The 71601-nt window shown below is 40.8% G+C and overlaps 4 protein-coding genes and 1 long non-coding RNA gene across 8 annotated transcripts; 1 reads left to right on the forward strand and 4 right to left on the reverse strand.

The window, feature by feature from the left end:
- Positions 1–9881: 9881 nt before the first annotated feature.
- Positions 9882–11452, forward strand: LOC119014260. The gene is made up of 2 exons (XR_005072909.1): positions 9882–10019; positions 10323–11452. It is a non-coding gene; the product is annotated as an uncharacterized LOC119014260 (long non-coding RNA).
- Positions 11453–13198: 1746 nt separating this feature from the next.
- LOC119013758 (P-selectin-like) lies at positions 13199–15623 on the reverse strand. Its single transcript, XM_037088614.1, has 3 exons — positions 15338–15623; positions 13729–14021; positions 13199–13653 (listed from the first exon to the last, which is right to left on the reverse strand). Exons 1-3 carry the CDS (start codon positions 15621–15623, stop codon positions 13468–13470), a joined length of 765 nt encoding a protein of 254 aa, XP_036944509.1. The 3' UTR covers positions 13199–13467.
- A 2933-nt stretch (positions 15624–18556) lies between these two features.
- On the reverse strand, positions 18557–20329 carry LOC119014627 (cytochrome c oxidase assembly factor 3 homolog, mitochondrial). Its single transcript, XM_037089975.1, has 2 exons — positions 20101–20329; positions 18557–19066 (listed from the first exon to the last, which is right to left on the reverse strand). Exons 1-2 carry the CDS (start codon positions 20276–20278, stop codon positions 18960–18962), a joined length of 285 nt encoding a protein of 94 aa, XP_036945870.1. The 5' UTR covers positions 20279–20329; the 3' UTR covers positions 18557–18959.
- Positions 20330–22089: 1760 nt separating this feature from the next.
- LOC119014626 (NACHT, LRR and PYD domains-containing protein 12-like) lies at positions 22090–36078 on the reverse strand. Of its 4 annotated transcripts, none has more exons than XM_037089971.1 (12): positions 36004–36078; positions 33887–33949; positions 33224–33526; positions 30538–32272; positions 30271–30444; positions 28288–28461; positions 27955–28128; positions 26426–26599; positions 26110–26283; positions 24448–24621; positions 23790–23836; positions 22090–23460 (listed from the first exon to the last, which is right to left on the reverse strand). In XM_037089971.1, the coding sequence occupies exons 1-12, from the start codon at positions 36053–36055 to the stop codon at positions 22913–22915; spliced, it is 3792 nt and encodes a 1263-aa protein (XP_036945866.1). In that variant the 5' UTR covers positions 36056–36078; the 3' UTR covers positions 22090–22912. The 4 variants fall into 4 exon arrangements, with proteins under 4 accessions (XP_036945866.1, XP_036945867.1, XP_036945869.1 ...); XM_037089972.1 differs by having other exon boundaries at positions 33890–33949; positions 36004–36067; XM_037089974.1 differs by lacking the exon at positions 36004–36078 and adding an exon at positions 35159–35211 and having other exon boundaries at positions 22091–23460; positions 33890–33949.
- Positions 36079–38543: 2465 nt separating this feature from the next.
- Positions 38544–47167, reverse strand: nags (N-acetylglutamate synthase). The gene is made up of 8 exons (XM_037089395.1): positions 46540–47167; positions 45530–45810; positions 44989–45202; positions 44619–44799; positions 44386–44425; positions 44039–44170; positions 43686–43868; positions 38544–40625 (listed from the first exon to the last, which is right to left on the reverse strand). Exons 1-8 carry the CDS (start codon positions 46912–46914, stop codon positions 40442–40444), a joined length of 1590 nt encoding a protein of 529 aa, XP_036945290.1. The 5' UTR covers positions 46915–47167; the 3' UTR covers positions 38544–40441.
- Between the last annotated feature and the right edge of the window lie 24434 nt (positions 47168–71601).

Here is a 71601-nt window from a genome sequence, read left to right on the forward strand (position 1 = left end):
ATGTCTACAAAAACCTGTATCAGTGTGATCTGTTTCTAAGCTAAACTAACCAGCTGTTGGCGATAGCTTCATATTTACAGCAGCCAGCAGTCATAAGAGTGGAATCAATCTACATTTTAAAACAAACAGTATGTAATTCCTGCTGACGATGAGAGTTGTCCAAATAAAATTTTAAAAAAAGGATGTTAAGAGCATAGGATCACGGGGAGTTGTTGTCTTAATTGTTAACCCCCCACCATTAGTCGTGAAAATCTACCTCGATGACTCGATAACATGTTTATGGATGTCGCTTTCAGTCATGTTCTCTGACCTCCTTCCTCGCTGTCTGACTCTCCTCCAGAAGTTAAAGTGATGATACCAGGTGAAACACATTGTTATCACTGATATAAACATTTAAAGTAAATTTAAGTACACAACTCAACATAATACACAACAAAGATCTAGTCGTTCATAGTCATATTTTAATGCAGAAATGTTACATGTTGCATTTTTTTTTCTTAATTTTGTGAGAAACTGAAAACACTTTTAAGCCCAGACATATCAACTTGCTAACCTCAAGACCAGTTATCACCACAGGGGCCACTGTAAAAATGACCTCTCCTTTGCATTGTCCTTGATGGGTATTTCCTTGTACAGGTCTGTACTAGTTTGATAATCAGACTGAAAACTTCCATTTACAGTCATGATTAGAAGTCAGGACTTTAGGAGGCCGTTCGAAAACCTCAATTCTTGTCAGATTTAGCCATTTCTGTATGACTTTTGATGTGTGTTTGGGATCGTTGTCCTGTTGGAACACCCGATTACACCCAAGACCCAATCTTTCTCTGATGATTTTGGGTTTTCCTGAAGAATTTCAGTGATAATCCTCCTTCTTCATTGTTCCATTTGCTTTCTTTAGAGCAGCAGATCCGCTGGCAGCAAAACAGCCCTACAGCACACTACTACCAGCACCATGCTTGACAGTAGGTCTGGTGTTCTTGGGGTTAAAGGCCTCACCTTCTCTCTTCCAAAAATATTGCTGCTCATTGTGGCCAAACAGCTCAGTATTTGTTTTATCTGACCACAGAGTTTTCCTCCAGAATGTTTTTCTCAGCAGCAAACTTCAGTCGAGTTTTAAGGTGCCGTGTCTGTAGCGAGAGCTTCTCTCACACACTGCAGCTCTCCCCGTGACGTTGCAAGACACACTTGACTGTGGACACGGACACCTGCCCTCCAGCAGCTTCTAATTCATTGCAGACTTGCTTTTTGGTGTTTTTTCTGTTGACTCTTGACCGTCCTGACCAGTGTTCTCTCAGCAGCAGGTGATAGTTTGTGTTTGGTGTGGTGTTTGTACAGTTTGTCTTGGGTCCTGTAACTGATTTGAAATGGCTCCAAGCGACTTTCGTGACTCACTCAGTTGTTCAGGCTATGTATATTTTTGATCCAGCAGAGTTTGTCACATTTTCAGAAGACCTATAATAAATTCATTACTGAACCAAACGTAATTTTGTGACCAAGTAGTATGTGTTCCACTCATTCCATCACAGAAACATGAGAGCCGTAGAAATCACTGGACCTCAAGACTGCCATGATGTCCATTTGCTTAACAAATGGATGTAAAGTTTTGTACACAACGGTTATCTTACTTTATCAGAGAGGTTTAAAGTTGCTATTGCTGAACGTCAACTTCCAACAATCTGTGCAGCTGCTTTGGTTTCATCCACACTTGATGCTCTGGCACAGGAAGATGACGTCCTCATTCTCTGTCCTGCCTACAAAGCTCTGAGTGGATGTTTAACTCCTGACAGTAAGCACGGCAAAAGACCTATTTGAGTCGCGGAAAAAAAAAAAAAAAACCTCCAAGACGTGGGAAGTGATTCAGAGGTCTGGAACCAGTCTGGAACTGTGAATACATCTTCTTCTTCCATGCAAAACTAACGTCCAATGTCATTGTTGCTCTTCTGGCTGCACTGACCTAAAATCCAAAATCCACCCTCCAACTCTGCAGAAAATCAACAGTAGTCAGCTGTCGGTTGCTAAGCCTTTAATATGTCCTTTGGCTGATCTACCCAAACACACAGTATCATACAAACTTTGGTTCAATCATATGCCCATGTTAAAACTGTCTGTTTATTGTAAGCTGTTACATGTGTGTCCATGACTGTTTTAAGTAATAATGGTGTACTGGAGATCTCCGCAGCTCTACTTTGACAGACTAAATCATCATAGCGCCCACTGGTGGTCACTTTATTTACCTGCACTTCCACAACCAGAACTCCCAGTCACACACACAGACCCTGGATCCCTGCAGCTCCTCTGAGCAGCTTCTCTTCTGGTACTGACGCTGGTGTTACTGGTAGACCAGGTAAATAGTGGCAGAACAGGACTAAACAACACGCTGGATTACTTGATTTACGTGAGCGATCAATATATGTGGGAAAACACTACAGATTTGGGGTGTCGGGGGAGAGAGGGAGGGAGGGGCGGCTGTGGGTAGAGCTGTGGAGCAGACAGGGGGTGTGGTTTTTAAGATGAAGGCGGGGTTAAAGAAAAGGAAGGAGGCACCCTGTTTCCAGACGGAAGGCAAAAGGAGGCAGAGCAAAAAGCCTCCACGACGCTGTGTGTTAACTTCGTGTGTCACATTGTTCTAGCGGTCAACATCCACACACCACAAGTGAGTCAGATCACCATCATCTTTAACATGCATCACAGTACCACCAGGTTCATCTCCGTCTTTGTTTTTTGTTGAAATCAAATCATTAATTTATCTGGGCCTCATAGTAAAGTTACCAGTATCAGTGCACTGTACACATTTTCCCTCTGTGCCACAGAGCTCCATTCTTGTCCAAGAGCTGTTAAAAGCACACACATCACTGTTTCTCTGGGAAACATGGTCTTTGTTACGACAAACAGGCTGTAGTCTATTTTTACTTAATCCCACATACACCGTCCTGTTCATACTCACTAGATTCAGCATGCCGGATGTATGATAACTCTGATATTAATGAGATCATTTTGCATTTTTGTACAACAATGCAACAGTTATACGATGTACAATAAATTGGCCATTTAACTTCCTCATTGATGGTATTGTCACGACGAGTTATTCATGACACACAACCATAATTCCAGTTATTGACTGAATTAGCTTAGCTTATGTCCATACTTGTATTCCTTTTTATGTCCATTTACACATTGGGTAACAAGTGAAGAGGGCAATGGTTCTCAAAATGGGTGCACTGGTGGTGATGTGTTCATTTCCATTTTTACTGGTGAGATCATAATAATAATGTGACTTTTACATTGCTAAGTTTAGCAATGCTAAGTTTAGCAATGTAAAAGGCTTTTCCCATTTTCAAATATGTCAGTACTACAAAAAAATACTTGCAAAATGTAAGATATGCAGTTCCGCATATCTGTTTCTAAATTAACATCAGCCACTGCTCCTCAATGCTTTGTTTCTGAGGAGCTAACTTGCATCGAGTCACATTCTTTGGACCGTTCAGAAAATCCGATCTGAGTCCTTCACAAAAGAATCCAACAGCGTTGAACAGCTTGTCTACAAATTGTCTCCAGGCATGTATAGCCAACCGAAGAGTGTCTCATTTCTTCACATCACATTACAGTCCGCTCACATGTGTCCAATAAAAGTTACTGATACCTGTAAATTGCTACCAAATGTTACATTAAGCTGATAACGCGACCTTTAACACCGTCAATTCTGGCTTCAAAAAAACAAGGTGGCGGTGGTGAAAATGCCAAACTCGAGGCTTTAAGATAGTAGTCCACAATGGGTGACACAAGCTGGGTCCATATTTGAACGCCCCTAAAAAACATAAATGAATTATAGACTTAGTAAATGTTGCATCGACTTTGACAGACATGCATGCTAACCTACTGTAAATGGTGCTTTTAAATTGAATGACTTGCAGGATGTACCTTTTGATTTACAGTTTAATACAGCTCTGCTGCTCTGGCTCGACAATGCATTTGTTGCTCATGTGTTCAGTGGAAACTACCGCAGTCTCTACTGTGTCAGACTGTAATAAGGCTTCAAGCACAGTTTGCTTTGCCGCTCGACAAAAACTAACCCGTCATACCTCACCCCCACCATCTCCAAGGAAGGCCGTGTGTTTATTGGACCAACACAGGACTCAGCAGGGTAGTTTATGTTAAAATATGTGTGTGTGGAAGAGAGAGCGGGTTCACAAGCTAAGTGGTGCCTGTGTGTGTGTGTGTGTGTGTGTGTGTGTGTGTGTTTTGGGGGCAGTCTGGACAGTCTCTCAGCATTGAATGCAGAGTGGGTGGGGCCTACGACTGGAAGGGTGAGCTCTGACTTAGACTTTTTTTTTTTTGCTTTTGATGTGGATCAGCAGGCAACATCAGCAGGCCCGATCTGTGTGTATATGTGTGGATTTGGGAGAAGTGGGATGGGCCAAAAGGCAGGGGAGGTCATCTCTGATTGGCCGTCTGTGGATGACGATGTGAGTCACTGACGAACACTCACGGGTAGAAAAAATATATCTCTCGGATTGTTCTCTTTTCCCTTTCTTTGCTCTGTCAGTGACACAAGTATGCACACACACACACACACACACACACACACACACACACACACACACACACACACACACACACACACTCCACCTCCTCCCCCGTCTCCTCAGGATGGAAAAATAAGATTCACCATCAGGTCATACCAGGGAAAGAGGAACACAGGCTGGTTTTGGTTTGAGAACCTCCTTGCTGAGTGTTCCCTTAAAGGTGCACTACGTAGTTTAGGGAAACAAATTTTATTCAGAAGAGAAAAGTGTTCAATGACTGATTTTTAAGCCGGGACATACTAGACAAACAAACTTTGCTTTAATGACTGATTAAACAAATAAACTGAAAGGACAACACAGTTTCACACTGTTTTACTTTGTTTGTATATTTGGCGGACCCTGCCACCTTTGGAGTTTCAAACAGAAATCTGAGGACTTTATTTTCCCTCTTAGAACAGCTTGTTTATTCAGTTTTGAAAAAAAATAATGATAATTATATATATTATGTGTGTTCTTATATATGTATATGTGTTTTTTCCTAGTTTGCTAGTCTTCAGTATTAATCCACAATGTAGAAAACAATACAGAATAAAGAATCAGAATCAGAAAAACCCTTGAATAAGAACGTGTGTGAACGTGTGTAAGAACTTTTGACTGGTACTATATATATATATATATATATATATATATATATATATATATATATATATATATATATATATATATATATATATATATATATATATTATTACCTATTGTTATTGTTATATTAACTTCTTACATTGAATTTCTTCTCCAAAACTACAAAGCATCTCTTTAAAAGCTACACTGCTATTAAACCTTTCCAGCACTGCTGACAATACTACATTTAGGGTGTAAATTTTTCTATTGCTAAGTTTTACCATCACTGTGAATTTCTTTTATTCATGACAATCTGTGTATCTTATCTGAACAACCTGTGAACCTGTCTATCCTTTCTGCTTCTAACTGGTCACTTCCTCCTGTCTCCAGCCCGCTTCTCACCAGGATTAGGTTCTAATTAGAGACCCAGTTTACACCACCTGTTCAGCACCAGACAGCTAACAAATAACGTTACAGAGTCATTGATGAGCACGGTGCAGCGTTTAGCAACTAAGAAATCACGTTTCCCTCAAGCTTGGGTGGAGCTCTTAAGGCTCTTTTATCTCTTTTTCAGTTTTTTTTAGTCTCAACCCACTCCTGGGGGAAACATGTGATTATTTATCTGCCATAAGGACATTAGTCGCAAGCTATTGTTAGCTGTTTGGTGCTGGCCAGGTAGTTCATATTGGGCTCATTACAGATGCTGGAAGTGAGATCTGCTTTTTTTCCCCCCCATATCAGTGCTTGTTCAGCTGTGTATTAACCGGCCAATCAGAGCAGACTGGGTAATCAGGAGGAGGGCCTTAAAGTGACAGGAGTTAAAACAGAGCATTTCAGACAAATGAGGAAAACAGTGCTGCAGCAACGGACAGTATGAGAAAACTGAGCATTAAAGCTTGTAAACCTACTCTAGATGTAACCGAAAATAAAGTTATGGGCCTGAAAATTAGTGTAATTTTTTTAAACATTAGATTTGTTGTACTGCTACAGCATTACCTCAATATATAGTAATCTATATTTGTCAGCCACAAAATCCAGCTGTTGCTGTAGCTGAAGTAGTACAGCAGGTGGAGCAATAATTAAATGCTTAGTTGTTCCTTGCTCTTGACGTGACCTTGAGCAAGGCACTGAACCCCAAAGGTAACAGTAGATAAAGATTTATCCTTAAAGGTTTATGTATTTCCACCATTACCAAAGATAAAAATGGCGAATCTAAGGAGGGGAGCAGATGGTGTACTGATGACTTGTCACAGTACGTGTTGTGTTGTAGAGACGGATTAAAAACAGCTGATTTCAAAAGGGGAACAGACAAAAAGACAAAGCGCAAATTTCACGTCCCTCGCTCCTCCTCTTCAGTTCACATGAGGAAAGCGATTCAGTCATCAGCCAAACTGAAGTGTTTGAGCAGAAGACTGAGCATGTGCACCTCCTCCCTCCATCCCTCCCTCCCTCCCCCGTCCTCCTTTCGTACAGGGTGTGTCTTTTCACCCCAAGCTAGAGAACTCCCCTGGAATGTGGGATGGAGAGAGACCGCCAAATGGCTTCGAAAGCTTTTAATGTTTTTCTTTTGGTGTGTACTTTATTTGACCGAGTGTGTTTTTATGTGGTAAGGCAGCAAAAAAAAAAAGTTTACCTGCAAGGTATCAGCATGCACGTGTGTGTGCGTGTGTGTGCGTGTGTGCGTGTGTGTGTGTGTGTGTGTGTGTGTGTGTGTGTGTGTGTGTGTATGTGTGTGTGTCATGCTAAATGAATCACCGTAGACTTTTTCCCTTTTTCTCACACTGTAAAAATGTGTTCCCTTTCCCCAAATCCAAGATGAAGACACACGTGGGACACGACTGACTGCATGACTGTTGCATTCAAGACAACAGTTATAACCAAATGAACACATGGGAAACAGTAACAGACAGTGTGAAGTAGCTTGGTGGGGGAACGATTAGATTATAAAGGAAACAAACAAACTGTACAATCAGTCACTAACTGATCATCGGTCTAGAAGGATTGAGTCAACATTCCTACAATGTGCCCGAATCAGTGATGGAGGCATTCAGATCCTGAAGGAAAGGTTGCCACGCCACACTGTGAATACTGTCTGATAAGTCCTGCATTCACAAGTATTTATTTATTGTTAAAAGCAAATACTAGCAACAAAGTGCTTTGCTATCACTTATCCAGATGCAGAAATGTGTAGTTAGTATTTTTCGGAAGGTCGCTGGTTCAATTCCAAGCTCCCCTGGGCTGAGCTGAGCAGCATGAGTGTCCGTGAGCAAGATACTGAACCCCAAATTACTCCTGATGAGCAGTTGGCACCTTGCATGGCAGCCTCCAACATCAGTGTATGAATGTGTGAATGTTGGAAGTACTGTGAAGTGCTTTGAGTACTGGAAGATTGCTATCACACCTACGGACAATTTAGATTAACTGATCAAGTTAACTTTTTGCAGGAAAAGGAGGTCGTCGTCCGGCTGAATTTTTAACCGCTCCTCTTGACACAATCAGTGAAGTTCAACAAAGTGTGTTGCCTTTTCTCTTCCTAACATGTTGCTGCTGAGTGTGGCCAGACAACTTAGATTTTGTCTCATCTGACCACGGAGTTTTCCTCCACAATGTTTTCCTTTGTCCATGTGATCAGCAGCAAACTACAGTTGAGGTTTAAGGTGCTCAAACCTTTGCGGAGCAAGGGGCTTCTTATTTGTGCGGCAGCCTCTTAGCGCATGGCGATGCAAAGCAAGCTTGACACTGGCACCTGTCTTCCAGCAGCCTCTAATTCATTGCAGACTTGCTTTTTGGTGTTTTTTGTTGACTCTTGACCGTCCTGACCAGTTTTCTCTCAGCAGCAGTTGATAGCTTGCGTTCTCTTCCTGATCGCGGCACTGACACAACTGGGCCATGAACTTTATACTAAAAAAAAACTGTTGATTTGGGACCTGGAACTGCTTTGAAATGACTCCAAGCGACTTTCCTGACTTGGTCAAATCAATAACACACTCATTCAGATCAATGCTGAGCTCCTCAGACTTTCCCACTGTTGTGTCTGTGTCTGAGTCTAATGGCTGTAACAAACAGGCCCTATTAGAATGGGCCCGGAATAGTCACCAGCTGTTCACTCAGAAGAAGTTAATCAGACATTTTACTCTTTTAATGTCACATTTAAACTTGTTTCTTGTGTAACTTTAAACTGTTCCAGCATTCTATATCCATTGTGAGGCATTTCATCTCGACATGCCTACTCACTGTGCGACAATCAGCATGTTTTGTTGTTTTCCGTCACCGGCAGGTTCAGTAGCAGCTAGCTCGGCTGTCAAGTGGACATTTTGCTTCTTAAGTTAGCTTGAGATACTGATGCTTCATACAGAAGACCTGGGGATAAAGAGAAATAACTCCCATTAAGAAAATGTAGCTGACGTGACAGAATAGAATAGAATTTAAATAAAATGTTTTTTTGATACTGACCTGATTTTTATTTAAATGCAGCACACCTCTAGATTAGAACTGCTGCTTCTGTTTCTTCTCTGAGCATCTCTCTCTCTCTCTCTCTCTCTCTCTCTCTCTCTCTCTCTCTCTCTCTCTCGGTTCCTCAATGTCTCTCTGCCTTTCTCAGTCAGCCTGTCTGTGCCTGCCTCCAACATACCTCAAGTTCCAGCCCACTTCTTCTAATAGTTTTCCCCTCTGTCGCTTCCTCTGTTTCTCTGGCTCATTTTCTTCCCGTTGGAGTCTCAGCCTCTCGCCTGGCTTCATTCAATTTGCAAGCAAGTTAAAATGCCACAGCACTCTACAACATTTTCTGTTAATTCAAATTTGCCTTGAAGACAGACCGACCACCCAAGCTTTAAAAACCACACACACACACACACACACACACACACACACCTGTGGGCCCATTGAGTTACACTGGTCTGACCTCTACGTATACAAACACACGGGGACAGGCCTGCACAGGCATGCTCGTCTCGGGGATACGATTACACACATGCACACCTTCATGCAGGACGTCCTGATACACAGCAGGTTGTCTTCAATGAGGACATTATATATGAAAAAGAAAGAGGTGTGAGTGCTTCTTTGAAAGGAAAAGAACTAGCTAAGGTGGTACCAGTCATGACTGATCCACGTGCTACTCTTATCATCATCGGTGCAACCCGCGTTTTATATTACTCTGTTAAATAAGCACACACAAAGCCCACTTAGTCCAAAACAGAGCTGTTAGACAAACCGTTAAGAAGCCTGTCTGATCTGTGCAGCACTTTGTGACAGCACTGTTTACACTCATCAAAGCAGGAAACGCACTGGTGGAATTTATGATATCAATGATAGCTGAATTTCATTGAGGTGAGCTAGTTCTAGGGCTCTGGTACTGTGCATGCCCACTCACTGTGGCATAGCTTACTGGGACAGGTAATAGAGCAATCAGTCGTCTTCTGAGTCCACACACTTTATATATGTTATAAATTGTAACTTTTGTCGTTCTGTTCTGATCATGTGACATCTGTTGCATGCCTGTCCGTCCTGGGAGAGGGATCCCTCCTCAGTAGCACTTCCTGAGGTTTCTGCCATCTTTTTTTTTCTCTGTTAAAAGGTTATTTCTTTTTTCAACATGGCAAGTTTTTCCTCAGTCAAATCGAGGACTGAGGCAGTGTGATTGTGATTTGATTTGAATGAAGCCCTCGTTAACATCACTGGTCACACCTGTGCTTTTCCTGCTTGGACAACTCAAAGTGTCTGCGACAGTGCCCCTGCAAAACAGTGTCGGGAGTCATTTTGCTTTTGCATATGCACATGCAGGCCCTGGCACTTAAATGACTTAATTGCTGCAAAAGAAAAGTTGAGAGCTGCTAGCTCGTTTGCTTTGTACCAATGCGACTGTGTGTGTGGAGAGTAAGTTTTGAAAAGGCTAACACAGAGGTAGCAGAAGGAAAAATGTTGTTTCCATATCATTGTATAAATAGAGGAAACGCTTGTTAGCTATTTAACCCCACACCTTGCTTAGAAAGTCCGTTGGGGATCTATCATATCCATTAATGGAAACAGGGATTCACTCAGTTTTTTATGATTATGTGGCTTAGTTGTGCAACACGTGAAATGCTTGTATCCCATATGTACCAATATGATTCCGCATCCTTAAACTTTGCATTATACATGACAAACTGATCTCCTTTGGTATAACTGTCCTGTTTGCAGGATAGGACACTCCCCGTGCGAGATCATCTGGAACTGGTTTTTGCCTCCTGTTCCCATCTGCAGCTTCATGTAGTCACTATCCATCCATATTTGTGGGGCAAACAGAACAGAAGCACACTTTTACTGGAGATTTTTATTTTATTTTTTTCCTGTTTCGTTTTAAATGTTGTAATTTCTGTGCCTTTATTTCTTATTTTCTTTCTTTTTAATGTGAGTCAGTGTTTCTTATAAAGATATTTCTTCTATGACCAGTTTGAGATTTTCTGTGCTCTACAGACAAACTCAAACGCTGTTTCACACCTGTGGTTTCCATTGTCTGAGTGTAGTTGTTGAAGTAATATAAGCCTTTCTCTGAATGGGCGTTTCTTTGAGACTGGATTCAGCAGCTGGGTCTCTCACAATGTAAAGCTCCCTCTAGTGGATCATTGCGCTCACCCGCAGGTCATACACGTGTACTGTTTTCTCCAGTCGTGAAGCAGAAAGCAGCAGACTTGGCAAACTAGTAGCCTAGTCACCACAGAAAGGGAGTGCTGTGCATTATGGGAGCTCTCAGCGGTGCGTGGGCCAGACTCTGACCAATCAGGTCACTTGGCTAAAGCTTCAACAGTGTTTTAACTGGATGTTCTGTTGACCTCAGTCATATAAACCCATCCAACAGCAGACCAGCCTCATGTAATTCTATGTTGCAGTAATCACACACACACAGAAGTCTACTTTCAGTATTGTGGTTTTTCCGCAAACGGTCGAGTTTTAACTCTTAACTCTGTGTTCCGAGCTTTATTATGCATCCAGACCAAACGAGGCGAAGGGGCGGTCACACTTGGTGTTATGTCGGATTTCCTTTTCCGTGATCAAATAGATTTTACTCTTCCCTCTGCAAGTTTTATGCATTTCAAAAGAGCGCTTAACATCGATGTTCCCAATCCAATCTGTGCTCTAAATCGAGATTTAATTGCAACAGTACAGCATTGCACATGTTATCAAAAGAGTGTATGATAAAACCCAGGTTGAACACCATGAATTAAACATTCAGATGGAAATCTCCCATGGTAAATGAGCTTATTTCTCATTTGACAAGTGAGAATAACCTTGTACAATCCACCACACTGCCTATGTTAAGATGTCACATATGCTAGCTTACAGTCTATTTCCAAAAATATTTGTGGCAGTTTTGATTAACTTAAAATATATTGTTTTGAGTGAATACATTGTCTTTTCTTAATTTTGTGTTTAATTAGTTAATTCTCAGGACAAAAACATCCATCTCAATGAGATTTACTCAAAAATGTGACCATAACTAACTGCATTGTTGGTCAGATGTGGAAGAAATGCACGTACATGCACAGATTTGTGGGAAAAAGCTCAGATATCAATCCGTCCCACACACTCAGGCATAGGCAGGGCCAGAGAGTAGCCAAGCCCACATGACATCTCAGGTGCCCCCACCATTGAGAGTGGAAAGGAAAATAGTTGGCTTATGAGTATCAGAACCTCTGTATAAAGAGATCCAGAGACACAAAATAAAAACAAAAATGCAAAAATTGATTAGCGGTCTGTTGTCTCAAGTGACAGATAAGAGCTATTTATTGATATTAGTTCATATTTGGGATTTGGCTCATTTGTGATTCATTTGTTATCCTGCATAACCATTATTACCATTACAATAATCTGTTTTTTTTTTTTTTTATTGCCAAGAAGGAGGGCTCAAATGTGTTACATTGTTACTCACAAAAAATAAAACACATTGAATAATGTTTGGTGGTTAGACGTTCGTGTTTTCTGTCGGGATCTAAGTGGATTTGATTGCTCCCTGAAGGCAGGCCAAACAGAGGGGCTGAGTCTCCAAGCTGCAGGTGATGGAATCTCCACTGAGCAGAAACAACTCTAAGGCAGGAAAAACTGTCCCATTCCACTGATGGATGATTTGCTGAAGCATCCTAGCGTCCCCTAGCGGCCATGTTGGTAGGTTACAATATGCCTCTGTTTGTTTGTTTTTTAAAACCCAAAAATTGCAATTGTTGGTGTCGGGGACACCAGACAAGGAAAAATGTCGTTTTATTGACTTTAATCCATAAATAACACTGGATTCATAACATCACATTTCATTACATCACAGCAAAATTAAATAAGTGGAATGTCTAATAAATGCTTTATCTACAGAACATTTGTACATTATAATTTTGTTCTCAACTTGTAAAGAAATTGACAAAGCTTTCATCAAAAGATTTTAATTGGTTTACTTAATTTAATTACTGTTGGTTCAACATTTCCAGAACACTGCAGGATCAATTTAGATTTACATCATGTTTACTGGCAAACTTATTAAATTAGCCACAGAGTATTTATAAAACTACATGCATAAATCAAATATATAATGTGAAATATTATACTTGTTATGTAGTCATGGTGCATGTCATTTTTTCATTCATACCTTTTGCAATGTGTTAAAGATTTTTTTTTTTTTAAGTATGGAAAATGTAAACACAGTCGCTAAAAAGCTGTTTTAAAACTTTTTGCATGCTATCATGCATGTATCTGCAGCAGCAACATGATCCTGCCCACTCAATAACTCTCTTTCAGTTGTGCTTACCACAAACTTAAAATATTTACTTGTTTTCTTCTGTGACATAAAATATATCATTAAATATCCTACAATTGAATTATAAAGCATCATAAAAACAGCGGTTGCTTTCAACCGGCTAAATCAGACTACAGAACTTGTCAGGGACATTAAAGATCGTTATACCAAACACAGAAACTCATCTACTCACTTGTCGGTTACAGGCGGACATTTGTTGCAAACTATTCTCTAACTCTAACGTTACACCTTGTAGATTGATAAAACCTGTATAGTAAGACGGTTAGTGGTGGGGACAATGAAGTCGTGAGACAGCAATGAGCAACAGTTAGCGGTTATGCTAACCGGTTTTTGACCTACCTTATAATTCTATCCATTTCTTACAAATCAAACACATTTGGGACTCTGGGAATGAGCTAAGTTTGTATACATTTATTCTCATCTAAACTTTTGTCTATTGCTCAACAGTTCAATCAAGAAATATTGTAGAAATGACAGAATCGAAACATGGAACAGGGTGGAAGAAGTGGAGTTTTTGGATGCATGAGATTCACTGGAATGATGCGTTTAAGGCTTCTTGTAACAGAGGAAACTCCTTCGTTCCGCACAGTCTCTTGTTGCGAAAGGTTTGGTGCTGTTCTTCACCAGGGTGCCACAGTGGTCCTTGGGGCATCTCCTCATATTCTCGTAAAGCACTGCTTCTCCACCGACCCACATCCACTGACCGGCCAGGAAGCGTAGGCCTGTCCACACCTGCCAACATTTAGCAGATAGATGTAAACACAGAGAAGGAAAATAACACATGTATCCTGTAGAACACAGCCATACCGAATCATTGTCAGTCTCTTGCGCCTTCTCTCGTGCAAAGACGTGGTCATCTTCACTGATCAGGGTGGCCAGGTCGTACTGGTGGTTTCGGAAGGCGTCGGCTGGCTTGCTTGGGTCCACCGCCTTCAGACCCCTGCAGTGCCGTAACGCCCCCTCCCACGTCTTCCTCGTCCTCACCAGAACCAGCTTCTCATTGTAGCACATGAAGGTACGTTGCTCACCACACGTTTTGCTGCGCCATTTTTCTTCAGACTTGGACTTGAAAGCACAGTTTTCACCATCGTCGGGATCATCTGCAGGAAGTAATAGAAGTCTTTATACATTCATCTGCGCATCTTTCTATTTGTCTGAAGAGACAGTTGAGGATTGAATACAAATGAGGAGAAAGAGATGGGGGATGACGTGCTGCAAGGTAGCCTGATTTGAACTGGTGAGTTTGAGTCCTTATCCTTATCCCCTAGTGCAGTATCTTGCAAAAGGTATTAAAAATTTCATGAAAACGTAAGAGAGACCGTTGTAATGTGAAAAGATGTGTGTGATTCAGAGCACGGAAGGGTTCGTTCAGATAAAGGTGTATTAAGGAAAGTTTCTGCAAAGCAAATTCATCATATTAACAGAGCAACTGTGAAAAAGCCACAGAGAGTCCACCTCTCGATGCCTCCTCCAGAGGCTTGCTGATGCATAAAGCTGTATCTCGGCCATTCTTAACCAATGCAGTGGGCTCAGGCGGAGAGATGTTCTGGGCTGGAATCATGGGGAGTGAGTTAGTAGGCCTTGGTGTGGCCGCAATCATCCCCTGACCTCGACCCTATTCAGAACCTGTGGGGCATCCTTAAAAGGAAGCTCTATGCAGGTGGGTGGCAGTTTACCTCAGAACAGCAGCTCTGGGAGGCAATTCTGGCATCCTCAAAGGAAATACAGGCAGAGATTTACAAGTTCAATAGATGGGAGAGTTGTTAAGGTGGTAGTAAAGAAGAGCTCCTATGTTAATATGGAACTTGATCTGTAGTGATGCTTTTGATTAAACATTAAACTGCAAAAAAAAAAAAAAAAATCTGTTATCAATCCTTTTCTTCCATTTTGCAAAATAATTTGGAACTCTGCACGTGAGAACTGGAAGTGAGAACATGTTGTAGAGCGTTGTGGTTTGTTTGAGCCTATGACAAGATGGAACTCAGCATTGACTTTTTATGAAATATGTTATGAGTGAACACTGTGCAGATGTGGTCAGCCAGAATGGGCTTTTTTTGTGCTGGTCATGGTAAAAAAAAATACAAATTAGACATGAATGTTTTTCAACATATTTGCTCATGCAAACTAGCTGTAATTTGTATGAATGGAATTTTTAGAAATTGTAGACAACAGTGGACATAAGCCTGATTTTCTGAAGAAAAAATATATACATATATAATGTCTGCAAAACATTATTTTAGCATGTTGTTCATCTTGTAAAAAGTAAACCACACATTAACCAAGTGGCAAAATATTAACATTTTATGATCTTCATGATCAGTCCAACATGAAGTGAGTAATGTGAAGAAGACTTTTTTATTTATGGTTACCTAGATACAGGGTGTGGCTCACTTTACACAGAGTTTTTGTGACTTACCGTCTCTCCACGTGGTGAAGTTGGCCCTCTCATCTCCTCTGGACCATTTCCATTCTGAGGTTGAATCGTCTCGGTACAAACCGAGCCAGCCGTGGATAGAGGCCAAATTCTCTGTTGCGTTTCTGATAGTGATGAGGTCAGTGTGGTTCTCCCTGCAGAAGGCCTGTGCATCTGCCCAGGACTTCTCTATATTGTAATATATAAAGGTCAGAGCTCTCAGGTCTGTAAGCTTCACAGGAGGAAGGAGGAGCAGTAGGGGTACGAGAATGCAGATGTTCCTCATCATGTTTTCTACAGGATGGTGTCCATTCACCTGCAGTCACATGCACATTTTTAATGAGCATTTGATTTTAGTCATGTCATGGATGCAGTGAGGCAGATTGATGCATGTCACTGGTGACAGTGGGGCATGAATATCCAACACATTCCCACTCCTGACTTGGTGGAAAAATGACAGTTTGGTCACTGGCCTTAATCTTCAAACTACAAAGCTCTAATTACTGCTTTGCATGTGAAGGGCTCCACGGTCAGGTTAGGAATAATATGCAACATGTGGTTACACTTTCAAAGCAAAGCTTTCAATGTTATGTACGCTGTCACAAAGTCGCAGCTTGGTTAGGTTTAGGCACCAATACTAACTGCATCAACCTTAGAAGCGTCGGGCCACTAACCAGGCTGCTGTATTCGGTGCGCTGGGAATGAGAACAGGCCGGCATATTTCAGCACAAGTGCAGAAAATAATAATTATTTTACTTTAGGTTCTGTGTTAGAATTATTTTGTTGTAGAATAATAATTAATACCATTCACACTAAATAAATGTGAAAATCTAGTTGGCAAATGACTAAACTGCAATGTATCGATTGTCATGCGTGCTGTTCTTCCCCTTCTGTGACACAGTTCTAGAGATCGTCACACCGGCTGTCTCTGTTTGGATAAACACAGTGACTCTTGCCCTGTAGTCTGCTATTGTGCATTAGGGCTCTTTGAGACCACACCAAACTTAGTATTACTATTGGCTTTTCAAGATTACTGGCTATGCATCTCATTCTTCAGAACTGGAAACAAGTTGATCGCCTCACCTTTATTCAATGGTTGACAGAGCTGATGGGGTTTCTGCACCTGGAGAAAATTAAATACACAAAGTTTGGAAACCATTCTGATTTCATTGCATCAAGACCAGGTAGGTTGTTCTCTCCATAATGTTGAACTGTTTATATTAATTCTTAATTATATGTTTAGCTTTGTTTCTTTAAATGCCTCTGACATACATACATACATACATACATACATACATACATACATACATACATACATACATACATACATACATACATACATACATACATACATGCTCTACTCAACTTGCCAGCCCTGTTTCTACAGACACTCACCTTTGGACCACAGCAGCTGGAAAGCAAAGCCTTGAATAGCAGCTTCTCGGCCAAGTTTCTCAGCCGAGGCATAAAGACTCAATGCACAGACCGACTTAACCAATCACCGCTCTGATGGACTCCAAGCGGACCAATCGCAATGATGTGAAAACATCATTACACAGAGTAATCAGTACCACTGATGACATTCACAAGGTCGTGAGACACCCATCCATCGTGATCTAACCTGCAGTCCCTGCAGCAGCCATGCAAAGCAGGGCTAATAACGCGTTACCTTTTACTCACTGTGAAATGAATTACGTTACTTATTACTAAGCAGAAAAAATGTTTATTTAGAAGTTAGTTCACTGTTGTGACTCGAGGCAACTCTGTTAATAGCATAGCTGCACCAAGGCCCAACATACCCCTTTAAAACAGGCTACACCGATATCTAACTAGATAGCCCTGCATCACATCAGTTTTAAAGCACCCATAACCGCAAAGCAGGACAGCACTGTCAGATATAAAATGAACACAATATTTAAAATCACAATACATCATTTAGATATACAATTCTTTGCTTAAGGTGTTTAGTATACTGAACCCGAGGGTGAAGAACTAGAAAAGCACCTTACAATTGAAGATAGATCAGGTTTTCACTCCTGCAACTGAGCAATAATCACCCCCTGCCTTTGAACGCACAAAATTGCGAATTAGCAGTTCCACAAAGTCACATTAAGACTGATGAGAATGTCTGTGACATAGTTAAAGTGCAACAATCGATGTGTTTCATTCTGAACCAAAAGGATTAACCCACTGGTGCTGGATGAGAAGTTAAGAGTAAAATCAAAGTCATTTAAATGAGAGATCAATTAAGTGTAAAACTATATTAATTGGTATTAGCAACACAGAAAGGTATTCATCTCAAGCACCATCGTTAAGTGAAAGACTAAGTAAGACTAAGGTGATGGATCCACTGTTCAGTTCAACCTCTTGGAGCATCCGGAAGGTTCAGCTGAGATTGCCATGGTGTCGTCAGTGTTTGTTATGGAAAGGAGCATTGAGAACAATACATAATAACTGTAATCAGCATCCTACATATATCTGTACTTAAGCTCTGCCAGATGTACCTGCCTATAACACAGACTGCTGTTTAAACGCACCCACACATTTCCATTCCTCCATGCTCCACTGATAGACAAAACATTGTATTTAATTAACAAATGTTTTCACTCACCTTGTCTTGTCCTCTGACGCAATGTGAATCTTTTTTGTTTGTTTGTTTTTGTGTGTGTAACAATAAGGCTGTGAAGACAGAATGCAACCTGCCTGTCTATGGATGAAGTGTTTGAAACCCATGACAATGACCTGCAATAACTAAATTTAAAAAATGATTCACTGCCCATCCTTCTCCTTCTTCAGTCTTTAGTGATTTTGCTTGCTATAACAAACCAGTATCCTCTCAGCAGTTGTCGCAGCACTGTTCGAGGAACCTTCTCACTAAATTGCAGCTTCTTTCCTCAGGCCGGGAGGTTACTGACCTCAACACTCCAGCATGAATAGTTTCATGACTTGATCATTTAATCATTACTTAGTATATTTGAGTTTTTTTGAGTGGAGCCTTAAAAACTACAAGAGTATTGTGCAATTTTGTGTCGTGTAGTGACAATTAAATTATTTTCAAAAGATTAAATCCTAGCAGTGGGTGATCTGACCCAAATGTATTTAAGTGTATTATTATTTTGTGTTTATTCCATAATGGTATTACAAACATAAAAGGGGTAGTTCTCCTTCAATCTGTTGGCAGTGTACAGAATCATATATCTTAAGAAATAAAGACAATTCCAATAAAATGATCATGTTATAATGTTAATATATATAATAAGTAGTTACATATTTCAAAAAAGCTCAATTTGCATTATGCACCATCATTGGAAACTTTATTATCTCTATACACAGAATTGCTTGCCTGAAAAGAAATTTCACATTCTTACACGTCCTGCAGACCTGCGGTGCAATGTTCCACTGACTTTCCGGGTTAAGCTTACATTTCATTTGAATCAAATGGAAACAAACAAACAAAATGTACAATGTCAATAACAGATGTTCATACATTTTTGAAACAGAAATTGTGACACATCACAAGCCAGCGCTTCAGGCACCATACAGTCTATGGGAATCAAACATAAGCCCTGCCCGCTCAGCCTGCCTCAGAGAGGAGGCAGGCCAGGACCGTTCATGGTCAGTGTCATCAGGAGTTGGCTCCGGTCCGTGGCCCTCTGACGATGTGGATCTTGGCTTCATCATCCAGCTCCTCCATGATTCTCTCCTGTTTGACAGACAGGATGGTGTAGCTGACTGGACAACTACATTAAGGGAAAATATGATGACACTTTAAAAACAACAATGTACCTTCTTAACTTTTTTGGTTTATAGATGCAAAATTACTATTATTATTATTTTTTTATTTCATTCACTGAATCCAAGACTGGAAACTATTCCTCTGGAGACAGACCTGTTGCCTGCAGAGGCAATTTACTGGACTGATTAAACACTTTTGTGAAGTATGAATCATTTTCACATCAAAACATATAAATGTCAGGACGACGTTTAAAGATAGCAGAATTCTTCTTACCAGAATACCAGACAAATGTGGTGACAGATTACAACAATAACTGTGCAACGAAGTAAATCTTCCCACAGCCAGGATGTTTCATCTGCACTAACACTAACACTAAGCAGTGCCACGAAACTGGTCATCATCTGAGTCAACCCAAGTTTCAGTGCTCCGACTATAAAACTGAGAAAAATTCAAGTTTTTGACTGTCAAGCCAAATGTGTTATTAGTACAGGACTACATGGTTAACATAAGCTCTGACTGTATGTGCCTGCTGATGAATCTTCCAGAGTTATATACATACATGATGTGATGATGATGGTGATGATGCCATTCCAGAATTGAGGATACAGTTTAAGTCTAGAAGAAAACTAAAAATAGGATAGACTTTTTTTTCATGAAACTATTTAATTCCCATAGGACACACTATGTTCAGTATTTGCTGATCTTAAACATGTAGGATTTAAAAAAAAATATTTCATCTGAATAACAATGTAGAAACTGAAACAAATATATGTAATCAACAAATATACTTCAATTTGAAACCCTGTCTTCACAAAGATAACTTCTGTCTCTACATCCATTCATTCAACAGAGGGCATTTTAATTTAACAGCATTAAAAACGTATGAAATGCTTCGAAATGCACAACATATTGTGGGTGTAGGTGTCGTAGATAACACACAGAAATAACGTTGCTTTTACATTGACTCCAACAAACTGCTTCCTGTCTCTGAGCCCCTGAGTGACGGACGCTGACACCGTGTGAAGGATACACATGCCCACCACGAACGCTCCGATGGTCAGGCCCGTCAGCAGGTTCCGGCGGCCGAGCCGCGCTGCGTTGTTCTTCCAGTAGTCGAGCTCCTGTCGGCGGCGGCGGAGGAGCTGTTTCTCCGCCGCTGTCGGCAGCGGTTTGCCAGGTCCCCCCGCTCCCGCTCCCGTCTCCGCCATGACTTTGTTTGGGTAATCAGCTGCCTGGACTCGTGAACTGCCCCCGAACCGGAAGAAAAAAGTACGAGAAGGACCACAGCGCCACCTGCTGTACGGGATGTGTTGAGCTGTTGCATGAAAACCTGAGAGTACTGATCTTATAGGTCTTACAGGCCTGTGTTACTGAGACTATCTGATCCTACTATTTATTTATTTTTTTTAATCTTTCAGTATTTTTGCTTCTCTTATTTTATTCGTGTTATCAACTGCTGTCCGTGTATATACTTATTATACTCGTGCAATTTAGTCTGAGATTTTTTTTATTTTTTATTTTTTTTATTGCATGGTTATTTCAATCCAAAGTAAACACCAGAGTCACTACCTGGAAACATAGATTGTACATACTGTGTATCATCCGTCAAATAAGACTGGAAAATATTACACCCGCTTTCCTCTTTTTTAAAGGTTCCCTGCTGAGATTTATTGCGAACTGACCATGTGTATCCTTGAGTTCTCCCGAATGTGTTGAATGCATTTCCACCCTCATTAAACACTTGAGCGCTCCCACATGGTGGGCCAGCCCGGTCCTGCTCTGAGCCCATTCTCTCTCGCACTTGGACCAGCGTCGGCCAGCGTCCACACGCCTTCGCTTCGGTTTTGGTTTTTTGACACTAAAACAGCGCACACCTCGTAATGCTCACACATTCACATTGACACTACTGGTAATACTAAAAGACACACTTTACGTTTGTGGTTATTTATTCTTAGTGTTTGCTTTATAATAAATCATTTCATTTTCAGTCAGTTATTGTGACTGTCTCATTGTGACGTTTTTCCCAGTTGTTCCACAACTTCGAGGTACGATTTGTGCGTGTGTGATTTATACATTTGGTATGTTGTACCTACTAGGGCAGTTTGGATTTGTTTGGTGGGTTAACTGACTTGTGCTCACAACAAACAGTTTAGAGTCATGTCAAGAGAACGCAACCACTAAGCCAACCAGCCACAGGCAGACGGCTGGTCTTGCAAGAAATTCGATGGGATCCATAATAGAACATGTGCCAACGTTGTGTCACACTCCCACCTTCCACCCTCTATATCCTCCTCCTTTCTTTTCATTCAGGCTCCCTTCTGATGGACCAGGGGCCCCTGGGAACATTTACCTCTCCTGGCTCCTGCTGCCTCACATACTGATGGATCTGGATCATCATACCCTGGGCTCTGCTGGATCATTGCTGTCCTCTGTTTTACAATCTCTTTATCTGTACTTCTGTAAAATTTGATGCTTTGTCATTCTGATGTTTTCTTTTTTACTGCTAATTATCTCACATGGCCCATCCTCTTCCAGGTCATGACGGTGGACAGGAGATTGTGTGGCTCAGTTAACACTTGTTGATGCCTCGGCCTGCTCAGTCGTCCTCCTGGATCTCCACACTTTACATATATGATATAAACTGTATCAGATATTATGTCAATGCAAATTGTAAATTGTGATTTTGTTGTTTTGTTCTATTTATGCAACATCTATTGCGTGTCTGTCGACCCTGGGCGAGGGATCCCTCCTCTGTGGCTCTTCCTGAGGGTTCTTCCATCTTTAACCCTGTTAAAAGTTAATTTTTTTCTTTTTTCTCTATACGGCAGGTATTTCCTCACTCGAAGGGGTCTAAGGATAGAGGGTTCAACGTCATTCACTCTACAGCTTGTAAAGCCCACTGAGGCAATGTGATTTTGATTTTGGCCAATATAGACAAGATTGATTTGGTTTGTTTTGGCTTCATGAGGCCATGTTACATATTCAATGTATAAAATTGGGTAGAAATGAATTCCTTTTTTAACGGCTAGGTTTTGTTGGTCAAAAAGATTGCAATTTTATTGTAAATACAATGCAAAGATTGCTGTAATACTGCAATGCAGTACTGTGATTATGTCATATAAATATTGCATTGCCACAATCGGAATCAGAATCAGTATTTCTTTATTGTCCGACAAACAGAGAAATTTCTTTGCCACAGCAGTAAAAGGATAGTAGTATTTTAAAAAACTGTAACAATAGTGAAAAATAAACAAAATAATTCAAAAGGTAAGAAATAGAATAAAAAGAATCTACACATGAACATACTTGGTGAACAAAAATTTGAAAAAAAAAAGTGTGTGAAAAAAGATCATTGTATCAGAAGAGATACAACTTCTGGCCATATTTGTACCATGCTTTTTTTTGTTTGTTTGTTTATTTGTAGAAAGAAATGTGCAACAAACATCTAGTCATTTTTATACAGAAATCTTTTCGTAATATAGCTCGCCTGACACTACAAACCCGAGTTTTTAATATATTTATGGTCATCATTTTTTTATGCAAAAGCCCTTTAATGTACTTACAATAAGTAACTATTAAGTAAAGCATTCTTCTGCTGGATTCAGTTTATCTTTCCATGTACGGCATGCATATAATCCATTGTTTTATCTCACTGAATCATCTTTCACTGTTTCTTGTCTGTAGTGGAGCTGCATTAACTTACTGCTAATGCAAAATGAACACTCCTAAAAGTCACCCTGAACTGGGTTTGGTATTTCTGAAACAATTCTTCTGGAGATTTAGAGTGGATAACACTCCTAACAGCATCAGAATTCTGCACTCTGTCTGACAGATTCTGTTCCCTAATCTTTCTGACACAGAGACAGTGAGGAACCAATCCATGACCTGCTCGGCCCAACAGAAGAAAACTCAAATGCAAACGCAGGGTAGAGGGGTTCAGTGAATCTGGAGTAGACAGTGTAGACGTGTGCCAGTGAGTCAGAGTAGACGCTGTAGAAGGACAGAGAGCCAGCAGGCCAGTCTAGATACACTGCTACCTTTTTACTATCTTTGTGAGGGCGACGTATCTCTGTCTCTATGTTATTGTGCATGACGTAGAACAGCAGACTCCAGGACTTGCCATTCACCCCAAATGTGCAATCAAAACCACGTCCTCTCCTGCTGATTCCCCTGGAAGTCACTGCTATGTCAACCAGTCCCTTAATCTCAATTTCCCAGTAACAGCGCCCAGTCAAAGCGTTTCTACACAGCAGCTGTTTTAAGCAATGAAATCTCTCTGGATGAAAAGGATAGAACTGTTCCTCCTCCACATAATCCACTCGTTTGTTGTCCTCAGACAGTTTAAGCTGTCTGTGTGCTGTGTTTGGGTCCAGTGTGAGTTCACATCGATCTGATGGAAAGAATAAAACATGATAAAGCTACAGAACACACTTGTTATAGTCTAACATTTACAATATACAGTGCACACATACACTTATACTGTAATGTTGTGTTATGAACAGGCACAAAGCAGTCACTTCTATATTCCATCACCCCAAATCAATACCTTGGTAATATATGTGACAATGTGCTAATATTTCATATGAATCCACTGACAAAATGTGTAATGTATTATCTTTAAAAGAATGTATTTAAGAGACTATAATTTGTCTTACTGTATGTTTGTGTGCAATATATACAATATTTTATACAGTCAGTGGTAGTCACTAAAATACGTACACTTCTGCAGGCCACGTTGTAACCTCTGCTCTCCACCATGGTCCACTCTGAAAGAATGGAACAAGGATCAAAAACAAATCTGCTGAGGCCCTGAAGTCCAGACACAATGACAACTAGGAAACAGCGTTCCATAAAACCCAACAGCATCACGGAGAACACAACTACATTTCCTAAAGCGCAACAGCAAAACAGTAAACACACCATTTAAAAAAACACATCAACATACAGTTGGGTTTTTGGATTTGATGTTGTGTTTTCTATAATGCTGTTTCATGGTTTTGTTGTTTTCTTAGATATAGTTTCTGAAATGTCATTGTGTTTTTGCGCTTGAGGGCAACCATAATACTGTCTGTGACTGTATGAATAGAACATCATCAGAAAAGAAATCTTTAAAATGAAAAAAAGAGTTAAAGAGTTCAAGTTAGTGCTACACAACTTGCTAATATCACTGTTCTCACCAAAGTCACAGTATACAAGCAATGATTTTACAGTTTGCCTGTTTTCTCCGTAAAGGTTTGTCTGATGGTTTTTTTAACGATTGTTCCCAATTTAAAATCACTTGTAATAACTGTTACATGTAACATCTGCATCAAGGTTTAAAATTTCTCAGCCCCTGTCAAGGACCATTTGTAATCTATCAGCCCTCAGTGAGCCATACTTTAGAGTTTCCAGTCTCCACTGTGGATCCTTCAGTCCAGCAGAGAGGAGAGTCACCCCTGTGTCTCCTGGATGATTGTAGCTCAGGTCCAGCTCTCTCAGATGGGAGGGGTTGGAGCTCAGAGCTGAGGCCAGAGAGCAACAGCCTTCCTCTGTGACCAGGCAGCCTGACAGCCTATTAACAGTGATGCACAGTTAGGTATCTGTTGTTTACAATATTTTTGAATGGTCTTTTTTTGCTTTGAGGTTGTAGAAAGTCATCTTTGTAAATAGATGGTATACTGTATGAATGGTTTGCAAAAACAACAACTGCAAAAACAAAAAAAAATGTGGACAAGGAGAATCAAATGTTGTGCAGTGATTCAAAAAGGCTAATAATCAAAAGGGCAGAATGACACAAAGGTGCCTATGAGCAGCAGTTAAATGAGAATATGACAAATCACCAGTCACTAGTAAAAGAAAATGTCCTTGCAGATTTAAACAGGAACAGATTGATGTATCAGTGTCAAGTGTACAATACTGCCAAGTGGCACAAGAATTGCAGAGAAGGTACTAACATAATAGCTTGACAACGGTGAATCTTAATAATAGCCATGTTTGTTGTTTCCATTCATTATGATAATATTGCTTGATAATTCTTGATAACACTGAGCACACAGCCCTTGTGCTGGAGAGCTGTTGTTCTGGCCCTAACAGAGTACCACAAGCACAGAATCCCTCAACCCAGTAAAAGAGCTGCAGGAGCAGCAACATTCTCCTGATGCAGCTAACATACAGCTAACTGTTTCACATTTTTCTTGTTACCGCTTTGACCTAAGTAGATGTTCTTGTAGTCATGCGGTGACTGGAGGTGGCCTTGATGTGTACCTGCATGTGATTGAGCATCAGATTCTATGTAGATCCAAACAGGAGCAGGTCCTACCTCAGTGTCATTAGCAGTGATGGCGGTAACGCGTTACTTAATAAGGCGTAATCTGACCACTTTTTTCAGTCACGAGTAATCTAACGCATTAATATTTCCAAACCAGTCATCAGATTAAAGTTACTTATTCATGTCACCATGCATTACTATTATTTTTGTCATTTTCCTTTGTAAGACTAGATAAAAATAATTAGAGCCTAATTCCATCATTGTGGTTCAATAATGATCTAGGGTCACTTAGGACTGGTAAACAAATTGGCCATAAAGTTGCTTGTGTCACTAGGCTCTACAATCACAGCACATGGATTCTCATACCACTGTTGTTTTTACAGACGGCACCCAACTGTCCCTCTGTTTTCCCCCATCCTCCTCCAACACCCTTGTTGCAATGCACAAATGCAAAACATTTTGGAATGCTTGGACAGCTGCACATCACCTCAAACTCAACCCTAGTAAACTGAACTGCTGCTACTTGGTACTTTGACTTGGAAACTTTGTCCAAACTGAATTGAACTGAACAAACTGAATTGGTTATAGGATTAGATGTCCAGCAAGCTGGCCGTGATGGTCAGGGTTTAACAGACTCTTGGCCATGTAGTGTACACTTGGTATCTGATTTATAGTTTGTTTCAATGTTAAATAATCATTATTATTGAAGAAAAGAAGGAAAACATCAGTGATTCCAAACCTATGAACAGCGATGTGTGGGACGGATGCTTTGTGTGTCCATGGCAATCTAACCTGAGAGTTTCCAGTCTACACTGAGGACTCTCAAGTCCAACAGAAAGAAGCTTCACTCCTGAATCCTGCAGGTCGTTGCTACTGAGGTCCAACTCTTTCAAACTGGAGGGCTGAGAGCTGAGAGCTGAGGCCAGAGATTCACAACTTCTCTCTGACAGCAGACAGTGACTCAACCTGGATAAGAATAAATGATGATGATATAAAAACAGGGTGGGTCTGCAAACACAACTATTGTTGTAAGATATTATTGTAAAACCTTTTTTAAAAAAAAAGATACCACCATCTCTAATGATACCGCACACATCACTCTGCTGACCTGAGACATTCCAGGGTACAGTGAGGACTCTGCAGTCCAGCAGAAAGGAACTTCACTCCTGAATCCTCCAGGCTGTTGTTGGTCAAGTCCAGCACTCGCAAGCTGGAGGTCTGGAGGGTGAAAACCGAGGCCAGAGCTTCACAGCTTTTTCCTGACAGGTCACAAGCTCTTACCCTGAGGAGGAAGGAGTTATAAACAAAAATCATAAAAATTAAAGTTGTGAAATTCAAATTATTGATAAACCAGCAAATACTATTTAAGATGGAAGAACATTGATGCGGCCCACATACAAGAGTCACATTTACGCAAAATAGATGTTAACCGATTATAAAATATTATAAGATTGTTGCGTAGCGAAAGCACTAAAACACAGGCTCCATTGTTTTACTTTATCAAAAATGCTCCTTCACAATAGAAAAAAACAGTAAAAAATAAACAGGCAGGGTATCCTATATATGTACCACTTTAAGAAACAAAGAAAACAAAAGAAACTTTTGTTTCTGTGTATGCACCCTCAGGATTTGATTTCTGCATGTGAATTATTATCACGTAGCCTCGTTACTTAATCATTGGGGAGATATGAATGAATTATTAGACTTGAACCACAACAGATCAAGGGTCAATCTCACAACATCAGACATGTACAAAGCTGTGGTCGAATCACTAAATCCGATATCTGGTGGCTCCATAATCACTGAAGCAGAGATTTCACTTACTAGCATCTCCAGACTCCAATATGGCACGACATGCATATATTATCTGGAAATAAACCTCTCCTTTATAAGCATTGCAGTGAGAGAGGTATTTGTGCTCTTCAGCAGATATGGTCAAACTCAGTCTATTTGGGGGCCTGAAGACTTCTTTGTTCTTGTATCTACCTTTACGCTCTGCACATAAATATTATGGAGTTCCACAGAGGAAAGGTGTTTAGGCACACCCAGTCATTATTTGGAACAATTATTCCCCCGGCAGAGGTCTAGTGTCTAGGATTTATGCCAGTCTGAGAGATGCATCTGTAGGAGAACTTCCAGTAGTTAGAAAATGGGAAGAGGATTTGGCCTCTGATACATAAACCCCTACTTCTCTTTCTGCCAGCCTGAACAAGTTGGAACATTATTACATAGGGTCCCGGAATGTGAAATCGTGCATGAATTTAGGGATGAAACAACCTCAGTAATATATGATATGATTGTCCATCAAATCCCTGTTGACCCAATTATTTTGTTAATGAAGATTCTAAATTAAACGTGTGTGATAAACAGAGGAAATCTGAACCAGTACTGTACCTGTAATGAATTAATGGTGTCAATAAAAAAAAAAAAAATCACAAAAAAACAGTAACAAAACTCTTTGGAATTGCTTCTTGTGAAATGATGGCACACTCTACACACTACTTGACTGTACACTGTTCTTTGCTTAGCTGTGACAGCTGCACATGCATCTTAGTGCTTTTGAGTCTATTTCCATCCTCCTTACATCCCTTTTTCAACATGGCAGCCAAGTGAGAAGTTTTCGTGAAACCTGCTGACCTGAGAGTTTCCAGTTTACAGTGTGGACTCTTCAGTCCAGCACTGAACACCTGCACTCCTGAATCCTGCAGTTTGTTCATACTAAGGTCCAGCTTTTTCAGACAAGATGACTGGGAGTTAAGGAAAAAGGCCACAGCATCGCACCTTCTCCATGTCAGCCCACAGCCAATCAATCTAAAGAATAGGAAGTGTTGGAGACAAATATCACATTTCAAAATGACATAATGTAGGTGTCTGTATTTGCATGAACAATATTTTCAGCTAACACTAGGGAGTGTCACAATTTAAATGACTTCAAACACATTTAAGTGTTCAGTCATTGTGTTGGCTGACCTGAGGGTCTCCAGTCTACAGTGTGGACTCTCCAATCCTACAGAGAGCAGCTCCACTTCTGAATCCGTCAGACAGTTGTTAGTAAGGTCCAGCCCTCTAAGACTGGAAGACTGGGAACTCAGGATTGAAGACAGATATTCACAACTCTGGGATTCCAGCTCACAGCTACTCAGCCTGAAGAACAATAAAAGATGAAGATGGGCAGTTTTATTTATTTTTACTTATAAGATGCTGACTTTCACGGCCTTCATACTTCTAGGCATACTTGATAGCTATCTGCTCCTAACCTTGTAAAGCAGATGGATTTGCAGTTCATAGGATTATGTGATCTCACAAATAAATTTTTTTGGGCAGGCTTTGTGCTGTCATCAAACACACAGTAATTCAGATCAAAAGATAAACCATGAGGAAGAATTAGCAGCTACTGGCATGGTTGAGATGCGATGACCAGTGAGAAATTATTGTGGCCTACAAAACAACAATGGCAACTTTTTAGGTTTATTAAGAAGCTGCTATAGCATCAGTTATATAAAAACTACAGAGGAAAATGATGGTAGCCCTGTCCTACTGTCCATTTGGTTGGCTATAGGCAGCTTGTGACAGTTGGTGACAGACAGATGGTTCATCCAATCACCTGCAGAGTATTTTTTGACCTGCCTTTTTCCAAATAGGTTCTCGTGTCTCCTACCCAGGCGGCTCTGTGTAACAAACCATCTGGCACATCAGGCTATCCAAGATCCAAGTGATTTCACTTTGATCACACTCCCTCGACTATATTTATTTTTAGACAGGAGTTCACTGTCAGTGAGCTAAATCAAATGAAAAAGACAAAAGGATGGGGAAGGTTCCAGAACTGTGACAGAACTGTCCCATAAAACAGCTTTGCTGAGGAACTCTCCCCAAACAACTAAAGTGGAAACCTTTGTGGGACCTGTTGATTTAAATGTAATCTAAATCTTGTATCTAAGATTATTTCAATCTAAAAGTAGTAGGAAGCTAGGGGATCACTAAGTCATTAGGATAGCTCATCTGGGAACCATGGGCAGCTGCACCAAACTTTGTGCTTACACTGGTTACCAAAATATTTTGCTGCTGGATCTAGTTGACACATGAATGTAAGGACATCAAAAATTCACTGTACGAAATCATCACAATATTAATTTAAAAAGAAAAGAAAAAGATGACCTGAACAATGTTCTTTGATAATAAATATCATGTGGACAGCATTTATTTAGTTTTTACTTTTGACTTAAGGTCCTTCTGCGTCCCTTCTACAGCATAATAAAAGTAGTAGGCTCTGACTTGGGCATGTGTTAATATTAGCCATTGGAATTTACAACTGCAAAACAAAAGAGCAACTAGTAGGAATCCCTCCCTCCCTGTGGATGTTCCAGGGCACGCAGGTGGCTGAAATACGGGAGTCACAAAAAGTGTCAGTGTAACAGATATATTATTTTTTCCGATCTGTATGTTCAGTGGTTGTCAGACGTGTTTTTCTTGTGGTTACCATGGAGCAGAGACACTGCTGAGACGTGCCATGACACAGCCGGTGAATGGCTGCGATCAGCTCTGGCGAAGGCATGAGCCATAGAGAAAGCAACCAACTAAACGGAACAATCTAATGACATGGCTAGAAAACAGAATACATTCATCCATTAACTTTTTGAGCAAAATATCCACATGACAGGTTGGTAGATATCATCACATTCCCGCAGCTTACAGCATTTTTTTTTTTTCACGATTTTCAATAAATTGTTGAGGCCTGATTAAATAATGATGTGTCATTTGAGGATGGTGAACGCCTTTTACATATTTCGCAGCAGATAATATATTTCATCAGATCAGATTATTTCAGATAATATATCTCACATCACTATCATTTCTAAAAATGAACTAAAACTAAGAGGTGTAACACTATATATTAAATACCTACATAACCTTAACAAACAGAAGTAAAATGTTACGTCAATAAAGCAAGCAGACCTGAGAGTCTCCAGTTTGCACTGTGGATCCGTCAACCCCCTTGTGAGCTCCTTGAAACCATGATTCACTATGGGGTTGTAACTCAGGTCCAGTTCTCTCAGATAAGAAGACTTGGAGCCAAGAACTGAGGCCAGAGCTTCACAGCTTCTCAGAGACAGATTACAGCCACTCAGCCTAAAGATGTCATAACCAACGAAAGAATGAGCAAGAACCTAAAAATAGAACATAATATTACATTTTTTAATATGTACTAAATTGCAAACCCACATAGCTAGACGGGAAGCCTGAACCACTGGCAGCAATCTCAGAAAACCCTTCTCTGAAGCAGTGAATTTCTTCAGGTCGAACACCTCAAAGTCATTCTCTGACGACAGTAAGATGAAGACCAGAGCTGACCACTGAGCAGGAGACAGTTTGTTTGAGGACAAACATCCTGAACTGAGGTACTGTTGGATCTCTTCAACTAGAGACTGATCCTTCAGCTCATTCAGACAGTGAAACAGGTTGATGCATCGCTCTGGACAGGGATTCTCCCTGATCTTCTTTTTGATATACTGAACTGTGTCTTGATTGCTCTGTAGGCTACTTCCTGGTTGTTTCAATAGGTCTTGGAGTAGTTCTTGGTTGTTTTGTAGTGAAAGACCACTGAGAAAGCGCAGGAACAAGTCCAAGTGTCCATTTGAACTCTGCATAGCCTTGTTGACTGCTGACTGGTAGAGTTGGTTTACTGCTGATTGCTCTGTGGTGAGCACAGACTGTTTGGAGGCTGATTGTTCCTCAGACAGGAGGTTGATACCTGAGTTGATGAATGACACTATGACATGAATAGTAGCCAGGAACACCTGAAAGCTAAAATGGACAAAGGAGAATTGCCTGTCCTGGTGCAGCCCTCGATCCTCTTTAAAGATCTCTGAGATGACTTCTGAGTACTTGGAAGCGGCTCCAATGTCAATGCCACACTCCACTAGATCTTCTTCGTAGAAGATCAGATTTCCTTTCTGTAGCTGCTCAAAAGCCAGTTTCCCCAGGGCCAGAATCATTGTGCTGGTCTCTGTGCTCCAGATTGGATCCGTCTCAGCTCTTCCATGATGTTTGACATTTGCCAGTTTGGTCTGAACTAGCAGGAAGTGTATGTACATCTCAGTCAGAGTCTTGGGAAGCTCTCCTCTGTCACCTGTTTTCAACACATCCTCCAGAACTGTCGCAGTCATCCAACAGAAGACAGGGATGTGGCACATGATGTGCAGGCTTCGTGATCTCTTGATATGGGAGATGATTCTGCTGGCCAGTTCCTTATTCCTGAATCTCTTCCTGATGTACTCTTCCTGCTTTGGATCAGAGAATCCTCTCAACTCTGTCACCATGTCAATGGACTCTCGAGGGATTCGACCAGCTGCCTCAGGAGTTGTGGTTATCCAGACGTGGGCACAAGGGAAGAGTTTCCCCATAATGAGGTTTGTCAGCAGCACGTCCACTGAAGCTGAGTCAGTGACATCAGTCAGGATCTCGTTGTTGTGGAAGTCCAAAGCAAGCTGACACTCATCCAGACCATCAAGGATAAACATAATCGGGAATTTGTCGAATCTGCATGTTCCTGCTCCTTTGGTGTCAGCAAAGAAGTGATGAAGCAGATCCAGCCAGCTGTATTTCTTCCCCTTCAGCAAATTCAACTCTCGGAAAGTGAATGGAAAGATGAACAGTATATTGCTGTTAACTTTGTCCTCAGCCCAATCCAGGGCAAACTTCTGTGTCGTGACTGTTTTCCCAATACCAGACACTCCTTTCAACATTAATGTTCTAAGTGATCCATCTTGACCAGGCGAGAGTTCAAGTAAGTTTCCTATATTGACAGTGCGCTCCAAATTTTCATCTGTGATATGGAGCTCAGTGTAGATCTCATTCATCAACATCTGCTTCCCAGATTTTGTGGACTGAACAAACAAGTGCTGAAACTTTTTCCTCAGGTCAAACTTGAGTTTGCGCTGGCAATCAGTGAGAGCCTCTGAAAGAATAAACAACAGATATACAAATAGTAATGCAATATTTCCAGATAAATGGACACAATCAACACAACACTGACAAACTATATATTCACATTTGCATCCCCAACATCTAGCCAAAGAAACAATGTATGAAATTTGCTGAGGCTTTGTGGAATAACCTGGATGTGTCACCTTGCTTAACTCATAGTCTTGTAATATAATTTAATCTGAGCCATGAACTGACATCCTTAAGGGCCCAGACATGAGATTAAAAGTCTAGCAAAGGCCGACTATTGTGCCACCTCACATCGTCTGTGTCTCGGCCAAAAACCTGCACTTATAAAAGTCTCTCAGACAACAGCTATCAGTCGAATAGTTTGTGGTCTGTACTTTCCATTAAAAAAGGGAAACTGGAAGTCTCATTTATGCGGATATACAAACTGTTGTTTTGGGTACATGCTTTAAAAAAAAGATAAACTACAGTTATTAAGTTAGTTAAGATGGCATATTAACTGAGGTGTCAGTGCACTTGCTTAGAGGTGGTAGTGATAGAATAGGTAGACATGAGCAGTGTTATTTCATGGATGGTGCAAGTTGTATATCTTAATTATGGTCACAGGTTGTTACAATGTGTAATTCATAACACTCTGATTTGTAACTCTCTTCTTCTGGTGACATTTGAGAAAAAAGGAGAGATGGTGTTTATTATGCCATAAAAAACAATTATACTTTCAAGATTAAATGCCTATAATTCAACTATTGTTAGGACTGTAACCATATTTAAAAAGCTGTTTACACTTACTTACATATTTACTTGGCTTACATTAGTAATGTAAGACTATTATTCATATTTTTTCAATTAAGACAATGAGGCAAAGACATTATTAAACTATTATGTGTTCTCAAATGTCCCCAGACAGCCTCCATACTCTTCTTACTTTACTGGATATTTCTAATTTCATCGTACTTACCTTTGGATGTTGAGTTGATATTTGACAAACGCTGCACCAAGTCATTCTTTTTGATTTCTTTCAAAACTTTGATGGTGACCTCCACTGCCTTTTTGTCATAGGTGTCAATGATCTCATCCACTGTGTCCAGCCTGTCTGCGCTGACTAAATGGCTCCTTGGAATTGCCGGAAAGCCTTCTAAGATGTCAGCCTGCTGCAGGAACCATTTGAACTTTTTAAACTCTCCTTCTGCCAAATCCTCTAAGGTTGCCAGCAGCTCTGCAGGTGTTGCCATGGTTTCCTGTCGCTGCGATACCAATAAACCTTGGTACCAGACGACGAGAAGGGTGCAATCATTAACATCAGTTTATACACAGATGCATGTTATGTACACTTAAAGCTATACTACAGTATGAGCACACGAACCAACTCTGGTATTAATGTTTTAAACATTACATAATAGAAACTAAACTTGTTACCATTTATTGATGATGTGTGTATTTACGAAACAGTTAGTCCAGCAGTTTTAATGTTGTACTCCCATACAAGTCTCTAAAGAGACTTTACAAAAGAATGATGAACATTGCATATTCCAAGTTATAGTATTTAGCTAGTTTTAATTAACATAGCCCACTTTTTGCTAAATTGAGGGAACACTTAAAATCGTTAGTATTGAATACTGACCACCTTTATCCTTGAATGGTGACTCTGAAGAGTTTGTAGGTTGCTTCCATGTAGTTGTAGTCACTATAGTAGTCACACATAAATGACAGTTTTAACAGTATAAAGATAAAAGTGTGTGTTTGTTGAACTGTAACCACCATATCTACACTATACAAGAAAAAATGAATGTGTTTAAGGAAATAAACAATATCAAATGGCTGCAATGTACATGGACCAGGCTGGACAAACTTAACCCCTGTTAACTCCCTTACAATATTAATCATTAATGCACTGTTTCAGAAAGTAATTTACATATGGGAACCAGAATCAAGACACCTTTCTCAACTTCGGGGGCTTCCACTTCCTCATGCATGACCATAAGCAAAATGTGTGACTATTAACTAACAGCCACACCCTTGACCTCAGTTAGAATACCACTGATTCAAATCACCAGTAGTAGTAGTAGTAACACCAAGCAAATGTTCTGAGCTTTAAGGATTCAGCTTGGCACATTAAATGGGAGGAAGGCTGTGTACAAGAAACAGAAAAGCATCTCTCCTGTGAATCCTGCAACATGAAAAATGGATTATAAATTGAAAACATTTGCCCTGCTTAAACCTTTTTGAATCATTTGGATGGAAAGATTAGCATTCTGGGCACCTACTAAGAATAATGTAAAGGGGTACATGAGGAGGGCAATAGATGAAGTCTTCCATCATGGAAATGCAGCATGTCACAGGTTATTCTCTTATCCATGTATGGTTCCAGAAACATGACTGGAAGTTAGTTATTCCAGGATCTTACTGAGCATCGTTGGGCTGTTGTCAAAACAGCTGGTCGCAGCAAAAATCACACAGAACCATAGAAAGCCACTAAGCACATATATATGAGGAAATGGTTTGTAAGCTTATGTTCATACATGCTGACCATGCAGGCAAATAAAAAAAAAATGTGTTTCCAATCTTGAGAGTTTGGTTGAGCTACGTGGTATCAGTCTTCTCATACCACTCTCAGCAAGAAAGCAAACAAGATGATTTCCCAAAAAGCTGCAAGAAAAAGCAACAGTGGTCCAATGTACACAATCCCATTCCGAATGCTGGCTATCGCTTGTGCTGTGACATTTTTCAAACTTTTTATGACTGTAATCAAATTGGATGTGAATGATAACCAAAACTGTCTACAGTATATTCTAAAGAAAGCTATGATTCTGCAGGGGATCTGACATCCAAGCCTATTGTAAACACTCCTTATGGGTTAGTCTGCAAAAGCAGTAAGTGGCAAAACAAGACCTACCTTTCCAGACAGAAGTCTGAGCTTGAAACACCTTCTCCAGGTCGAGGGCTTGGATCTGTGTTGTGTTATAACTCCTGACAGGCCAGGGCAAGTTACAGAGAAAAGAGGAGGAACCTGGAAGTTCCTCATGTATTGTTTGTTCCTCAAACAAGACTGCCTTAAGTTCCTCATGCAGGATGGGTATTTTTATTATTCTCAATCTACATGCTTCCGTGCAGTCAAATCATCCGTAGACACAACACTTTCACTGTTATGCTGGTCACAATCAGTGTTATGTCTCACTCAAAACCTCCAACCTCAGCTGTCGCTTCTGTCAAGGCATACTTGACTTATACTGCTGGATGCCCCACAACTTTCTGCATCTGAACCCAGACAAATCGGTGTTTCCCCCACAGACCTTTGACTCCAGATCCCACTTTTTACTTTGAATTCACTGACTGTGTCACTATTATTAGTGTTGTTTCAGTAATTGATCATGCTACCTCCTCTATGATGGCCCATTAACGTTTAAGGGAAGGAGACTTAATGCAATAATTAGCCTTTGTGCCTTTATTCACCACATCCACCCCACACCAGGGTCTGAAATTAACACCCACCAAGCGCCAATGGCAGGTAAATTTTCTGTCTGGCGAGTAAATTGCGGAGGTTATCCACCACACTGGCGGGTAAATGTTTGTACCACAATAATATGTAAAAGAGTGTACTGCATTTTGGGAGGAACACACACACACACACACACACACACACACACACACACACACACACGCACGCACGCACGCGCGCGCACGCACACACACACACACACACACACACACACACAAAACAGTGTGAAGACCAGCCCGCACCTGAATTTCCACTGGATACTGTCCGCTGCGTTACGGCTCCGCCATCCATCATCCGGTAACCCCCGGTTACGTTTTGAGTCCGCCACGGTGCAGCTGGAGTCGCAAGGCCCGCGATAATCACATGATCACTCGCGGCTGCAGTTATAGGTCTGTGTTATAAAAACAACAGCATTAAGAAGAGCTTGAGTTTGTCTCTTTTTTGAGACTTGCGTACTGGTGTCATCACTGTTTTATTTTGAAAAATAACCGGATGTTATATTGTTATTTCCGTATTTGACTTCCTGTCTGCTCGGTGCTAAATTCAGCTGATTTGCTGCGTCGTGCTCTGGCATCCGCCAAATATAGAAGTCCCAAGTGCCCCAGTTTAATGTATGTTTGTTTTAAAATGAAAATGAAATCCCACAATAGCGTTCTACTTTAGTATCATTTGTAATGAGAATGAAAATGTAATAGTCAATGACCACTTTTTACAATTATTTTCTTGAGAACATTCATTGATTTTCTGCTGTGTATAAAGTAATGCTACATACGGTAAATTAGAGAAGTAACAGCTATATTGAATAACGTAATTGTAAGTTAATTTTTAATTACATAACTTTTGTTTTTTGGCTTTTGCGGTTTGGATGAAAAGAAAGGACTCACTGTGGGCTCAACATATAGAAATGAAAAGCAGGCCAAAGAGTCCATGCACCACATTGCGGAGGTGGAGAGGAAATAATAAATAAATAACAAATAAAAATAATTACGCTTCAGTTGTGTTCTGGCCTCTTCTTTATGTTTGTAGTCAACATAATACTTTATCTCAATTAAATGTGTGGAAATTAATGTATATGTAACACAAAAGGGAAATTTATTATTATGGCCGGCATTTTTTAAAATAAGTAAGGGTTTTAATAAAAATGGTATTTGTCTGTTGTGTTTATGCCTGTGGTTTCATAATCAGATAATTAGATATTGAAATGGGGTAAAACAAACAAACAAACAAAAAACATTCTTTTAACATACCCTACTTGAAATTATAGCCAGCAAAACTGGAAATATACAGGATTCATGTTTAGTGCCACACAACGGAGCCATTTACTAACACCAGATTGGCTAAATTATGACAAATTATTATTATTATGATGATTATGATTATTCTCATTATTATTCAGTTTTAGTGCTTGAAGTGCTTAAAGGAAGTGCTGACATGTGAGGGTGCAGAGAAGGAACCATGAGGAATGAGAAGGAATAAAGAAGTCACACTGTTTGGGGCTTGTTCATAAAAACAGACTTTACTGCAAGTAAAGGATTGTTTCATTTATTATTTTTATTCAAAAGTTTTCTCCAAACAGTCATACAATGTTAGAGCATAAAAATCAAATAAACAGCCTTCTTCACTACTACTTCTCCCACGGGGGGGATACAAGCTACAAAACTGCACCAGCAGCCACCATCTGCCACCAGTGGCGGCTGTGGCTCAGGAGGTAGAGTAGGTCATCCAGTACATGGAAGGCTCTCTGGGTTGGTTCCTCCGGGTCATGGGCTGCACATCAAAATATCCTTGAGGAGGTAAAGTGAAAAACCTAAATTGCTCAAGATGAGCAGGTTGGCACCTTGCACGGCAGCCTCTGCCCACAGTGTGTGAATGGGTGAGTGTAACAAGTGTTGTAAAGTGTAAAGTCCATGTAGCATATGATTAGCAGATCATTTAAACTGCTCAATGAAAACTGGTCAGTAGGAACAAAGTCTCAAATGAAAGAAACACGTAACAAATCTTCGAAGCCAAACCATTCTGAAAAGTTAATACTGCTATTATTAAAAAAACTTGATAAGCTTATCACATCTCAGACCTGGGCCAGCAGTCATCAAGAATTTCTAAATCAAGACTTTCACACTCGACTAAAAACACTCCGAACCCAGAGCAGTATTTGAGACAGTTGATGACTAACGGAGCATCCTACACTGCCACAGTGATGTGATGTCAGTGTTTTATGAATCTGGCATCCATGAAGTGGAAATTACGATAAACCACTGGAGTCATTCTTGGTTGGAGTTCCCTGACAGATGCGGTTAGAAGTATTAAACAGGTAAAAATTTTAAATGCATAAAAACTTTGCACCGGTTCTTTAACGTGTGTAAACAAATAACTTAACAAGGTTATACTGCATATTCCAACATTAATCCACCATCAAATTTCCTTTTAAACTCTTTTTGTGTTTCCCACATGCAAGCAAAAATATAAGCCTGCTATTTAGGGGTGGTTAATCAGCCCAATTTCCTGATTGGATTCGATTCCGATTATTGAAGTCTAGATTCGATTACAAATCAATTTCCAATAATTAGCGATTATCGATTTGATTTTCGATTATTAACGATTATCGATCTTCTATTTAACATCAGTCAGCTGCTGAATTATTTTACTTCTCTTCTGAGTAACACCTCACAGCACCTTCAATATTGTACAGTGTAACTGTAATATCAAAATGATAATTTTTGAATTTGTTTTAAATGTAGTCTTTCACTGTTAAAAGAAAGTTGCCAAGCTCAGCAGCCAGACTCATGTTAGAAGCATTGTCGGTGACAAGAACCAGGTCGTGTTTCTCTATTCCTCACTCGTCTGCCATTGCTTTGAGAAACTCGCGCATATTTGCGCTTGTGACTGTCATCCATAGCTCTCGTCTGAAGTACGTGGGACATTAGCTTCCATTAACTGCTGACATAATGAGCTGTAACGGTCATGTATGAGACTGTAGCCCTGGATGTCCAGGCATCGCAGGTCAATGCTACCCTGTGAGCAGAGTTGAGGGACTCTTGCACTGAAAGCTTTGTCTCCTTGTAAAGATCTGGAATCGATTTAAGCGTGAAAAAGCTCCGGGATGGAATAACATATCTTGGCTCCAGACTGTGGACCATGTAGCGGAAGCCAGTAAGAGGAGGACTCTTCAATAATCGATTTTTTTCACCACCCCTACTGCTATTATTTGGAAACACAAAAAAAATACTTAGCAACAAATGATACCTGCTGAAATTATGTTGGTGATGTAGACAATGCCTCTGTGCATTCTAAGGTGCATAAAATTTCTTCAGAGAAGTTATTTTCTCTTAGAAACGTCACTGTAGATGAAAAAAAAATCTGAGTATTTAGGCTTCTGGTGAGGAAGTATAAAAAGGGGACAGTTGGGCCATTTGGAGGAGGTATGCACTCTACTGCCTTTCTGGTTAAGCAATACATTAATGTGGCATTAGTAATATCTTTCCATGTTTAACCTTGTGTGTTTAAAGTTATCTGCTTGTAAAATTAAAAACACATAAAAAGTGGTGCTACTTTTTGCATTTTAAATTTTAAAAATGGAGAAAGTAAGGTCAATGGGGAAAACTAAAATTAATTTCATAATTTGGGTCAGTGTAGAAAGCTCCATAAATAACCCTCAAGTCAACTCTAAAAGGAGTGTTTGAACTTTCAGTGTGACACAAAGGAGGGATTCTGAGATATTTGGTGCAGTAAGCATAACGATGAGGCATGAAGAGTGTTTGTTCTTTAGGGGTTCAATAGTGCTGTATACTTGTGTAGTGTACTGTTGCCCATAAGTGCTCCTTTTGGCATATAAGTAGTGCATAGGAATCAGATCGTGGAGAGTTGTTTTGCAAAAGAAGCTCTGGATCCTTAACTTAAATGCCCAGTTTCACAGTTGTGCCAGCCAAAACAATAGGAACATAATAAAACCTCTTCTTCCTGTTATTCATCACTATTTATGCTGAATTCACCAGACACCATCAATGGGCATTAAAGGTTAAAATCATTAAGAAATGTCCCACAATTCAACTCAATAGCCTCTGCCTGACTGAGAAATGCCCATAGCAACACAACACCCCAAGTTTGTAACATAAGCTTCCTGTTAATGGGAATTGGGAGCTCCCAAACTAATTCCAGGCAGAGCTGATCGCATCACTATGACATGTCTTCTCCAACTCTGAGCCCCCCTACAGAGCCACAGTAAACATCATAAAAACATTATTCTAAGACTGAGTAGTACTCCTCCTTCTGCGGAGGGTTGTTTTAGTAACACTTGTAGTAGGCACTCAGGTGTAATGTCTTTTAAACTAAGAGATAAACTTAAGGTTTAGAGGCAACCCAGCACCTGGCTGTGCACTAAGTTTTCCTCATCCTGAATTTCAATGCGAGACCAAAGTTTTGAGATTTCTGCAGTCACACCCGTTTCAGCTCACACAGCCTCACTGCACATTGCTCCTGTGTCTAGGTAATCCTAGCTTTACAAAAACAGGATTGATTCTCATTGCAGCTTTGGTTTTCAAGATTCCAGGTAACCCAGGGAAAAACTAAATCCAGTCCAGTCTGTGCAAAATTGAGAAACAATGTCTGAAGCTTCAAGGCTGGACAAAAAGAAACATCACAGCCTTGCAGCTGAAAGAACTCCAGAGTCAAAGAGCAACACGACTAGCCGGATCCTGTGGCAGGCGTGGGGGGCTGTATGGGGGCTGTGAGAGAGGAGGTATGGAAGGATTCAGGGAGGTTCTTGGCATGCTCCACCAGCTCGTAGGAATCTCTGATGTCTGTCAGGCCAAACCAGAAGACCGTCCAAACCCCGTTAACGAAGCTGCCATCACAATGTTTAAAGTACCTGGATGGACAGACAGACAGGCAGGCAGACAGACCAGATGTATTAGAATGTTTGACGTTGGTTAAATATTATGGCAAAAATCGTTTCAGTTGTTCTTTAATTTGCTTTTGGTCAAAACTCACTTATGGCTTTCTCCACTTGCACAATGTAGTGTGCCAGCTCTACAGTATACGTCTATAGTTATCTCACAACATTTGAATGAGTCTCCCACCCGTTTATTCCTCTCCTCCCTTCTTTGCTGGGAAATACTATACAGACAGGAAAGGCCAGTTTCACAATGACAGCGTTGATTGAGCTGAAGCGAACTGGTGGCTTAGTGAGACTGTACTGTTTATCAGTAGCCCCATTCACACACGAGAAGACGCATAAACACCGGAGCGGCGGTTCGCCAATACTCTGCCGATGGTGATTCACACGGAGCAAAACATCTCCGCCTTGAAGACGAACCGGTAGGTAGGACAGGCGGGAGGACGGGCGCTTCTCCACATATATCTGCGGTATTTTTTTCCTCATATGTTGCCAAAGATAATTACAACGTTAATTTTGTTTGGACATGTAACGTTGCTTTGTGGGACATTTCTCTGTATTAAGTTGAGTGAGGGACCTGTGCAGTTAACTGACCATCCGATCGACACACCCTCGATACGCGTAGCCGGCTTATCCATTCACACTGGCTCGGTACTCCAGTAATACGGCCCTGATACTCCCTCCAGCGGAGGATCAGCGTTAGAGCGAAATTTCACCCCTCGCCACCTCCAAGAGATTCACACTGAGAAGGAGGCGGGGAACTGGCATGCAAACACCAGTGTGAATGGGGCTAGTAATGATGGCACATTTCCAGATCTGAAGTGGAAGGATTCTACAGAGCATGTTAAGGAGAGCCCATGAGGTTACATAAAGGTTTGGGCAGACAGGATTCCTCGACTTAAATTGGCATTTGAACATTCTGTTCCAAACAGGTTTCTCTTAACTTCATTGTGACTTCACTTGCAGTTTAATCAGTGGTAGATTGAAAACTGCTTGTTCAAGCAGCTCTCAGCTTCAATTACTCTATTTGCCAAGAATTAATGACATGATTAACTTTCTTAGACGACCAAAAACGCAAAAAAATCTGGGCCAGACCACTTTTAAATGAAAATTCTAGTGTTTTAAAACCTGGGCCTTACATTTACATTTTTGGTGTCTAAATGATTCATTTTGGCATCGGTCCAGAAGATCGCCTCAGCTAGCAGCAAAGTAATCTTCTAGGGCAACTCTGGCCATTAATTCCACTAATTGTACTTGCTTTTTGCCACTGACAACATTATAGAAACAGTTCCTACAGAGACAGATCTGTTTGTTATATCATGAGATCATTTTTGTTACCAGAAATCTCACTCAAGGAGGAGTCTTGCTCTGTAATCCCATCAATGGTCCTGCCAGGTGAGTTGTTACAGTTGTTGCCTCTGCTAGATTGTCAATATCGGTTAAAGAGTCAGACATTGCTTTTGAAAATAATTCTTACTGGCAGTTCATCTAAGCAAACTCTTCTTTCCTACTTTCCCTGTCTTTCTGCTACAACTCACCACGTGCGACTTGTGTTTGCAGTTACAAAAAAGGACCATATCAATTGACATCTTTCAAAGAATTGTTTCCATAATGTTGTCAGACACTTTGTAGGTCAATGCACATCTTAACAGCCTAAAAATCCACCTTTTCAACTACATGTCCATAACCCGTGTTCAGGGTGTGTACAGGCATCACACTTTTCAGTTTAATGCTTTTTAAGACATTTCAAATATATATATTTTTCAAGTATATTATTCTTTTTTTTCTTATTCAAACAGTGCATGTTAGTATGATAGCAAGTAGTACACACACAGCCACGACAGATGAGAGCTGGCTTGTGTGTCGGGGACACAGCCGGACCAGGAGGATTGGTGACCCTTCGGCATAAAAGCAGGAGTGCAGAAAGTTGTTTTGGTTATATTTGCTGAAATTGTGATTATGATCTGACAGTAGAATAAGATCCAGGTCAGCTGTGTAAAAATCCACTGTCTGTGGCTCCACCCAGTGGCTGTAATTTGATTTGCAAGAATCCACCACTCCAGTTTTAACGCAACCAATCAGAGCCAAGAGGAGTGTCTGGGCAAGCGTATGCACGAGGAGTGTCAATTATGCTCACACATACACTGCTGTCAGCCCCCTCCCCCACGCAGCACCTGCTCTCACCTGGTCAGATAGGTTCAAGCTCAAAGTGCTGACAATGGCGGGGAGACAACAGAGCAGAAGAACGCCTGTCCCACAGTTCGCACAACCACTGCCCATGTGAAGCAGTGTAAAAAGAACGAACTGGACCGAGCCAGAGAGAAAACTAGGACAAATATCGGAGCATCATTTCAGAGATGGAGGGAGCTGCGGGATTTGTAAGAACTCAAGAGCGATGCAGAGCTTGATATATGTTTCATTCTATGTTTTAACCACAAGGCTAAGGTGGCAGTGGTTACAGTAATACTCGCAATAGCACATATCGCCTTTTGATGTTGCAATCGAGCTACGTAGCTTGTTGGTAAATCTAGCTTGTTAGCTTGTATGCTAACCCCGGTGTTTCCCTTTGTGTTTATGGCTACTAGTTAGAAAAGGTGTATTTCAAGTGACTAGGCAGTTATGACATTAGTTTGTGTTCAGGATGCTCTGAAGTGGTTGAACTGGTTTAGAGAAATAACATTACTCATGCTTCAGAAAGGCAGCATGGGGTAATGATTAGCTGGTAACTCCGTCTACCACGATGTGAGGACTATTGTTTGTTACTCGGGATATCTACAGTGATCTGCATGAGGTGCTCATCATTGTGATTTAGTTGTGTTGATCAGAAATAGAAAAATCTGGGCTTATGTTGATATTGTGAATGTGCAGGCTCCTCTGTGGGGGAGGGGCTTTGAAGGCAGGGCTGCAGCTCAGAAGAGAGGAAGAAGGAGGAACCTGGGAGCTGTATCATTCAAATATACTGACCTGATCAAGTCCACTTTTTCCTCATAACTCCAAAGTATCAGCCAAATTGACAGAACATAAAGGTCTCACCAGGGGTTAATCTTGTTGGTGGCTCTGGACCTCCAGAACAGTTTGCCTAGGTCCTGTCTGATACACTCCCACAGGATCTGGCTGGTTCCCTGACCCTGCTTACTGCTGCTCACCACAAACTTGTCGAGGTAGGGAGTGCCTCTGTTCACCGGCTCCATGGTGATGATGGCTGCTGCACTGTAGCTGGAGAGACAGAGATACAAAACCCTCAGCCTTAGATCCATATATCTGACATATTCACACCCACAGGCCTTGGACTGATGACAGGATGCAGATCATATCACCAACGCTGATTTGGATATACCGGTATATGTGGATGTGTTTTTCTTTTTTTTTTGAATTTGTGAACACACCCTTCAGAGAGGTAGACGGAGTGCAGCCTTCCTTTCAGAGAGTCAATGTAGTCTCGCCTCAGGGTTTTGTCAAATGACTTGTTGATGAGAGCCAGCAGACGCTCTACATCAATTCCATCCAGAGAGCTGTATCTGCACACACATACAGACACATACACACCAAACAATAATTCACTCGAAAGGCAATACGTGAACAGCTGTCTATTTTTTATTTTTTTTTCTTTTTTTAACTCAGGAAGGAAGAAGACGCTCCAGTCGTTTCAGTCAGGTAGTGATTTGGATTATGACTTGAATGTAGGGCTATGGGTCGGATTACACGTGTCTGTCTGTGCCTGTAAAGTACTTACCGGTGAATGGGGTCTCCGTTTTTGAAGAGTGTCCCAGAGCCTGACAGAAAGAACGAGCGGTTATTGGAAATCAAATTAAGATACATATCTCACGTTAATCAACGTTGGATGGGCAAAATCACCTCCCCAAACACACGCACACACACACACACACACTACCACACGTGGACCAGTGCCTTCTTGGGTTACACCTCAAAATAGCGAGCTCTCCATGTGCAGGAGCGTGCACTCACCTCTGTGGCTGAACAGCTCGGTGAGCAGCGTGTCTGCGGAGGTGATCACTGCAGAGGACTCGGTCGACAGCTGGTTGAGCAGGCGGGCTATGGTGGTCACTCTGCGGCGCTCTACAGCACTCAGCCACTCTGCCACGGACAGACCGGGCAAGTCGCTAGGCAGTGACACTGTACCAAGCACCTGTAACACATATATAGAGTGTTGAGGAGAAGTTATACAGCATGTGGGCATCTATTCTGCAGATTTAGACTTCTGTGCACTTAGACTGGACTGCTTCTTTCCTTAAATAACACTTTTTAAGTCTGACTTAAAAACCTCACAATGCAAACAATACAGTATTTAAGTGCTGGTCTAGCCAGTCTCTCTTGCCTTGCGATCTTGGCTGCGGAGGCCTCCTGAGTTGTTCAGGAACATGACTTTGTGGGGCTGCAGGGTTCGGGAAATCGCTGCCGTCACCTCTGTTGGGTCCAGCAGTACCGAACAACCTTGCCCGTCCCTGCCCACCGGACAAACTAAAGGGATGGTTCCGCAGTTCAGGCTCCACTGGAGGAGGCTGGCGTCCATAGTGACGGAGGATGGAGCACTGCAGGCAGAGAAAATAAAAATAATAAAGCTGAAATAAGTGTTCATATCACCATTATTTATTTTAAATTGAGTGTGGGGCAATCCATGCCCTATACTCATGATGAGGCTGATGGTAAGTCTTTCATATAAATTGGTGAGCAGTGATGATGGTTTTAAACATTGATGATTAGATTGGACTGGATGGTGATGGCTTGATGTAACTGCAGATTTTAGGGTTATGTATTTGATGTGAGCTTGTGCGGTAGATTTTGACAGATGTATTTCTGTCGTGTGGGGAGAGATTAAGAATAAGCAACCCGGTGCCTCGGTGTGTCTCAACTCTCACCTGCTTCCATGCGGGGCCTCATGCAGCAGGAGGAAGGACTCCGCGGAGAACAGCGGTAGGACAGTGGCCGAGTGCTGCTGCAGAGCCTCGGTCAGCTGCTGGCACCGCTCCACCAACCCTCTGGTGCATGGCGACCCGGCGACCGGCTCCTTGGGCCACATCTCTTCACACTCAGACTGGCCTATCACCACCACAGGCTTCATATCCATCCGCTGCAGGAAGGAGAGCCCAAAGGCCAGGCTCTGAACCATCTCCCTGCTGTTGAACACTGAGCTGTCCACCTGGAAGACACAGAGACAGAGAAGCACATAGAGGACTGTAATTGACACGGTCTCAAACTAACTAGTTTTGCTTTATCCGATTCAATAAGGATACAGTTAGCGGCTTTGTTTTACTCACTTGTAGTCACACTTTTGTGGCTTTTTCTAATAAGGTTCTTATTTTTTTGGTGGTGGCAGCTCAGGCTGATGGATTGGTGTGTCCTGACTGCCTTTTAGCAGACATTCAAGTTACCACTGCGTGTTTAGGCTGTCATTTTCATAATTTTGCTTTTAAAATATTTATTCTTTTATTTTTTTTTTAGATAAAATCCAGTTCACTTTTTTTGCAGTTATCCTGCCCAACAAATGTCTGATCATGATGATCTTTAGCTTTTTGTCAGTAAAATTAAAAGCGGCGCAAATGATTATCATACTCATTGTGAATCATGTAACAAGTGCAATAAAATATTAGCAATATGTTGATTTTTTACCATATCTTGTAGCCCTTGAACAGCACACACACACACACACACACACACACACACACACACACACACACACACACACACACGTGTATAAATTATATATGCATAAATTTGTATATTATGTATGAATCTGTATATTCGAAGTTGACGTAGAAATGAGATGGTGCTAATATGTCATTATTTCTGACATAGAAACCCTCCACCCTGTTGCTGAGTGGTGTCTGGCTCTTTGTCCTGTCCATATGACACATATAGCATGCCTTACCTCCAGTATAGCAAAAGCTGGGGACTGGGCCGAAGTCGCTCTCTGGAACTGGGTCAGCCAATACCGAGCCTCCCGGGGGTCTCCACCGACTTCGTTGAGAAAAGCTTTCACGTCTCGATAAATCAGATTCCGGTTAGCGAGCACATGTCGGTCTTTAGCAGAGAACAAGCCGGAATGCTCCTGCTGGGCCGAAGCCGCGGTCTTTCCTCCGGCGCCGGCCAATTCAGAGCTCATCATGCGGGGCTGCGGACCGAACATCCTCCGTTGGCGTTGACCGGATCCCCGGGTCAGAGCCGGCGGAGACGGACTCGACAGATACTTTCCTGCCATCACTACGGCACGACAACCGGAGGAACTGCTGTTTACTTTGGCCATGTTGCGCTCTGACAGAGTTTTGAGTCCCTCGGGTTGTCTGCGGAGCTTGAGGAGCACTCGGCCGGGGGCCGGCAGCTCTCAGCAGCCGTTAAGAGTTTCATTGAACCCGCCGCCGCTGCTACTGCTGTGTCGGCACTTCTCACGTTTCATCAGCCGGGCTCATGGGGCGGGTGTTACCGTCAGACTGAAACTTGCCTTTTTTTTTGTGTGTGTGTAGGTAAATATTTCTCCAAACCAGTCAGTGGCTGACTGGCTACTAGCAATATTAAATCAGGCTACTAGCAATATTATTTTAAGGAAAGAATTATTACAGTGACCTATCAACTTGTGACAATCAGTGGTTTAGTGTTGTTGGGAAGGCAATTCGTATTTCTATACAAGGTTTCATATTCACTAGTCATTAAATATGCTATTTTACAAGCCTGCTGTAAAAACAGGTGACAGGCTTATATCTTTTTTCTGCTGCTTTTTTTTAACATATATTTTTATATATAAAAAAATATAGATACATGGTATATATACAGTATTTGCCAATATACACACAATATCTGTATATGTAGTTATCAAACACTTGTTAGAAAGATATGTGACAGTAGCAGGATGACAGGCGCCTCCTGCTTTGGCTTGAATGACCGTGCTTTAGGTTATAGCCCGCATCACCAATCAGAACATGACTGATCAATAATTTTATCAATATTAAGTACATGTACATGGTCCATAGTATACTTGCTATACTTATACTCAAGCATACCTAATAAAATGAACTTCAAATATACTACTTTTTACTAAGGGAAATTTCGAACATTTTGAAAATTGGGCTGTTTAAAGATGCAATTTCTACATAGTTTGAGAAAGAAAGGAAGGCCTATCATTGGGTCCTCATCGTCATATTTTAATCACAAATAAAGCTAATTTTCCCTCACTAGGCCTGTTGACTGATCTTTACGTTGAAGATATTATAGCCTATAATAAGACCTGCGCTGTGTGCATAGGCTGTTAAAGCAGGTAGAACATTCCCTATTATAATTTCTTGGCTTCATTGTCTACCTGCATCAGGCCTACAGGAGGCTTTGAAGGGTATTAAGAGACAAACGCCGTCAATAAACCCCCAAACGTAATAAAAATCTGCAGCATTTAATGTAATAAACCCACAAATACATTTTCCACAAACGTAAGAAAAAACGTTGATTTGTTACAGGTGACAGAAGAAGCAACACAGCCGTCTCCTTTATCAGACAGCAGTGGTGTGGCAGAGTCACAGCAGCAGGTGAACTTGAATAAGGACATGGTGGTAAATTTAATCTTAAGTGTTGTAGTTGTGATATTAAAAGTAGGCCTAGTGAATTTTACTGATCTTCGAGGTTTGAGTCGTGCTGTGTCACTGCTCATAGCATCAACATCTGATTGATGAGGTGACAGAGGAACATCATAGCTCATATAGAGAAGCTTCAGGGCTACAGGTGAATTTGACATGGTGCTATTCTAAATGTTTTACTGCATGTGTTTGGCTGCTTATGTACAGTAGGTAACGCATCGCACAAAGTTAATGTCGGGCTGGCATCATGTGTTACTTCATTAGGGTGCTGCAGCAGTCTTGCCTGGTTGTAGGCCTAGTTCAGGGCGAGGCCAGGTGGAGTTACAGGTGAGACCTCAGCATAGGCTATAACACTGTAATGTAATTCAAATGTCAATTTGTTTTTACACAAAATATAAAATGTGTAATTATTTACTTTATAAATGTGATGTTGCCTGCCTGCATATTTTCACAGTCATAGAGAGTGGTTCATTATATAATGTGGTCTATTTCTAAGGAAACTGTTCCAGCTGTAAACAGTCAAAAATCAAACCTACACCCTTGTCACTGCTGCTGAACGTGCTCTGATTGTGTAATCTCAGAGTTGTCACTTTTCATTTAGCTCATGTGTAGGCATGCACTGATTTAAAAATGGTACAAGGAAATGAAAGCCAAACAGTTTAATAAACTTTTTTTTTTTACAAACTTTGAACTCAGTGATTGGCAATACACTCATATGTGAAAGACAGACCCTACGCAAGGGTATGTCTGACGTAGTACAGAGTGTGGACTTGAGAAAGTTCTAGTTTGACATTGTCACCGAAACCTTAACTTAAATAAGGTAAACGTTTTAGTGCTGGTCTGGTATATTAGCTTGCTCGCAGAACACCCTCTCACTTAAATGCAGTGGTCCTCAATATAGCCAGTTTATTGTGATTTTGAATGTTGTTAATCCCTTCTCTGTGTCAAGACGGCAGTCATGTAGATGTTGGTAACATACGTTGAGTGAGACGATGTAATTCACAGAGTGGTTTCACACAAAACTAGATGATATTTTACTATCTTTATGACAAACAGCAACTTTATTTCTTTGGCTCTCTGTTACACTAGTTAACAAGAGTTACCCAGTCAGCTCGGATACACAGAAGTTCAAATGTCTGTTGTTGGGACTAATGTCCAACATGTCAACTCTCAACAAAAGATAAAATCTCACTTTCATATAAGTGAAGTTAAAAGTGTATTGGACAAACTGCTGTGTTACAGTTTAATGTGTGGCTGTTAATGCAGTAACTTAAGCTGAATATATTAGTAACTGCTACTGAAATGTCATTTGTGCAATTTATGCAACCTTTTGGCTTTTCTTTGTTTTGTTTTTTTAAAAAAGTGGAATTCCTGCATCAATTATGTGTCTACATTATTACGTGTTAGAGCTGTGATGCTGCGATCCAGCATGGCTGCTCATGAGCAAAAAATAGAGCACAGTTTCAAAGACCAGGGTAATCTTTTTAAAATAGGTCAAACTTTTGTTAAGACTCACATTTAAAGTCCTGGTTCTTGGCAATATCAAACACATACAATTTTCAGGGCCACCTCTCTGGTCCCTGTCTTAGGTGCGAACAGTTCTTCTGTCTTGAGCCACAGATTGAGGTCATGTTGGATTTTCTTAGATGGAATAGTTGAGTATATGACCTGCTGGGTTGCTCTTGACTCATAGGGATGTAGTTACAGTGTTACACCACTGGGACGTGCCCTCGTCTTACTGGCCACGCTGACTGTGAGATGACTGGAAGACTCCTCTGGAACAGTGGCCAGTAAGATCCTCCCTCTCTTTCTGAAATTATATATATATTTATATAGAGAGAGAGAATTTCAGAAAGACAGGGATTTTCATTTTCTGGCTAAGTTTGTGTGAGGCTTGCTCTGTCTATTATTCTAATGGCATTAAGTGTAGAAGTAAATGTTACATTCCATAGGAGACTGAACAAGAAGAGAGGGGTTACACCATTTGTGTCCAGTTTCCAGTCAACATCTCAGTGCCATAGAGAGTAGTAGCTGGAGGCGTTATGTTTTCAGGCTGACCGCCTGTACATCTGTCACATTCTTGTGAAGGTGATATCTCAGGAATACCTTGAGGGAATTTCTTTAAATTTTACCCAAGCATCTACATCAAGAATGAACTGCTGATGAACTGCTTATGATTATATGGCCAACGGTCATTTTGACAGTTTATATTATAATTATGAAAGGATTTTACACAAATGGATTGGATACATTTTTTTTTATATCCAAGAGGTCAGAGGTCAAATGTACATAATAGTCTGCAAACGATGTTCTGGCCACTTTTCATTGCCATTGTCGGGGACTTACAACCGGACTAGAGGCATATACCTGCCAGGCAGTAATCACGTTTTCTTTTGGCATGACGGCGATTGTTCTGTAGCCTGAACGACTTTTAATTATTGTCACAATAATGACAAAGATCAAAAGACTTCAACAACACCATCTTAATCCAAATCACGATCTTTCCCTGAAGCGTTTTATTTTTCCTAATCCTAGAAGAAACTGAACGGTAGCAACGTCACGTCAGAAAACTTTTCAGGTAAGGTGATGTCCTCCTGCTGATACTGGCGTCAGCTCCAGATCCTTCAAGCCAAATCCAACTGTACTTTCTGTCCTGTCTCTGAGACGCCTTTTTCTGCCCCCGAACCCATGATAACACTGAAACCTGCCAAAGTCAAACCGACAACCAGCTCAATGACTTTACCAGCACTCCCATCTGTTTAGCTTTGTTGCGCAAAAAAGCGCTGACTCTTTCAGTAGGTTTATACCCGTTATGCGCTTTAGCATGACTGCCAAAGTTATTTATAACTGTTTTTGGTTGTCACCGTTGGATGACATCATGCCTCATGTCTCTGTTCCTTCCCTATCTCTGTCTGTCATCAGGCGGGGCACAGAGGACTACATCTGCCCCGGCTGCCCTCTGGGTAGCACACACATTACACCAACACAGACACACATGCACGCACGGGCACACACACACACACACACACACACACACACACACACACACACACACACACACACACACACACACACACACACACAGGGTAGTGCAGAGGTGCACGTACTGTATAATCTTCAGGAAGTGATTAGGGGGTGTGAGATCAAAGGTTTTGTGTGACGGGAAAACATTCCTCCCTCCGTTCCCCTTCAGGGAGAGAAGGATGGACAGCTTCCTCATGTTTAACTCCAACTGCCCCGGCCGACACTCAAACAGCTTTTTATGCTACCAAAAGCCTTGGAAAAAAAAGTGTTTTTAAAGGAAAAACTTATCAGAAATGATTTCTAAACAAATGTCGGTACCCTCGAAATTATTACCATAAGGAACGATTCTTTGGAGAGTAAGGCACAGATTATTTAATCTTGGATCAACACCCAGAAAATGATAAAGAAAAGTAACTAAGAACTGTACCATGTGGTTAGGTAAAACCTTTCCCTACACCACAAAAATTACAGTAGCCTACACATACTCATGCTATAATAATATAACACTTACAGGGGGTGCTCCTTTGCTTAAACAGTAGTTTTGCTTCTACTACTTCCAACTGGTTTTTCTGACAATACTTTTACTTAAAGGGGATTTTTTACAAATCAAAGTTTGTTCATAGGTCTTGGGAGGTAGTACTGCATTTGTTCAAAAGTTGTACAAAGCATTTTGTGTCCAGAGGGAAGTGATGTGAAGTCTGATAAATTGCCTATAGTGATTGCCAGTCTGACAATATTATAGGAGTGGAAAGCTAAATTGCTTAAGTATTCTTTTAACATTTTGTCTGCATTACTTTTACGGCTAGTGGAATAGTTTTATTTTGTGGTGTTGCAACGTTTACTTCAATGGGGGACAAGAATACTAGCAAATGGAATGGATTTGAAGTTTATTCTAAAAGAGACAGGAAGTATGTCTGTACATAAGAATGTATTGTACAGTATGTACATATGTCATGGTGCTTTATATTGATCTGGTAGCAGACAGTTGCAATTTACAACCATGTTTTCTCCCTTCGAGTAGTGAACATTCAAGTCAGTCAAGTATTACTATTAGTATTATCATTATTTAATAGATTATTATATGCCAACTGACAAACATGACAAATGTATGCACTATACTCAAAACTCATTTCCAGGAAAGTCATTTTGGAGGATGTCAAAGCTCCATTAGGGCTTTTTATTTCATGTGCCAAAGAGGTTACCTTTGTGCCTGCGTCCATGTGTTGATGACTTGGTTGGTTGGTTGGTTTGTCAGCAGAATTACATAAAAATCTACTGAAAGTATTTTCTTGAAACTTGGCCGTAGGTTAGGTCTCGGCCTAGAATATTGCTTAATAATATTACTTTTGGTGCAGGACTGATGGACGATTTCTTTTCACATTTTCATTAACATGATAATAATTTGTCAGGCATGCATGGATCTGGATGAAAAAAAATCAGGCATATCAGTGCAATCTGATGCACATCCTAGATCTGGTGATCTTAGATTATGGTTAAGCAGTAATGGGTAATTTAAAAATTAGAGTGAAACAGGGCTTTAAAGTTTGATGTTGGATTAGGCTTGACTGAATTAAAGTCTCTTGGGCCCCAGAAAGAGGTATGTGCTCTACTGAGTGCCCTTCTTGTATTAAAAGTGTGAAAGGAGATACAAAGATAGAGACAAAAGTGTGAAAATGACTCATTTAAAACTTTCAAAGAAACATTCATTGGCCTTATTTCTACACTGTCTTATGCATAGGAGTCCCTAATGCTGATGTGACACTCGTATGTCATAATAACTCTTTTGTTTTGTAGAAGAAAAAAAAACAAAAAAAAACCGACAACACTGCAGTACAACAAGCAAGTGAATCACATGTTTCTTGAAAACATAGTTTGCATCATGCAGCACAGGTCCATGCAAATTCATACACATGTGAATGAATAGACAGTTTTATGAGAAAGTGATACCAGTAATGGCAGTGTTGGTGTCACACTATCTTTCAAAAAGAGAACAAAAGGTTTAAAGCAGCTTACTCCAGTGAAATGTGTTCAGCTGTCAAAGGCAAAATGTAAATTCACTCATTTGGAGGCTTTGCTGATTTCAACTCTATGAACAGCTCAACCTGTCACATGTAATTACAAACTGACGACTGGACATTACAATTCATCAGAGCATGTTTACTTCTGATGTGGCAGGGCGAAACCACAGGACAGCTTAAACTTAATGTGTTCACCATGATCCTAGTTGACGACAATAATATTTTCTCTTCATTCACCAGAGCTGTGAATAAGGACAGCGTTTTAAACAGTAGAGGGCAGTAGACACCAAGGGCTGTAGGCAGGTGTGTGTGTGTGTGTGTGTGTGTGTGTGTGTGTGTGTGTATGTGTGTGTGGCTTTATTGTATAGTTATTCATCTCAAGTTATTTGTCACTGGCAATCTTTAAATATTTGTTAAGTTACCTGTATAATCATGCAGGACTACAGTTATTTTTTTCCTGTGCTAAAGTTGCTATTGTTCAGATTTTCAACCATAGAATAATTCTAAATGTGAGGCTTTCACAACATTTAGATGGTGTGGTGATTCCACAGATAAATATGTTTTTAATTACTGGAAAAGTATGTATTGGGTTTCACGTGGGTCAGTCCTCATTGAAAGTTCATCGGATTTGATGCTTTCTATGATAATGGTGCAATCTATGAATGTACTACAACTACAAAATTAAACTATCCTAATTAAAGTACCACTGTACCCACTCAGCGTATGAACTAGGTTAACTCATCTTCTTTCGCTGTTTTGAATTATCAGGAAGTGTTTTACCCCTTTTCAAGTACCAGCTTGACAGGATTAGATGTTTTCCTTTGTCGTGTAAGGATCACACACCACCATTTCAGTTCATCAAGTGCAGCAAGATTGGATATTATTGTACTCAATTGGCATTTTTACAGTATTTTAAAAGCAACTATAAATTAAATTCATTACGAATGTCACAGAATTATAATTTTACTCTACTGTTAACAGTTTAACAGTCGTGCACACAGATCTCCACACTGCCATGTGACGCTGGGTGTACGATGGCTGCAGGAAGTCATGCAGGTAAGTTAGGTAAGAACAGTAGACAGACACGGTTCTAAAGCTGTGTCCAGACAGAATGCGCAAGTTGATACAAGAAAGAGATGTGATAAGGTGCGAATTTGCTCAAAAACTGTGGCAGGGTGACTTGAAAATCTGAAACTGCTTCGTAAATAGATGGAAGGAGAGATTTCAGTTAGAGGCTGGTCCAAACACAAACCGGCACACTCCTACGACACAGCCCATGCATACGTCGCCAGTGAGGTTACAGCTAACTTACAGTGGGCATATTTCCTGTTTTCGGCTATCTTGACTTAACATGAATTAAGCTTGAAAACATCGCCTCGTCTTTGAGCAATTCTGTCATGTAAAAACATCTTTATTGGCAATTTCACTTGATTGACAATGAAGTTAACAATTCCCATCATCCCATGCCTCTTACCTTTTTGTTTGGTTTGCACCCCGTGCATTTATGAGTAGTTAGAACTTGGATTATCACTCATGTTAACCCACCTTTCCCACAAAGGCAAAACACAGTAATCAACACGGTTTAAGCAGAGCTGTGTTATAAAAGTTATCCATGGCTAACCTCAGCTGAGCTCAAATTAATGTAATGTAATGTTGTTGTTTCATCCGTAAACTGTTAATGACAAAAACTTTGTGATAATTCAATTTATTCCACATTGCTAAATGATGCAGCACACCTAAACTAATGCTAAAATTAACTAGCATTGACTAATATTAACTAGCCTAGCAGATGTCAGCAGGCCTTGCTGCCATCTTAACTTGTATTACATTTATTTTTGACACACATTTTTAAGCATATTAAATTGTACGGATGTACCTTGAGTTCCATGGACTAAATTATCTATCTTATTCTATTTCCCGCCTTATTTTTATACCTTTATTTCATATTGTCAGACACCTTTATTTGTTTCCTACCTGTCTGTCTTTATGTCCGTCTGCCTGTCTGTGTGGGTGGTCATTTAATCACAGACTGTGTATGTGGTCCTTCATCCTTCTGAGGGCGAGAGGGTAGATTGAATTAGAGCTTAAGAGCATCTCTGATTACACGTGCAGCAGCTTGTGTGTGTACAAATCCATCAACAAGGGGTGTTAAAGTGATATTTCTGTCCGGTACAACAGTCCCATCTTTTTTTCAAACACACTTTGAGACTCTACCGGCCGGTAAACATGCTAGATTTGTTGGTGCACGGCATGTGGTTTCAATGCAGTTTCAGTTCAAAACAAGGTTGAAATGTGTTTGTAAAAGCCTGTCTGTACACCCACAACACAAACACACAGTGGAGACATGCAAAATGGTATTGTTATTAAAATTCTTGTCATGTCATCGGCAGAAATCTAAGGTGTATGAGGTGTACTGATAATACTGATGTGATGTCAGATGAAAATAAAATGGAAGCTGGAAAGTGGTAAAATCAAATGGTAATAATATACAGGAATAGTAATAGGATACATGACGTGATGAAACAAAGTTCTGACTTACCTTTCTGACTTAACCTTACCTTTTCTCCATTGGAGGTTGATTGGTGAAACAACTTTTCTAACATTTTTTGGTTTATGGAGACATCATCAACAGACATGCTCTCCCCTTCACAGTTATACCCTTAGATTCTGTCCATCACTCAGCTTTAAGATTTACCACTGGTGACAGCTACAACAGGCCAGTCACCACCGCATCATATTTGATAAGGTTGTTTCACTTCCTCTGTCTGACAGACATAATAATCACTTGTATCTGGTCATCCTTAAAGCACTGATGCGTTAGCTCCCTTGACACGTTCCCTTGTCTTGGGCTATGTTTGTTGTTTGTCATGCATAATAATAATACCAAAAATTGATCACAGAAAAAAAAAAGCACTGATGCGGAAATTACCATCATGTATTGGGCCTACATCTGTGTTACATTGCATTCTGGTCCATTTTTAAAGTCACTCCGATGATTGGCTGGTTCTTCAGGTGCCTTGTGCCAGGAGTGATCTTGGAAAGACTGTTATTGTGTTAGTGCTGGAGTCTCACAACACCTGGCATCATAGGCATTTTAAAACTTACTTAAAAGTAAAAGCAATGGCTGTGAAATGTAAAAAGTATTATTTCATGGACCTCGCAATTTCAAACTGTTCAATAAAAATAAAGCCATGAATGGGGGATGCCTTTCTTCTCAGAATCCGCTCTGGTGTCATTGGCAGTTTTTTTTTTTTCATCCATGTCGCTGCCTTTGTCACCACACGCCTTTCCCCATTCAAGTCTCCCTCTGTGTCTGTTTTGCGTCTGGTTACGTCTTTCGTCATGCGCCATTCCATCTTGCCACCTCTGCCGTGCGTGATGTGCACTGATAGGCTGAAATCAGACTTGTGATGTATTGGAGGTGGCGTGTCATGACTGACTAATGACTCGACAACTCCCCTCAAATGCATTAAAACTAAATGTTTTGAAAGTGAATGCAGTAGAAAGAACATATATTGTATTGTGTTAAAATGTAAAAAAGTTGACAGAAAAATAGATACTCATGTGTAGTGCAGATGCCTTAAAAATGTGTACTTTGTACTCTTTACTGAATAACAATTAGCCTGTAACTTTGTTTTTACTGACACTGTTGTTTTCCATTTTTGTATTTCTATTTTAATCTGGTTTGCCCTTTCGCCTCACTGAAAATGAGGGTCTCTGTAAATCAGGAATACATGAATGCAATGCATTTTTATTGTATAACCACAGTAATGCACTGCACAAACTACTATAAGTTATAATTTTAGAATCCCCTGTATTTTATATGTTAAAAAATGTCTTCTCCCCCCCCGGCAATATGAAAAACTACTTTTTTAATGGAATTGTTTGAGCCACACCGTTCTGCAGGGTGACTGCATGCCGAAGAGCCTGCAAACACATAAAATTTGAGTCTTTCGAAGCTTCATTTACTGAATCGAGTGAAGTCTCTGCAGCACATTCATTTAAGTCGCCATCTCACATCGAAGCACGTCGAGTCGGGTGAGATCTTGTTTCTGGATGGCCTGAAAATAATAAAACTTGAGTTGAATTTTCTTGAAATGAATGAAACATATACTTACCCTCATGGCAAAAGATGATTCCACTCAATTCCTGTATGATGCTGCAGTGTGTAGATACCACAGTGTAAGTGCGAATATACTGTATGTAATTTTGGTGAATATACTATTTAAGGTAAGCACCCTGGAGGGGCACTGTCTTCCTCCTCTTTCATCGAAGTTCATCTCGAAGCACTTCCTTTGTTCTAAATACTGCTAAACAAAGAGGTAGTAATCAGCGTCCATGGCGGCACACATGCATACCTCCCATTCATGCTTTAGTGCTAAAGGGTTAAAAAACAACTGCACAACAGTAATTCCCAAAGTGCTCAGTAAGAAGTGACAGTGTGTAAAATGCAGCATTTTTCACCAAACAAAATGAGAGGCTGCTTTGAAGCCTCGGCAGACAGCTTGTGGGCACATGCCCCCCTGGCATTGTAGACACCCACAAATCCCCAGCGGTGCCACCCTGCCACTCTGCCACCCTGGTGCCACACAGCGACTTGAAACACTAAATTAGAGTCAGTTGGGATGGCGGATTTTGATGCAGATTCAGGGTGGGCTCATTGGTGTGGTTGGATATGTTGGCGAATTGTGGTTATGTGTGGGTATAAAGTATTTATTTTGGTGATGGCGGGCTCTCTGTGTGTGTGTGTGTGTGTGTGTGTGTGTGTGTGGTCAGTGTCTGTGTGTCTGAGAGTCCCACAATGTCATCTCCTGATTAAAATGTCACTACGCAGCAGATTGAGAGGTAAACAGGCTGTCAGATCCAGTCACAGTATATTTTACAGGGTAAACAAGCACCCATATCGCCCCGCTCTTCTGTACTTGTTGCGTTTTTAGTGAAATGTAGTGAAAATGCGCCTCACAAACTTCTGTCTGCTCTGGTATTCTTTTCAACAATCTTTTCATTCCATGTGCTTGTTACAAAGAATGCCCTCTTCTATCACATATCTCTCACAACAGATCATAAACAATAAATCATGGGTAGTTCCAGCAGACTTCCTGCCTTTTTCCAGCAGAGGCACAGAGAGTCAGACAGCAGCTTCCAGCGGTGCAGTTACGACCACTGTCCACGCAGCACAAGAACAGATCGTCATCAGAGTGACGGCCGCGTCTGTCACCTGTAAAAGCAGCTCATTAAGACGCATATTTAAATGTTTTTGTCAGGCAGCGACCTGCCGTGGCCATAGAAGTACGGCAATACAGAGGAAGTCAGGTGAAGCTGTAAAAAGAGGGAGAACGTTCACGTAGGGGGGAGGCTGGGGACAGAATGTCAAGTCAAACACGCTCTGGACTTTCCCCCAGGAGGCTGCTGTTCGTGTCCAGCGTGAAAACAAAAGTCGACAGTGATTTATTTTATCTTACCAACATAGTCAGGTTACATCATGTGCTTTGGAGAGCTGCAATCATAACTAATTAACCCCAAGCCACAATGAGCATACGACAAAACCTCTCGCTCTTAAAAAATTTTGAATGATGCAGCTGTATTTTTGTATGTATGATTAATATGTATTGTTTAATCTGATGATCCACATGATTTAACAAATACTTGCTCCATATTTCCATGAGCTACATGAGGAGAGCAGGTACTGTTCTGCTATCAGAAAAAATAAATACTGAATACTGAAATAAAGGGTAATGTGATTGAAATCCGTCTAACGAAATGTCTCACTGATGATCTGCTAAGTGTGATCCAAGCACTTAAAGTTGGTGATGTCACCAATCCATATTCCTTTGTCTGATGTTTTTAGGAATTTGAAATCTGTAATAATGCAATTATAAGCCAAAAGCCAAGTACTTATACTACTAATTGTCTAGTAATTAGTAACAGTTCCATAGAGATATCGAATATCGAATTGTGGTTCATGTCCCATTTGTGACCACCAGCCAATACCATAGATTTTAAATGTAACTAGATAGTAAACCCAAATATGGGTGGTAATTTATATTATTTCAGTTGGTTTATGTTTGAGTTATATTTTGGACAGTTTTCATGGTTTTATTGGATGGGACAGTTTGAGGAGTGGCAGGGAACAGGGATCAGAGAGAGGGGGGATGAAATGCAGCGTACTGCCACAGGTCAGACTTAAACTGAGACGTCTGAAGACGAAGTTGTTTAAAGTTGTCTAACAATTGATTAAATGTTGTTGTTTTTTTTTTTTTATCACAGTCTCAAAAACAAATGTCTGACTTAATATTTCATTTAATGCACATCATTTTGTACAGTATGGTAATGTTAGTTGTTCCTTTCTCTGAGTGTGAGATTGAGAGTCATTCTACAGGTTAAGAGTAAAGAAAAAGAAACAGGTAAAGAATTACACATCCAACCACCAATAGAAAGACTATGACAAAAAACACCTTGTGTTTCTCATCCTGCTTCTTAAGAAAAAAAAAAAAAAAAAAGGAAGAACGATCTGGTCTATAACTGTCAGATTGTATCACTCAGCACCTTTGATATTATATCCGTCAACACTACACGTTTAGAGAAAATAATACTTAAAGATCCAAAGAAAAAACACTTCATCCCCACTGTTTGATTGAGAGGTGATGTTAGGAAAGTGCAGTTCAGAGACGACACAGCAACAGGCTGTGGTGCACCAATTCAGCATAAAGCGATTATTCATTAAAATCATTTGTTTTTGGTTAGTGCTGTATGTCTTTTGGTCGGAGTAGTGCTTGCAGAAAAAAAGTAGTGCCCATCTAATTCCCCTCACGACTTTAGATCTCAGCACAGCACCTTGTACACACACACACACACACACACACACACACACACACACACACACACACCATAAACAGTAATTGAAGAACGCCCTCCTTGCATTTCTTCCAAGTGTTTCTCTCTTCTTTTTTTTTTTTTCTTACACTCGGAACACCCGTCTCTTTTGTTTTTGCCCAAACTCTGGTGAAATTCCAACACGAGGCAAACGGGGCAGGAGAAGGACGAAGGAAAAACATGTTGGAATTTTCTTCTCCTCTCAGATCTTCAGGGTTTCTCAGCAGCAATTACACAGAAGTGTTACCAGATGCTTCTCGCCATTGTCGGACCGAAAACCACATATCTGCACAGAGTCACTTCATCGTTTAGGACTGGGAAATGCTTTTTAAAAAAAACAAAACAAAACAAAACGTATATATGTATACAACGTTGATGCAGTTTTGAAATTTCACATTGGATTTTTCAACTGAATACCTCTGGGTTAATGAGGCTCATTCAGTGCACAAACCAACAAAGCAACCAATACACACACACACACACACACACACACACACACACATATGCTATTCACACACTACTCTACATCTACGTGGATATACACCTTTTGAATATACACACAGAATGTACATGCATCAATACACAGTTAAGTACAATACGCAAGACATAATACTAATACAGTGAAAACAAGTCATTATATTAAGGATTACAGACTAAAATGCTTTGGACTGGATTGGATTAGATTAGATTAGATTAGATTAGATTCAACTTTATTGTCATTGAGCACAGTACAAGTAGAGACAATGAAATGCAGTTAGTGTCTAACCAGAAGTGCAAAAAGCAGTTAAGTTCAAAGTATGTACAGTATAAATAGTGCAGTGAAGACAGATATTACAGTATGTACAGTATATAAATCAAGTGTATGTGGGTCTTGGTACAGTATTTACAGTATATAAATACAGTCTATAAATATTACTGGTTTGGTTACTGGTTATTACTGAAGTGAGGAACTGGTGATGCATTGGGCGGTTTTCACCACCCTCTGCGGTGCTTTCCGATCAAAGACAGGGCGGTTGCCATGCCACAGTTGGTAAGGATGCTCTCGATGGTGCAGTGGTAGAAGTTCACCAGAATCCGAGCAGACTTATGGATCTTCTTTAGTCTCCTCGGGAAGAAGAGACGCTAGTGAGCCTTCTTGATCATGGTGGTGACATGCTCAACCTCCGTCCCGTTGATACGGATGGAGTAGAGGTGTTAATGGGATTGTAACTGTGATGGCCAAGATGCCTTGCTTTGGTGGAAATGTATAATAAAATACAGAGAGTACCACGAAATTCTACCCAACTACCTTTTTATGCAGTTCATTGTTTATGGCCGTCATCATGTTGAGGCTGTGCCACACTTCCACCACGGTTCAAATGTTCGTTATATTGTCTCCTTGGCAGACATGTTTCCAGTATCGTCAGGGAAACTATCTGAATCGTGGTATAAGGCGTATTAAACTGGCACTCAGTAGATCTAATGAGCTCAGGCACACCGCAACAGCCCCGGGCGAGGCTGTCTTGACAGAACAGGGAGGCTCTGATTTAAGAGTGACGCATAACTGGGCACACGTTTCCACACCTTACTTTGTCCCTGTGGAGAGAACATTGGACTGCATCTCCTACTCAACACTGATGAAGTTCCAGGTACTTGTGGAGTTAGCTGTTGATTGTGACTTACTTGTGTCCAGCAATCAATTGTCCGGGCTAACTAGCTTGTGTGCTATCGCTAGTCAGTGTGGATGGAAGTGTGTTTAGTCACGGTAGCTCTCGATGCAATGTCACTGAGCTAACTGTTTGAAGCCCTCGCCTTCTGTCACGCTTATTGGCCAATGGGCAGCATACTTCTTCTCATAAAAAAATCAAAAATCATCTTTTATGTCCGTGTTTTATTTTTCAGTCTCATTTTTTTTCAGTACCAAATATTTTTTTTTAGTGCCAATGCAACCTTTTCAAGTACAAACACCAGTGTTCCTTTGTTAGCTCAGGTTTGGTTTCAATGACAAATTTTAGTTTCGACGCCATGTTCACCGTCACTGTTTCGGCCCTCTATTCTGGGGCGTTTATTTATGTGATACAGTATAGTGCCACAGTAATACTACTGAAGAGAAGCATCACATTTTTGAACTTACATTTGACTTTGTTGCCACTCTGAAAGATTTGTTCCCACACTGAGCTTCTTTTAGCACCCATCCCTTTTTTTTTCTACCTGGGACTGCTCTAGGTTGTTAGCAGACAGTGTGTCTGTATGCAAACTAACCTCTAAACCAGGCAGGTAATCGCTCAAAATAATCTCTGTGGTTAAACATTGACATCCCGTATGCAAACTACTCAGTCAATATTGATCTTTAATGAAATAGTTTGATGTGCAAGTAACTTCCTGGAGTCTATGCTGCTTCCAAGAAATAATTTGTAAATTCTTTACATCTTGGGACTGGGGCTCAGTGGGTTGAGCAGTCGCCCACCAATCAGAAGGTCGGCGGTTCGATTGCATGGGTCAGTGCTGACTTGTGTTGTAAAGCACTTTGAGTGGTCACTAAGACTAGAAAGGCATTTTATAAGTAGATACCATATACCTTGTCATTGCACAGAATCAACAAACCAAATATAAAGTGTTAATTAGGTTAATTAAGTTAATTAAGTGTTAGTTAGGCAGTTTTTTTTTCTTTTGAACTTTTGCTAAGCTTGGCTAACTCTAGGCAAAAGAGAGGATTGGTGTTTTTAGATCTTAGTTTATTTTCAAACCCCCAACCTGACTGTTGATGAGCTACATAGTTTACCATATCTTTTTTGAGGAATAACTTGATTTAAAAATCTAAAAAGCATAAGAATGTTAAGCAGGTTATAAAATAGGACCATGATATATGCCTGATTTAGGGCGATTTAAGGGCAGAAAGTAAATATAATTATAAAAAATAAAAATATAATTCATAATTAAGTGTTCATTAGGCTATCAAACCTTAAACTAAGAACTGTTGTATTTTCTTCACTTTAGAATGAGCCTTTTATATCTATAGAATGAGCAGGTCCTCCTCCATGTAGTCTGCCATGTTGCACCACCATGTTTCTACAGTAGCCCAGGGGGAACAAACAAAACACTGGCTCTAAAGTGAGCCCTTCTAGTTTTTTTTATGTCATTAGCAGCCATCATAGCAGTTGCTGAGACAAGGGGTGCTCAGTTGGTTGCCATCTTTAACCGTGCCACTAGATCCCACTCCTCTTAAAATTTTATGGATCTGAAGTACTTCTCATACAGATGTGTGCATGCGTACAGATTCTTTCTATCCATGTGAATGGTCAGAGTTCAGGCAAACAGCAGAGCCAACGACTGATTTACTCTACAGGCAATTTATCTATAATCGACCAATCACGGGGCTTGCTTGGCCCAACAGGTCGGCCCCACCCACTGTACAAAGCTAACAGTGCAATTACGATAAAACAAATATTTCTGACACCGGTCGCTGTCTCACTGGCTGAGCCTCAGAGTGCATCAGCTTTCATTTCAAATAGCAGGAGCTAGGGGCCGGCTGTAAAGGGGAAACTAAATACCTCATGTGGGCATACAGATGGATTATGGGTATTTTTGGTTGTGTGGGTTAGCTCAGTTTTTGACACGGCCGCTTTGGGGTTACGATTCGGAGAAGAAACACGTTCGATATGCACACACAAACACATGCACGCGCGCACACACAAACACACAAATGCACACTGTAATCATGCACACACATCTCATCCACACATCGCACCCCTCTCCCCACACACACCCACTATTACTTACTCATTCATACACACACAGAGAAGCTGCCTATGCTCTCGGTTTCTCCCTGTGTCTCAAGGGAGAAGGTAATTGCTGCGGAAGCCAAGCTACTGAGCGCCAGCCGTCTCTTTGGTTGATAGGGATCAGTGGGCAAAAAAGTGTAGTCTACACAGTCCAACAACTCCACAATTCTCTACAACTTTAGAGCACAGAAAGCTCTACCCTTTCTCTCTCTACTCTGCTGGTTAGATATGCTGGCCTGGCAAGTTTGACTCGTCGCGGCAGCCCAGCGTTTCAGGGACTGGTATTTCTAGAAGGTAGAAGGTGTGTCTTTAACCAATGACGCGCTTGTCCCGCTCTATCTGCTAACCAAGGGGCTCTGCTAATTCAGTTACAAACGTGTTTCATCTCCTATAATTACTTCACAGTAAAAGCCCCCTGTTATTTAGTCACCATTATCATCATTATGCAGTATTCAGCAGTAGTACTGGTGGAAAAACTAACTAACTTTGGCCTTTATCAATCGGCCAATGGACAAAATGTACAGCTGTAAGCTGTAAGATAACAGGCAGTTATGCACCAACCGTGTCTGTGGAGCCTCTGACTGACACTTTTGCACTTCACTCGACATTAACTTTCTATGTATGTATGTATTTTGTATGTACTTCCTGCTCTGTGAAAACCCACAGTAAGAGTCTGAGATTTAAGTATTTGCAATTAGTTGGTCCTTTTGTTGTCACCAGCGAACTTGAATCAGCACGATCAACACTGCCAGAATAATCTGTCAAGCTTATGCAATTTTTTCAAAAGACTGGAACATTTCATGTTTCTCAGAGGATGGAACCTGTTGATGTTTCTGATCCCTGATCATCCGATTAGTGCCAGCAGCAGGTCAAAGTTAATACAGCAGCAGGTCAAAGTTAATACATGCAGTACAACGAAATGTTGCAGCATCTACCAGATAGATTTGCACAAGTGTTTGTACAGATGTTCATGTTTCCCATGAATGAGTACTAATGCCGGTGATGTTTGCTGGACTTTTTCAGTGCTACAATAGTTTGCATTTGTGGTTTTGAGTGAAATATATCAATGTTTGCAATTACATTTAGGGGAACTAGGAGATGCTTTTGTCCAAAGCGATTTACAGTAAGTACATTTGTCAACAGCTATTGGACAGATTGACATCTAATTTGGTTCAAACTGTCATTCCCTTGCCTAGGATTATCTAAAATAACTTTGATGATTGCCCTAAGCATCATCCATGCATGTTTGTTTATGTTTAATACCTGCAGAACTATTGACTTTCCCATTAGCCTGAGCTGTACTTTGTGTTAAGCGCTGTTGGCAATGTTGGCATGCTAATGGACTAAGTTTGCCATTGTTAAGTTTAACACAATAACCTGTTGGCAGGCTAAGAAAGCAATAAAGTCCCACACTGTCTGTGCAACTGCTGACCCACTCCTGTTTAATTGTTTAACAGATGATCAAGTAATTAATCAACTGGGTCTTGATTAATATCTCAAGCCAAGTGTGACAACTTTAGCTCAGAGAATTTCATTAACAAAGATGAGAGAATCACTGGAGCTTAGCGAGTGAAGATAGCAAAGCGCGAAACTGAGAAAAATGAAACCAAAGGTTGGAATGGTTACCAAAAGAAATCCATGACATAGAGAGAAAGCGCTCAATCGTGAAAATTTCACCTCCGATACTAAAGTGAAACTGGTGACTCAAACCCAGAGTCTCTTGAGAATTTAGTCATACAGCACGCTTGGGTATTCTAGGGAATTTTATGAATTTGGTCAGGAGGTAGTCACGAGGTAGTTTCCATTGTATTAATTTTAATTTTTTTTCAAAAGCAGCCTTCCTTTTTAAAGAATAAACATTTAATAATATTACATAGTAGTAACAAAATTCGGCATGGGACAGTAAGTCTTATTTGAGCATTAACCATGGAAGAAGGTGGGTTTACAGTTTACAGTTCTGCAAAGCTGCTAATGTTGTGAATGTTTCTGTGGATCTTTTTTCAATGTAAATCTTATTTTTTAAAATAATCTTGTAAAATGAGAGACCAGGAAACCTGTCATTCATGTAAATATCTATCTTTAATCCTTTAAGCCAATACTGTTTTCAGGCCATTTGTGGGCAGCAGAACAAGTTCTTAACACAACACATCATGACATGAGCAAAAACAGCTAAACAAAGCTCTGGCTGCACCAGTTGGCATCCTGGTATGGGGGAAACACTCCAGCCTGTTTGCATTTCTTTAAACCAATCCCAGTTGTCTTGGGCGGTGGGCCTTGGCATTAAAATGGCAAAGTATCAAGTAGTGTTAAGTAACAGCTGCTAGCTTGTTAACATGTTTGCCATTAGTGAACAGATTAGTGTTGTAACTTGTCATTTATAGCATTTGGTTGCTATCTCAGAGGTTGATGTTCTTTCAAGAAGAGAGGGGGATTTTAAAAACAGTAACCCTAGTGTTGGGCTTTATTCCACCAGTCTACATCCAGTGATTCAGACTTGCATATAGTTTTACGTTTTTACAAATCCCACTGATATAAAGACATATTAGCATCATGGATCAACTGACTGATAGCTGGCTGACGTCCTCACCTCCATCTTCAACCTTTCCCTCAGCTACAGCACCGTTCCCTCCTGCTTCAAGACCACAACCATCATCCCCCTTCCCAAGAACAGCCCACCCACCTGCCTGAATGATTACAGACCAGTAGCACTCACTCCAATCATCATGAAGTTTTTTGAGATAGTGTTGCTGGCCCACATTCAGGGCAGCATAGCGGACACCCTGGACCCACTGCAGTATGCCTACCGGCCCAACAGGTCCACCTCAGACACTATCGCTGCAGTTCTCCACGATTCCCTCTCCCACGTGGGAAATAAAGACTCTTACATCAGGACATTGTTCGTGGCCTATAGCTCCGCCTTCAATAGGATCATCCCCCACAAGCTCACCCACAAACTGTCGACCCTTGGTCTGCACCCCACCCTCTGTGACAGACTCCTAGACCTTTTGACTGTCAGGATTGGTAATAGGACTTCAGCGAGCATTATTACTACAAATATTGGCACTCCACAGGGATGCGTCCTCAGCCTACACCCTGTTCACCAACGAATGTGTTGCCTCCCACAAGGACAACATCATGCTAAAGTTTGCGGAGGACACGGCAATGATAGGATGTATCACTGGCGGGGACGAAGCGGCCTACAGGAGGGAGGTGGCCAGTCTGGTGCCATGGTGTGAGTACAACAACCTCACCCACAAGGGGGTAATAGACATGAGCAAGAAGAGGAGACCTCATGGGCCACTGTACATCTGGGAGCTTGAATTAGAGATGGTGAGCAGTTTTAAATACCTGGGCATCCACATCAGTGAGGACCTCATTCAGTCACTCAACACCACACAGCTGGTTAAGAAGGCCCAACGGTAGCTGTATTTGCTGCGAAGGCTGAGGAAGTTTGGCATGTCGCCTGAGATACTCAGCAACCTCTACAGCTGCATTGTTGAGAGCAGCTTGACCAGCTGTGTCACAGTGTGGTATGGCAGCACTACTGCTATGGACCACAAACACCTCCATCCTCAAGGACCCCAGCCAACCCCAGCACGGACTGTTCACACTACTACCCTCAGGCCAGAGGTACAGAAGTGTTAAATCCAAGACCAAGAGACTAAAGAACTATTTCTTTCCCACTGTGATCAGACTCCTAAACAGCAGATAGGAGTATATAATCACGTCCAACTCATGTAACTGCCCCAACTGTTTACATTTTCAAATGGCATACAGAATCTTGCTGTTTACATTTTCAAACTGAACATGCATAATTGCACGGCTCACATTTGCACTGTTTTATTATTAGAACTGTTGTTGCTTTTTTCTTTATTTTTCACATGCTGCCTATTAAAATTGCTATTTATTGTATATTTTTGTTGTATATATTATTATATTTTAACATTGCTGGCATTCTGTGGAAAGCAAATGAAGAATTTCATGGTACAGGGAAAGATGTTCCCTTCCTTTGCATATGACATCAAACATTTTGAATCTTGAGTCTTTGAAACTGATGAATATGGGCCCTGACACACCGGGCCGACAGCTAGCCATTGACTATCTTTACCTCTAGTTGATGAGGTGCGTCCCACACTGTTGGCACTAGTTGGTCCTTGCTGATGGCAACTGACCAAGCACAATGAACCAGCAGTGGAGCCCGCCAGTGAGAGAAATGCCTCTGATTGGTTGTTCAACTATGCAAATCAGTAATTGAAGAAACGGCTCCCTTTGAGCCTTTTGATTTAGTATTCATGATTTCACCCACTTTTTATCAGACATAGTCTTAATAAGACGTGGCTACTTTAGCATTGGATGGTGTGAAAATGGTTGACAAATGCTACATTACCATAACAACACTTATACATGTTCATCTGCAGCCCTGAGTCTTCCAGTTTTCCTCTTTGAGTGACAGATGCATACTACCACCACCTTATGTTATGAAGACTTATTCCTTTTCTGCTTTTAGCTCTTCTTCGTTTTCCAGCAGCTTCCATAGGAAATACTTAGGATTTAAGTTGTTGACCACTATGTTTGCTACCAAGTTGCTAACTTGAACTGTCTGCCATTTCGTGCTGGGCGGCTCACGCTTTCGACCGAGCAGTGAGTTCATCTGAGCTTTTTAACAAAGAGCGCAATTGAGTTGAGGCCCTGTGCCAAAAGAAGCTAAAATAATCTGTAGAGCTGAGATAACAACTCTGATCAGATGATAATTCTCTGTTTAAAAATTGAGCAGCCATGTGTAAAATTGCCATCTGGACACACGTTAGAAAAGTTTAGAGTTCTTGTTCGGAAACAAAAAAGGCAATGATTTTGGGTTTTACTCAGTCTGAGGTTTACTCCTGCAACTGAAACACACAAAAAGAGTATTACTAGTACATATTATGAATAGAATGTTATACTGATACAGTAAAATACGCAGTCATCAAAACTCTACACATATCTTTACTTTTTGACTTATCTGACCATCCTGTTCATTTTGACCTGTGAGTGAAACTTTGAAGTACTTCTTCTCTTTCATGTGGTTTTAATGCTCCTCAGTCACTCTAGAGGATATTTATTTTTTCATCCGCACTACCTTGCTGTAACATAGTGTAAACTGTCATCCTCGACGCAGCATCTGGGTGGTTTGAGAGGGCGCGGCATAAACAACGTTTTGGAGGGATTCAGGTTGATTTGATTCCCTCCACGCTGGGATGACTGCTGCTGCACAAGGGTGGACAGTGTGTTTTGAGTTTTGAAGCCAAATTGAAGAGATGGTTTGGCGAAGCCGCGCTAACGAGAGAGCAACAGGGAGACACTAACATTTATGCAGAGAAACCACACACAAGGATGCACATGTACTGGGTTACACGGTTACATAACATTAACAAGCCACATACACACATCCACAAGAATATATATGGATTGGTGTACATTTACAACACAGGAAAGGAGAGATGCCAACACTTGGAAGAGGGAAAATTAATGCAAATGCACACACACAGATGGTGGTAGCAGGGCAGACCCCCTAGTCTGTCCACATATGGCTGCAATTGACCGGTAGGGTGGGTGGATAAATGGCAGCCGACCAACCGGTGGTATAATTATCTGACCAGCCTCTTTGTGAAGCCTTAAATAGCAGTCTTGTTTGCACTAAAAATAAACTGTCATTTCAGCCTGCCGACATTTGACCCCTGACACCTGACCCCGGGCCAGAGAGGACAGAGGTCTGCCATCTTGGACTTGGCACTAAAAATAGCAGATGGATTCACCCTTGAACCTGAATCAAAAAAGAAAGGTGTTTTGTTTTTCTTTTCTTTTTTTTTTTCTTCTTTAGCCCAAAAAAAGTAACCCACCATTTCAAGAATGTGTCACCTCCTCTTACACATCAACTGAAAACACAATGCTAAAAAAAAGCTCCTTTTCAGCTCCTAAGGTAGATTATTTCACACCCACGAAAAATTAAAATATTCTGTGGCTGTGTTTTTGTGGCAGTTGGTTTGTATTACAAACAGCCAGCTGGGGTGGCGTTACAGTGGATTGCCACATTTTACTGTCCCATGAGGACATGTTGCGAACATGCTGGGCAGTGCTGACAGGCTGGTGTATGCATGGCAAGACTGTACCTTCCCAAGCACAGAGCTTGGATGCAAGAAACGCGCCTGCCCTTCGAACGCTTAGCCTTTCTGTTCTCTCTCCAGAGACATTCAAGCAGGTAAGAGTGGCTTCAGAGGAGGAGTGCTAACCCAAGAACACTGTTCGGAACAAACAGGCTCACTGGTTGTCTCAATGAAAACACCTGTAGTTGCTGGAGGTGTCTGTCTGGACTCTGATTGGTTCCAACCACTGTGGGTCAGCCACATAGCTTAAAGCCTGGCAAGATGGATTCTGATGTTCACATGATTGTCTATATCTAGCTGCCTTGCAAGGTGAGCAAATAACACCTTGTTTGAAAATCAGCCACATTTTCCATTCAGTGTTTAAGGTTTAAAGATTTTTAAACCATTTGGAATACACCCCTAAAATTGAGTTGAAAACCAGAGCAAGTTGTACTCATTTTTATTCTCTTTCTGCTCTCTCTTTCTGTCTTTGAGTAGCAATTCACCACCTGTTCACCCTCAAAGTCCCCTCCTTCTCCGAGTCACTCACTCACACACACTCACACGTGAACACACACACACACACACACACACACACACACACACACACACACACACACACACACAGAAAAGAGTTAATGACCATGACCTGTGATTATGATAGCCTGTGGCGTTCACCTGCAGCTCTGCTCCAGACACACTCAAAAGCAGCGGCTGCAGAGAGCGAGTGCACCCCTGACCTCTGCAATAACACACCAGGCCAGATGTGGTGGCAAAACTCATTCTCATTCATGCACACACAAATACGATGCACTGAATGGAGGTTCTCATGTTTTTTGGGGGGGTTTTTTTGGTTTTTTTTTTGGTTTTTTTTGCCATTTTCCATATGGTGTTTGCAAAATCGCCTGAAAATGTTTCACGTAGCATTTTCAAAATAAGACGGACATTTGACAAGTAGAATGATCAAATGCTTATGTTTTTTTTTTTGTTTTTTTTTGTTTTTTTTGCATTGGGGTTTGTCCTAACCCACGGCACTGACAGGAGAAACACTGAGTTGCAACACAAAATGTTAAGTTTCAGCAGTGGTTTTGAAGATGTATACATTGCCAACTTTTGTGCTGCCGATTTGTTTGAGCATTTGATTGAAATTGCCAGGTGAAGGTGCAAATATATGCCTTTATAAGCTCTGTTTAGGTCTTTAGGAAAAAATATCTGTAACTTTAACAGCTACATTTTCTTTCTCTCTCTCTCTTTTTTTTTTTTTACTTAGAATAGCTGTCTACAGGTTCATTATGGGAAATGCCTTTACCATTAAAGTCATTTGACGTGTTGTTGCTATAAAGACCATTTTTAGTGCAGCTGTGATTGTTAACAAATCGACTGCTACCATTGTCATTATGTGATGAACTTAAGTAAATACTTGCCTCATTTTTAGAATCATGATTATCATAAAGTCATATAGATTTTAATACAATGTATTGTTCACTTATTTTTTTTTATTGAGACTTTGTATATCACAATGGATGTAATAGCAACATGGTATGTGCACTAGTGTGTGAATTGTTCCAGCTAGGTCA

This window comes from Acanthopagrus latus, chromosome 23 (assembly GCF_904848185.1).
Source record: "Acanthopagrus latus isolate v.2019 chromosome 23, fAcaLat1.1, whole genome shotgun sequence".
Classification (NCBI taxonomy): domain Eukaryota; kingdom Metazoa; phylum Chordata; class Actinopteri; order Spariformes; family Sparidae; genus Acanthopagrus; species Acanthopagrus latus.

What these genes read in the sequence shown, in the direction of transcription:
- LOC119014627 (XM_037089975.1), bottom strand. Translation starts at nt 20,278, where the DNA reads ATGGCGGAGACGGGAGCGGGAGCGGGGGGACCTGGCAAACCGCTGCCG. An exon ending in AGCGTTCGTGGTGGGCATGT is followed by an intron (nt 19,067 to 20,100) that starts GTATCCTTCACA and finishes GTAGTTGTCCAG; the next exon opens with TCAGCTACACCATCCTGTCT.
- LOC119014626 (XM_037089971.1), bottom strand. Translation starts at nt 36,055, where the DNA reads ATGATGGATGGCGGAGCCGTAACGCAGCGGACAGTATCCAGTGGAAAT. An exon ending in TGCAAACTGGAGACTCTCAG is followed by an intron (nt 28,462 to 30,270) that starts GTCTGCTTGCTT and finishes ATTGTTCTTCAG; the next exon opens with GCTGAGTAGCTGTGAGCTGG. An exon ending in TGTACCCTGGAATGTCTCAG is followed by an intron (nt 26,284 to 26,425) that starts GTCAGCAGAGTG and finishes ATTCTTATCCAG; the next exon opens with GTTGAGTCACTGTCTGCTGT.
- LOC119013758 (XM_037088614.1), bottom strand. Translation starts at nt 15,623, where the DNA reads ATGATGAGGAACATCTGCATTCTCGTACCCCTACTGCTCCTCCTTCCT. An exon ending in CTTCACCACGTGGAGAGACG is followed by an intron (nt 14,022 to 15,337) that starts GTAAGTCACAAA and finishes TACTTCCTGCAG; the next exon opens with ATGATCCCGACGATGGTGAA. An exon ending in AAGAGACTGACAATGATTCG is followed by an intron (nt 13,654 to 13,728) that starts GTATGGCTGTGT and finishes AAATGTTGGCAG; the next exon opens with GTGTGGACAGGCCTACGCTT.
- nags (XM_037089395.1), bottom strand. Translation starts at nt 46,914, where the DNA reads ATGGCCAAAGTAAACAGCAGTTCCTCCGGTTGTCGTGCCGTAGTGATG. An exon ending in CAGCTTTTGCTATACTGGAG is followed by an intron (nt 45,811 to 46,539) that starts GTAAGGCATGCT and finishes TGTGTCTTCCAG; the next exon opens with GTGGACAGCTCAGTGTTCAA. An exon ending in CGAGCTGTTCAGCCACAGAG is followed by an intron (nt 44,426 to 44,618) that starts GTGAGTGCACGC and finishes TCTTTCTGTCAG; the next exon opens with GCTCTGGGACACTCTTCAAA.